This window comes from Malania oleifera, chromosome 12 (genome assembly GCF_029873635.1).
Source record: "Malania oleifera isolate guangnan ecotype guangnan chromosome 12, ASM2987363v1, whole genome shotgun sequence".
NCBI lineage: Eukaryota > Viridiplantae > Streptophyta > Magnoliopsida > Santalales > Ximeniaceae > Malania > Malania oleifera.
The window spans coordinates 73,307,323-73,379,411 of NC_080428.1; the positions used below are offsets into that span (position 1 = coordinate 73,307,323).

Genomic DNA, 72,089 nt, shown 5'->3' on the forward strand with positions numbered 1-72,089 from the left:
CCCAGTGTATGGAGTTATACGGAATATGCAGATACAGATATATATATATATATATATATATATATATATTCATAGAAAATTATACAGAGAATTGTACATGCATACCCAGCTTTTATACGAATAGTTTCATGAAACATATATATATATATATATATATATACATATATACATACATACATATACATGTATACCGTGTTATTCAAATCAGTATTTATATCATAGCTTTATACAGAACAGTGTATACAGAGTTTAGTATGCCATTTTTCCTATTACTATAACATACAGAGTATACAAACAGAGAATATAGACAGTGATACAGACAGATATATATATATATATATATAGAGGTAGCATCAAGATGCTACAGATACAGTATACAGAGTTTATAGTATTTACAGTACAGAAAGATAGCATGATGGTAATTTTGGAAACATGACAAAAACAGTAAATGAGTATATATGTATATAGTATTAGATCCCTATGGAAAGATTACAGATAGATAGATTATAGAGCACGGTACTGTTGCTATACAGATAGAGTGCAACCACATATCTCAGATAGTGTGTGGGTACCGTCTAATCGTGCTCGGAGAGGATGCAGCTCCCCAATATGATGGGTAAATGGGGCCGGTTAGATGAGGTGGCAGTCAGTCCCATGCCTAAGAGAGGATACAGTTTGGCCGGGCTAAGGTAGTATAGAGTATATTGACTTATCTGGAGAGCCGACCAGATAGAGTCCCGCCTACAGGCCGCACAACCCTGTTATGAGGGGTCAAATCATGATGTACAGAGTCCCAGGGAATAAGTACAGTTATATATATATATATATATATGTATACAGTTTTATAGTATATGATGAGTATAGTATGATATTATCAGTATGAAGAGTAGAAAATATAGACGATACAATATATTTTAAATTGAGAAAGAAAAATACGCTTTACAGATTATTTATTGCATTACAGTTTAGTTGCTATTTTTAAGTATTCTTAACTTAGCTGCCACACACTAGTAATAGCATATTTCCACTTACTGAGCGTCGACTCACCCCATTACTTTACCATTTTTCAGGTGAGCCAGCTAGGTGAGCAGATAAGGCTTGCAGATAGAAAGTGGTTAGATCACCCTAATTATAGGGCGAGTTTTTGTTAGAGTGGTATATTTTTGAGTAGATGATACTGGAGGGGTATTTTTGTATGGATATGGTCTGTATATACTAGATTTTGATATTGTATAGTAAATATGATTGGTTGTATTGTTTGTGTTTCCATTGTTTGGGTATGGACATAGATATATATATATATATATATATAAAATGGATAGAATTTGAGGTCGTCACACAAACCATGTGCTCCTTTCCTTTAATCATTAAACCTTTAGGAATATCCATATATACCTCTTAATCTAAATTCTCATTTAGAAAGACAATTTTCACATCCATTTGGTGCAACTCTAAATCAAAATGAGCCACCAAAGCCATTATGATTCTAAGAGTCCTTTTTAGACACAGAAGAAAACGTCTCTTTATAATCAACACCTTCCCTCTGAGTGAAACCCTTTGCTACAAGTCTAGTTTTATATCGTTCAATGTTGCCATTACAACCATATTTGGTCTTAAAGACCCATTTACACCCAACTGTTTTAAACCCATTACGCAAATCAACGATATCCCAAATTTTATTCTGTTCCATAGATTTCAACTCATCATTTATGGTATTAATCCACTTTTCAGAATCATCACTTTTAATGGCTTGTGAAAACGTAACCAGATCCTTACTAATTCCTAAATCATAATCAGCCTCTTGCAGATATACTAAATAATCATCAGAAATAGCTGGTTTCCTTACTCTTTGAGATCTCCTTAATGCTATTTCTTGTGATTGTTCTGCAATTGGCTCGATGGTGACATTTTCATTATGAAGTGATACATCATTAGATTGTTGTTCAGTGTTATCATGCCTTTCAACAACTAAAGGAACAACAATGTCTGTTAAAGGTCTAGATATCGGTATAGGAACCTTAATTTCTTTAATGACGACATTTCGTGATATATTAGTCCCACTGATTTCACAATTTTCAAGGAACTTTGCATTACCGGATTCAACTATTCTCATACTATGATTAGGACAGTAAAACCTATACCCTTTAGACTTTTCTGGGTATCCAATAAAATACCAACTCATAGTCCTTGAATCCATTTTCCTTTCAATTGGATTATAAACTCTAATACCTGCTGGACAACCCCAAACATGAAAGTGCCTTAAACTCGGTTTCCTTCCTGTCCACAATTCAAAAGGAGTTTTCTGAACTGCCTTACTAGGAACCCGATTTAGCACATACACTGTTGTTTTAAAGGCTTCAATCCATAATGAAATGGGTACTAAGGAATTACTCAACATACTCCTAACCATTTCTATAAGAGTACGATTCCGCCTTTCAGCCACACCATTCTGCTAAAGCGTACTAGGTATTGTGCATTGAGCACAAATACCATGCTGTTCTAGGAATTTAGAAAATGGTCCTAGACATTGTTTTATGCCATCATACCTACCATAATACTCACCACCTCTATCAGATCTAATGATTTTCACTTTCCTATCTAATTGTCGCTCCACTTCAGCAACATATGCCTTTAAAGCATCTATTGCTTAAGACTTTTCATGCAACTAATAGATATAGTCATACCGTGAAAAATCATCAATAAAGGTGATAAAATACTTTTCTCCACCTAAAGATGGTGAGTCAAAAGGCCCACATACATCAGTATGAACAATTTCCAGTAGATCCTTACTTCTTGTGACTCCTTTCTTTGTATGTTTAATTTGTTTTCCTTTAATGCAATTAATACATACATCGAAATCAGTAAAATAAAGGTTCGTGAGAACCCCATCCTGTACCAATCTCTCCATTCTTTCCTTGGATATATGACCCATTCTTTTATGCCACAAGAAAGAGGAATTCTCATTTATTCTACTACGCTTAGTTCCAATATTATGATGGAGAGTGAGGAGTGTTTTAGCAAACTTTTCATTAAGATTAAATTTGTACAACTCCTCGTACAAATACCAGAGCCAACACATAAGTCACCTTTCATAAGTCAAAAACCTTTGTGTTCAAAACCATCATTATCTAATATGGACATGGAAATTAATTTCCTAGAAATATTTGGAACATACAAAGTGTCAAACAAGTCTAAGCAATGACCCGATTCAAGATACAACCGAACAGTTCCAACACCCATAACAGGCACTTGATTTCCATTCCCCAAGACTATCATGTGTTCATTTTCCTTTACGCTCTGGATCGTAAGGTATCCCTGCATCGAATTGGAAACATGAACAGTAGAACCAGAATCAATCCACCAAGTGTTAGAAGGAACTTGTGTCATGTTTGATTCGAAATATACATAAGCTAAAAGCTTACCTTTTTTTTCGAACCATGCTTTACATTTCTGGAAACTTTTCTTTAAATACCTATAGCCATGACAAAAGTAACACTTGGGACCATAATGTTCCTTCCTACGAGTCTCACCACGATATGAAGTACTCGCCACCTTCAATGGATCTCTCTTTAAACCTTTCTTTGTTTTCTTTCCTTTACTTCCAGCTGCGTGACTCATGAAATTTACTGAATGTTATCCTTGTTGTTTGAGTCTTGCTTGAACTAACATACTTGTCAATTCATTCACATTCCATTTTTCTTTAATTGTATTATAGTGAATTTGAAAAGGCCCGTACTGAGAAGGCAAATAGTTCAAAATAAACTAAACAAGGAAGCTTTCATTAACATTCATTCTCAAAGTATTAAGTCTAGCAGCCAGATTAGTCATTTCTAGGACACGTTCATTCATTCTTTTACTGCCATCAAATTTCATTGTGGTCAGTTTAGCTATCAACCTTCCTGCAAGGGACTTATCAGCTGAACGAAATTTATCCTCCACAACCTTAATATATTCCTTTGCGTTATCTAGTTGAGGGAGTGTTGATTTAATATTATTTGCTATACACATTTGCACAAACATCATACTTAATCTGTTCGACCTTTCCCATGACTTATACAAAGCTTGCTATTTCGAACTGCTGGTTTCAGTAATAGCAGTCAGTTTATCCATTCGTAGAGTTAAGTCCAGATCTAGAACACTAAAGTGAAACTGAATATGCTCATTCCAATCAGAGAAATTTGTACCATTAAAGATTGGAACAGAAGAAACCAACGAATGCATTGAAATAGGAATAGACACTGCAATAACACAAAATGCTTACTACATTAATGCTTTGAGTTTAGAACATTTCATTAGTAAATTGCGTTCAATCTTTGGAACAACTTATGCAATATACTAATCCTTACACTTATTGGTAATTTTCATTCATCTAGGCATAATTGATAACTTTTATGAAGTTTGACTGGTCCGTCACCTTTGGGCAGGCATCCCAATCTCACTATCATTCTTTAATTATCCTGATTAAATCAATGATTATTTAAAAGTTGGCCACACCTTTGGGCCAGCCATAATATTCAAATAACCATTCTGTTATTATTCTTTGCCAGATTATATTTCAATCAACGTTTACAACTTTTCTTAGCAAGATCACTTTGGTGACAACATGCTAACCATAATAGAAACATTGATTGATTCCTTATTCAACAAACTTTTTCCATAATTTACAGCAGATAATCAATTCCCCAATATAAGAATTTTACTAACTTACTTTCATGTAATATTCTCTAACTTATGCATGCATAACATGTGAGTGTTCCATTATTAATCAAGTTATAGTAAAATTATTTGCATGCATATCATTCAACAACCTTACTTTAATATCACTATACAGGGGAAAACTGTCAACGGTCCAAATGTAAGAAAATTTTCAAACCAACAAAAACCTTATAAATCTATCAAATATCACATATATTTTCTGGAATCATTTATCATATGAATTCTTCAGTTCGATTCCAGAAAATATCATGAACACAAATTTTCACACGAACCCATAGCAAGATTGTAAAAGGTTAAAAGAAACAATCTTTATCATGAAAGGAAGATCATGATAATTTCAAACTTGATTCTGATACCACATGTAAGAAAAATTTTCAGATGCTATTATTATTTTTTTAGAATAATTTTCATAAATATACTCTAACCAAGGATCTTCAATTATCATGAACTTCACATCAATAACCTTTATGCAGGAAAATAAATAAATCATAACCTATAAACTTTACATACCGGAATCGGCCATATCAAACCTATCGAGAAGAACACCTAGAGAATCCAAAGAAATCATTTCTCCCGCTTTTCCTTTTTCTCTTTCTTTCCTTCACCAGATCTATGAGATCTCCTGATGATTAGAGAAGTAGAGGTAGAGAGAGGACAATTTCTTTCTTCCTATTTTTTCTTTGCAGTTAACATCACCATGTAGCTAACCCCTTAGAGCTTCTGAGCTTAACTTTTCATTTCTCTTCTTTAGCCCTTTTTTCCTACCCTTAGAGCTTAGCTTGATGTATAACATGCCCTTATAACTACTCCCCATAATAGTAGCTAATATATATATGTAGGAATCTCTTCAAACTTCCACCATTAATTTCTCATATTAAATAAGTTAACTCTTTAGTTAACCCATACAACCATTAATTGATATCCTTATCATATGAGACACATACCCTACATATGGGACCCATGTCATTCATGTGGGACATATCCTTTGGGATATAAATCTTATAATGAAATCCCAAATTGTTGGATGAATGATCGTTTCGTCACCTATATTTAAAAAATATTTCAATAACATTACAAGTAAATTGATTATGGAGCAATTGTGAAACATGAAAATCAGTCCACGGCAATTAAAAGGCATTACTTTTCAGATTTATGTGAATTTAAAACCATATGTAATGTAAAGTATATTGAATTTTGTTTAAATTCACATAAATTTAAATTTAAATATAAAACTCAAAACTTATATTCTCGTGAAACTTTAGTTTTATTTAATTCACAAAAATAATTTAGATTTATATAAAAATTATTAAATTTGATTGGCTAACTACATCACATTTTAGACAACTAATTAAATTCTTGAATTTTCTATGATTTTCAAATAATGACTCAATTTAACTCGAATTTTAGACAATACATAAAATTTGGCTTAAACTGATGAATATTAATTAAAAATCACTTCAACTCTAAAAGGGTAATTAGTGGTCTAAAATATGATATAACTAGAATTAGAAAAACTAACCTAATAATTTATCCATTTCCTTATTCCATAAGTGTCCTCAATTTTTTTTAAGTATAACAAATTTATCTATATACTAATTAAATCTTTTAAAGTAATATATATCTTGATTATTTTAAGAGAAAAAGATACAAACTTACTATTGACTTTCAAAAATTCATAAACCTTTTTTATGGTTAGAAGATGCAAACTTCTACTGAAATTTTAAAAATTTATCAAACATCTATTGACATTTGATTTTTAAGACATTTATATATTTTTTTTCGAGGCTTATACTTCTTGCAAGTATTGAGAGAAATTTGTGTCTTTTTATTGAATCATAAAAAAGTATTTACGAAAATTTTGAAATTGATTTGTGTTGTTTAGTCAAATTTGGAGAAATTTGTAAAAATTTTAAATCTTAGTTCAAGTCTAGTTTAATTTTTTTTTTTAAGTCAAATTTGGAGAAATTTGTAAATTTTTTTTTTCACTTTTTTAGGCATAAATTTATTTTATCAAACACTCAATTATCTTCGTTTTTTAATTATTATTTTTTTTCATAAAAGAAATAGCTTGCAAATATTTAATAGCATTAATCACCTCTTGGTCACCAGCTATGCTGCTACTCCTCGTCTTCAGTTCAACTCCTCCATTATCTGACTGGTCCTCCCGCTTCATCGCTCTCATTCGGAAGTCATCTCCTTCCTTCCTTCGTTCCCACCTCTTTCTCTCTACCCTTCTCGCTTTCTGTGAAAGTGAAACCTTAAGGTGCTTTCCTCTTTTCGCCAGCGCGAAATCTTCGGGGGACAACCCTTCTGTTTCTCTGCTTGTTGGGTTGTTTGATGTTGCTGGGGTCGAGATTTCTGATTCAGATACGGTAATGTCTCGTGGTTTATGGTCTCATTTCCTTGATTATTGAGTCTATGGTTTTGGAGATATGGCAGAAACTTCGAGGCCTCGGGTCACGATCACTTTAGGGCGAGGCGGCCAGGTATGTGATTATCATCCAATTTAGGGTTTTGTTGATCGTTTGGGTTCTGCTATTTATCTAGGGTTTTGTTCTTCATCCTTTTAACTTCGTACTTGAGTATTTGATTGAAGCGGTGGAAATATTTGAACTTTTGTGGTAGTCAGAACTGTGCCTTGAGTTCCCGTTGTAGGAGTGCATTAATTGTGCAGCCATTAATTGCAGGTGGTAGAGAAGGCTGGGTTTGTGTCAGATGGCGATGCATATGATTCTATGCCACCCGTGGGGAGAAAGCGATCCGTAAGAGACAGGCTAGGAAGTAGTGTAGATGATTCCGTGGTTCATGGAAGCCACCTCAACAACAAAAGGTGTCATTTCTTTTTGCTTTTCTTTGAATCTTTTCGTGGCCTAGTTTTAAATTTGTCAATTTTGGTCCAGTGGGGTGGATTTAAGGTTTCATGTCCTCTTGTTTGGTAATTTCAGGAGTGAGTTACCGATAGAAATATTTTGAAAGAGTTACTGTTTTATTCTCTAATATTGTCAAGGGATGTCAAGTTCTAAAAATTTTGAAATTTGTCTTCAAAACATTTACTTTTTTAACAGGCTATTGAATTGGAAACTTATTTTAATATTCTTCTGTCTTATTCAGTTGATCAATTCATATTAGCTTGGCAAAATGTTAGGATTAGTTAAATTGTATGAATTCTCTTTTATTATACTGGTTATCTTGGTCAACTTACTTATAAGATTAGGCCATTGTGTATACTACTGCAGCCGCAAACCAGGTGAATTTTTTTAATAAATTTGGGACTTAACCATTGCCTTGGGAGTGCTTTCAACTAGAGTCAGTCCATCATTTAGCAGTGAGTTCCATGGTATCCATTGGCATGACCAAAATATTTTAGATCTCTGCCCCCCAACTTCTTCTCAACTAACTCAATATACAAAAAAAAAAAAGAAAAAAAAAAGCCTGTTGCTCAAAGATCCTGCGAGTGCGGGGTCTGCAGAAGGGGCGGACCACAATGGGTTTATAGTACGCAGCCTTACCTTACATTTTTGCAAGACGCTATTTCCACGCCTAAAACTCGTGACTTCTAGGTCACACAGTGACAACCTTACCATTGCGCCTAAGCTCGATATACTATCTTATAAAATTTTTAATCTTCCAATTTCTAACGTGTGAATTTCTCTATAGCTCTAGGGGCTACTGTCTCTTCAATATTCCCTTTGATATTTAATTAAAAATAAAAAAAAATAGTTATTTTTGGTATTCCTAGCCATTAGTTCACAATTTCCTTTTTTTTTTTTTTTGATGAGTTTTGATAATTAAATATTCCTCTTAGTTTATGGGTGTTGGTGTGTTGCTTGTCCTTTAGATTATCTATTCAGTATATTCTATAATCTATAAATTAAGACCTTCAATACCCCTTATTATATTTCATATCCTAAACAATATTGCAGCAGATGGACCCTTCATTGATATTCAACATTATTAATAATAATTAGAACTCAATGTGAACTCTCTATTTGTGCATATTGTGATTGAAAATTTATTTATTTTCAAACAAGTGGTGAAATCATTGGTTGAAGATCAACATATGTGTCATTTTCATGGACGAATATTTATGGCTGTATTCTACCTCTCTTGCAGACTAAGGGGATACAATAATGGAGCTAGTGTGAACATTAATGGTGTCAATGGTAATGAGAAAAGTAAGAAAACTGATTTCTGTTTCGCAAGTGTGCAATAACATCATTTTTGTATTTCCAAAGCGATATCCCAAATACTAACCTGGATGCTCTCAAATAACTAAAGGCTTACACATTGGCAAAGATGACCTCCGATTCAAACTTATGCAAAAAACGATGTTTAAGCAGACGGAAAGCAAGGATCAGCATAATAGCATGGACCTACGTGAAAAGCTTTCAAGGACAGTTTTCCCACCCTTAACTAGTATTGACATGCAGCAGCACATACCTCAGCGAAAGGACATTAGCCTCTTGGGACGAGGCCCTCCCACAAAAATTGCAAATTATTTGCCCCAGATTGAGCCAATGAGAAATTCTTATTCTGCTTGGACATTGGAACGGATAAGACGAAGGTCTCCAGAAAGAATTTTAAGTTCTTCTCGAGGTCTCTCTCCTCAAAGGAATGCGGAAGAACTTCAGAAGAGGATAATGGTTAGTTCATTTGATGACGTCAGATCAGTTCCATATTCAACAAAATATGCTGTTGATCCTTTAAGGCCTGTGGTTGCTGCATCTTTAGTAACAAAACCTACACTACCCACTGGATCTGTGAAGCCTGCAGGTCCACTTCTGCCCCAACTTCCTTCACCAGGCAGTGTAGGGCAGAAGAGTTCATACACGGTACGTGCCATTTGTGTTTTCCTCTTTGCTTTTCTTCCTTGCTTTTAGCCTTTAGGGAGCATATTTCTTGCACGGTTATTTTGTATTGATGTCTCTTTAAATTATCTTGTTTACCAGGGTTTGCTGCTTGTTTTATTCATGAACTAAATTTCGTGTGATTTGACCTTGAAAATTTGACTTTTTTTCAGTAATATTTTTAGAAAGGTTAGGAAGCAATCTTATTCTTTGTTATATAAAAAAGTCAGAATGTGAGGTTAGAAAAAGTTGAGTTCTTGCTTTAAGAAAAAGCATGGTTCTACAATTCCACTACTTCAGCATGTACATTTAAGGGAGATTTCATTATTGATATTGAGGACCTTAATTCTGATTTTGCCTTTTTCTTTTTATTTTCCATTTTATTTAATTTTCCCTTCATTTTATTTTTTTTCCTCCTTATTTTCCTATATGAATCAATACTAGAGCTTTACTTCAATCCACCTTTTCCACATTATAAAAAAAAAAAATGATTGCTGCTACAAGGTGATCTCTTAGTTCCTGTGGGGTGGAGGCAATGGGATTGGTCCATGGATTTACCTTCATCTTGCTGCATTCTGCTCAAATGCTTGAAGGGAAATAGTGCATCAAGCCATTTGCAAGGGACAACATGAACCTCTTCCCTAGGATCCCAAATGAGGGAACCTTAGGAGAGCCGTCACCTCCAACAGCCGTCCATGTATGATCCATACTAGATTTGACCCATTGCCCATCCTACCTCTATGTTCTTGACGCACCCATCTTTATCTCAGTAGGTACAAGATACTATGATTACGACCCAGACAATTAGGCAGCCAACCTGTAATTGCAACGATTCGATTGCCAGAGTGGAGCTTACCAACTGAGCTATATCCCACCAAGCCAAGTGGAGCATTCATAGACATTTGTAAGGATTTGTCCTCTGTCCAAAATTGATTTGATATCTCATATCTGGTTGGTATGCCTGTGGATTTGCATTGATTTTAGAAATTTAGTGTTTGTGGTTTCTTTGTTCTCTGTTGAGGAAAAAAGGCACCTGTCCTTTAATTCTTCTGTTTTAATTCTTGCACATCCATTTAACAAATAAAAAAATTGTTTTGACATGTTTGGTAACTAAAGTGGTTGACAACTTTGGGTCAATGCCCTAGAGATCGAGTTGACTTTGTTAGATGTTCATGTTGACCTTGTTTCTTAGACTGGTTGGTTAACATGGAGAATTATGTTCAACTGGTATAGATTGCAGATCACTAGTCTAAGTAGGTTGCCATGTCCTAAAGTGAGCCCTTGTAGTGCAAATCTTTGAGCTTATATTGATGATGCCTATAATTTTGGCACTTGTTGTCAACCTTTTCATTGATGGGAATTCCAAACTAATGCATGATGCATCACAACGAGATAAAGATGCTGAACATGTGGGTCAAAAGCCATCTTATCAAAATAAGAGAATTTGCTCCTTGTGAACTTAAGACAAAATAAATGCATACTAGCGCCAATTTGTCACAAGACAATGGTTGAGACATGTGATTACTTCTAGAATGAGTTTTCTACTATTGAGAAATCATGCAAATAACTTTGCCCTACATTTGGACATCACTGAACTTGTTTATGCTTCCTCCCACCTTGAGCTGTTTGTCATGGATACTTATGAGGTCATTTCTCTTCCACTCCTCCCTCGCATTTGAATTTATGCCAATCGGTTCCTTATTCTCCCCATCTTCCTGCCCAAATCTAATGAAATTCTTTTGCGACTCAAGTATGGAATTAATGCATATCTACTAGATTTGCATTAGATTTGGATATTAAGAGACTTGCATCTTTCTTTGCTTGCAAGTGATGGTACAAGACCTGCTAAACCTTCAATTCCGGTTTGTGCTCTTCCATTGTCCTTGTCTCGTGTGCTGCATGGTAAGGGTGTTCTCAATATTCCAAATGACTACTTTTTGATTGGAACTTACCTTTGCTACTTATCCAGCATGGGGATTTGTTCAACGCATGCTTGGCTTGTTGACATTGTTTCCAAAATTGTTTGAGCCAATGTTACCTAGAACATTCCATGTTTTGGTTCTTGGGGGATCATGGTATGTTCTTGCTCTAAAATGTGGAATGTTAGGGAATGCTTATGCATATGTATAGGGGTGAGCATAATTCAGAGAAAACCGAATTAACCTATTTAACCGGCCGAAATTGGCCGGTTCGATTCGGGTAAAAAATGCGATTCAGTCGGTTCGGTTGGGATTTACAAAAATTCGGTTAATTGGTTTCGGTTCGGTTAAGAGCAAAAAATAATTCGGTTAACCGATTAACCGATTTATTAATTAATGAAATTTTAAGTATAAATTATGAATATAATTGTTATTTATTATGAACATATACCTTGTGGAAATTTATGTTGTCGTCAAAGGGGACAACGAAGCTGAGCTTGGTGTGGCTGTGGAGGAAAGTGATGGTGTTTTGGCAGACGGGATGGAGGATGAGGGCCATGTTGAACTTGAGAGTCTCGGCGGCGCCCTTGGCGGTGGTGATGCTATAGCCCATGACGTCGAACACCGCCCGGTGCTCGTACTAGATGAACTTCCAGGTGAAGAGGGCGGCGCAGACGGCGAGCCACAACAGGATCTCCCACATGCGCTTCCAGTTGTCCTCCACAAAGTACTGGGGGTTGTGGTAGCCTCGCTGGAGCTGGTTAGGTTCCTTGGTGGGCACCAGCTTCTGACTCAGTACTCAGCTGAAGACTGAAGTGAATTTCTATTGGGCCATTAGGCTCGTTCTTTGAGTCCAGCAATGCGCTTGGGCTGAGCGCTCTGTTTTTGGTGGGCAAGGAATTCAATGGGCCTCTATTTGGGCCAATTCAAATCAATGCTAACAGATCCTAGGAGGCCCATGCTCACCAAAATTTTGAGATTAAGTTCAGCTTAACAAAATTAAAATAAATAGAAAGCTAATTAATTATAGGGCCAGTGTTTGGATACGAACCTCAATGTATCCAAGGTTATCGGGATCCAACTCTTCCATGATAAGAGCAGCATACTCGTTCGCCCGTTCTTTAATTAAGCTGGATTTGGTTAAAAAAATTATAATTGTATTCTATTTTTAGCAATTAATCTCAAATAATTTCAGTTAAGATCGGTTAACCGAATTACCCGAATTGGTAATTCAATTAAAATCGATTAACCAAATTACCAATTCGGTTGGGTTTGGTTCGGTGTGATTCAGCAATTCGGTCGGTTCGGTTAACAACATTATTTAACCGAATTTTTCAGTTAATTTGGTTAATTACCCGAATTTGGCCGAACCGACCGTTTGCTCACCCCTACATATATATATTGGTGAAAACTTTGTTCCGTGTTTTGGATTTTTTAGTTTCTTTCTTCTGGTTTGTTCCAAAATTTTGATGGGAGATGTCTTATTCTCCTCTTTGTAAATTCTTTTCCTATTAATGAAATCTCTTTTTTTGTTATCAATATATATATATAATGGCGCTTGTATATTTTGGTGAGGATGTTGAGTTTTTTGAGAATCTAGAAGAGATTTTCTTTTGTGAAATAGATTAATAATGACTGAAAATGAAATTATAATGTATAATTATTCACTTTAGCTAATAAAAATATGTTATGTAAAATATTTTGAATTAAAATTTTGTATCGATAAGTTTTGCGTTCCACTTGGAATGTTCATACCAATACATGGTTCAGTATAAGCATTTTCTGGCAAGTGGCAACTATGGTTCATGCCTTCTTGGTTCATGCCTTCTTGTACTCTTTTAGTGGATCAACATACTTCAGCACTTCAAAACCCGAGGTTGAGTTTCCACCAACCGAGAGAGTGATAAGGGAAGAAAGAAGAAGATTTGAGATTTATTTTATTTAATTATCAATTTTATTGATTTGAAAGTTTAAGGGTTTATTTTGTAATTTTATTTCTTTTGAAGTTTGATATTATTTACTTGCTATTTGTTTCTTTATTTGGATTTAGGGTTGAAGCCCATATAAAAATTTTAGCTTGTATATTTTTTAGGAGCTTGCATTGTAGATACAAAGAATCCTGAATGAGTTTTCTCCTTTCCTTTAAAATTTCTCTTTATTTTCTGTTTAATTTTGTCTTATTTTCCCATTACTTTCCTTTTCATTTTCCTTTATTTCCGTTGCTTTCTCTCCCTACCAATCAGTCCTGCATCAACCAGCCTGTTGGAATTTAGTTTTAAGTTGGCTGACCTGAATTGTGTTCTAGACTATAGAGTGCTTCACTAGTTTTCACAGTAAATTGATTGTCTGAAATATCAATGCAAGACAGTAAATTAATTGCAGGTAATAATGAGTACTGTTGTGCTAGCATTTTCTGCTGCTTATAAGAAATAGTATGAAGGTTACTTTGAAGCTTGGTAACAGTTTGAAGTATATCCAGTGGTCTTGTATCTCTGATTGCTGAATCACATATTCTCATGTAAAATGATAAAATCTGAATTATTGTTATTGTTTTTTGGTTCATTGGTAGGCACACCTGGGTTTTTGAATATCTCAATTGTGTGATTACAGAGATTTCAGTGGGTTGGATGTGATTTGGCTCAAGTTGAGCTATATGGATCATGTTTGAAATAGTACAAAACAAGTTAGATGGCGTTCTTAAACTCCAAATAGGAAATTGTGCATGGATTTATTTTGAAATTGTTTTGAGTTAGCACTAGGAAGAAGGACATTGACAATTGCCGGGTGCCAACTGGGTTATGGAAAACAAGGCATGTGAGGCTGAGTTAATGGCTGGGTAAATCTTGCTAGCTCCATGCTATTGTGCTTGGTGGGACTCTGTTGGATGGCATTATTGTGTGAACCTTAGTCCTTTGAGGATGTTAGGAATGTGAATTGTTTTACTGTACTTGCTTCTTGAGATTGTTGTAGCAAGTTATAAAAGTTATAACTATCAACTTTGTTTTTCTTGCTTTTTTGATATTAATGGAATTTTTGTGGGGGCATAATTTGTGAACCAATTTTGTCGTTTGTTGATGAAGTAAGACGAATCTGTAGCTTTTGGAGGGGATTTTTAATTGTTTAGTGCCAAAGTATTAATTTCTTAATTTTTTTTTAAAATGTCAAAAGTAAGTTTATTAGATAAGTTAATTTCTTAAAGTTGGTTATTTGGATCTGTGTGTTGATCATCATTTTTGTTGGCTGTTATGTAGGGCAATGAGCATGCAAGTGTTGATATCTTGTTACGTTCGCTGGGTTTGGAAAAGTATGCCATTTTTTTCAAAGCTGAGGAAGTAAGTATATTGTTGGTAGCTTCTCTTATGCTCTCCTTCCCTTCTTGATAAATTGAGTGGTGCACACGTATTAAAATGAAACAGAAAAATTTACTTAGTTAATGAAATATATTAAAATACAAACAAAACACTGCAGCAAAATAAAATATGTGAATATAATAAAATACAAAACTAATTTTGTTTTTTGCTTCCGTTTCATGTAAAACTGAAACTGAAACCGTTTTTAAAAAATGGAAACTATAACAGAAAACTGGAACCTAGGAAGCCAAATTAAAAAGTAAAGAGGTTTGCTTTTAGTTTTTTGGTAGTGTTTGCACGCCATAGCTGGGTGCAATTGATGTAGTACAGAGAACAGAATTTCAGAAATCAGAGAGAGAATTGAGAGAATTATGAAAGCAGAAAGAAGAAGAGAACAAGAGGAGAAGAATAGAGGAGAGAGGCGAATGAAGGCTGCTGGGCAGCAGAGGACAGGAGAATTATAGGAGAGAATTGGAAGGAAGGGGTGAGAATGAAGAAAAAAGAGAGGAGAGTAAAGAAGATGAGAGTAGAGACTGCTGCAGGCAGATCAGTAAGTTGGTAACAGAGAAGAAATTAAGGACAGTGGAGAGTTAGAGAAGAGCAGAAATAGAGTGAAATAAGACAGAACAGAACAGAGTTTGGCCGGACGAGGGGGATGAGGAGGAGGAGGAGATGGAAAGGAAAGGGGAGTGCGCGAGTGTTACAAAATAACCCCAACTAAAATAGAAAATTACAAAATAACCTCAAAGTATTAAAAATACACAATTAGACCTGAAAACTAACTAAAATTCTAAAATATCTAAATTTACTATTTTGAAGCCAAATCCTTGATTTCCATATCTTCAAACAAAGTATGGTTGCGTCGAATAATTTGCAAGTGATCCTCCATAGATGTGTTAATATTTTAGTGTATTCTATTATTATTAAAGGTATAGTAAAGCATATGGATGAGTGGGGAGTTGTGTTAACAACAATAATAATTCTAAATCTTTTGGCGTTTGTTCATTTGTTTGGTTAGGTTATGTTTGCATAAAAAAGTATAGCGCTTGACCTAAACACTGGGTTACACACTGACACACACATGCCTGTTGGTTTCACGTACCCACACAGGACCAACTGAGTTAACTTTGCAGTGAGAAATAACAATGCTCTGCTCCCTTTTTGGCTACAACATAACCACAACTGATTTTTTTAAGTATGTTGGCCATGTGCATGCACATGCTTCTTGTGCATCATGGTGAGAAGGGTACTAACTGTGGAAAATTCTTTGCTGGCTGTGCCTATTCACACTAGCGATGCATGAACATTAAAATTTGCCCTACAGGGCACAATAGTTTAAATGAAAGACATTTTTGGAAAAATAAGAGTAGAGAGTGAAGGCTCTGATGTAAGTGGATGTATCCTCTTTTTTTTTTAATTTTTTGGGATTGGAAAGTGGGGATGTTTCGATTATTAGTAGTATGGATGTAAATCAACACATTATTAGCTAACAGATGAAATGTGCTTTTTACCAAAGAAAGCTGGCTATGTATGCACTCTGTTATTTGTAAATTGTAATTGATACAGAAAGATTCAACATTGATGTGGCAATTTGGACATTTACTAGTTCAAATGATAATGTTGTCCAAAAATATAATGGGCAGCTTATCTGATCTCATTGCCAAATGGAGACAATGAATAAGCATTATGTTTGAGTTTAGTCTGTTTTTGTCTCATTCCTAATTTATAGCCCCATTTTTACATTTTTTGTTGAGGGAGCCAATCTGAAATTAGGCAATTTTCCCAAGCATACATTAGCATGTTATTGTGTATGAGATACTTCATAGAAAGAAAACAGTAAAAGTTCCCAAGGATGATTTAAGTTCTATGTGTATAAGTATTTCATTGGGTGATGAGAACAGGAGTCCAATAACTTTTTGCAGATTTTCAATTTTTTCCTTCAATCAAATTTATGTACTAAATAAAATTGTGCAGTCAGATACTTTTTGTCAATCCTCTTAATAGCTCAGTAACGGAATTGTTGAGTTAAGGTTGACAGATGTTGTGGCATTTGATTGTGAGGAGAAATTAGTGGAGAATTGAAGGAGATTTTTGGGTGACGCAGGTTGCAGTGAGTTGAGACTAACGGAAGTGGGGGTTCCAGGGTGATATGTGGTGCTGATGCTGGAAATAGCTCAAGATGTAGATGCAAGGGTAGTTGTGAACAGTTATGGTGGTGGGAGAGTGGTTGCTGATGAGACAGTCATTATGGGTTTGGACATGTGGTTTTGAGTGCTTCTATACCTGGCCTGGTGGTCAGGGGCGATGGATTATGTGTTTGGGATGATAACCGGCATTGTTTTGCTGAAGCTACTTATCTCCACTAAGACAAGAAGCTAGGATGGCTGGAAATGGAACTCAAGCAAGCAACTGATGTGGAAGAAAGCAGAAAAGGAGAAGTAAAGCAGCGGCAGATGGAGTAGCAATGGGGTAGACTGAAGTAGTGTTGCCACTAGCTTGAGCTACCATACCTCTCTCCCTCAGACAGCTTCATTTGTTCCTCTTGTTCCTCTCTCTCTCTCTCGTAAAGGCTGGTTTTTTCTGAAATTGTAAAAACTTCTGAATAAAAATCTAGAGGAAAAAATGAGGGCGAAGGATAAGAGTCTGGCGGTGAGGAGGGAATGAGAAATAACGAACAAATAAATAAATAAATAAATGAAAAGGGAAAAAGAAAAATAATAAAGAGAAGAGAGGTGATGTGGTGCCAAAGGGTTCCACATAGGCATCAAATCATCACTTATCCGTATCTGTTAGAGGATAATTAATTGCACAATTTTAAATGGTTCATATTTCCTAGGTTTGATTTTGATTGCACCAGAAAATCATTTTTGGATGGACTTTATGGAACATTTTTAAAACTTGCATGAACAGAGAATCTCATTCTTTTGATTTCATTAGTTTTCTTTGTTTTTATAGACTTAACAATAGAATAATATATATATTTTTTGCTGCTGTGATCAAGGGAATTTATTTATGATCCATCTTATCTGACTCATTTGATTTAATTTTACAGGTGGATATGACTGCTTTAAAGCAGATGGGAGACAATGATCTTAAGGAGCTAGGAATACCTATGGTATATCCTTTTAAAGCAATATTTACTTTCTCATTTGATTTCGAATATGTTTTAACTTTTTTATTTGCTCTATTCTCTCTCTCTCTCCCCCTTTTTTTTAAAGGTTGTGATGCTTTATAAAGCTTAGAATGTTTATAATGTATTGTGAAGGCATTATTATTTATAAGACAGAAGACATGGATCTTCTTTGACGTTTTGAAAATTTCAGAGACCTTTGAGATTTGGAAAAAAGACACGAACCTCTCTTGAGGTTACCAAAATTCCATAGACCTCGTATAAAGATTTGTGAATTAGCAAAAAGACATGCACCCCTGCCCCCCGGGGGGGTTGTAGGCGTCCCAAAAGTCAAACATTAAAGAGGTCTGTAAAATATACAAAATCTTAGGTGAGATGTGTCTTTGCCAAATCTAAGAAGAGGTTTGTGGGGTTTTTGAGGTCCTAGGGGAGTTTCATCTTTTTGCCAAATCTTAAAGAATGTCGTCGTTTTTTGTCCTAATTTGTACTTTGTACCATCTTGCTTCTATGCGAATGATCAATGAATGAGAATTGTTAACAAACATCAACATGAACAATTTTATGTTCTACTAAAATTACTGCAGACCCCTCCATGCTTAGGCACTATCTTTTTTCCCCTTAATTCATCGGATTTTTTTGTGCTTTGAAATTATTGTGGAACATCTCAATTGTGAGATGGCATTCGAAATTTGCTGGAATATCTCAATTGTGAGATGGCATATGCCATGCACCTGCAAGTGAAGTTCCCAAATTATCAATTTCTTCGTTTTTGTGTTGATCATAGTGTTGTTTGTTCAGTTAATTGGTTCTGTTTACTATGAAACATCAGTCCTCTTGACACACACCCTTTCAAAAAAAAGGCTAGAAATGGTGCCCCTCCCCACTCTCTCTCTCTCTCTCTCCCCTGACATCATATTTTAGTCATTATGCTGCAAATGTATTCCTCATTTTTTTTTTGTGAATTGCAGGGGCCAAGAAAAAAAATCCTCCTTGCTCTCTTGCCTCCTTCCAAACGGCAACCATGATGAGTGTGTGTAAAATGAAGAAACTTAGCACGGAGGCATTAGTTATGTTCCGGTGTTGGGATGAATCTCGTTTAAAAGAATCTTAACGTCCAATTAATCTGTATTTATTTTCAAAACCGCGGGGCCGGGGGGGTTGCGCATGGCCAATGAATCATTTTCACTCTCTCTTGTATTCATGGATGCTGGTTACAGACCTGCCGTTCAAAAATTTTGCTATGTACGATATCTTGTTGTGTGTGTTAAAATGTAGTTCTATTGCTTTTTCCCCACATGGATTCCTTCTAGTGTAAGAGGAAACATATTCACTTGAACCATTTTACATGCTGTTGATCATTGGGATATTTGTAGGCGCAAGGTTTCATTCAGGTAAATTTTATACGCCCTTTTCAACTAATTTCACTTAATCCACCACTGTCAGAAAATTCAACCCTTCATCATTTCAAGAAAAATAGGGGTGCAAGCGACTTGAGCATGGTCATAAGCTACTTGAAGTGAGCGGATTTGGCTCCCTTCGTTGTTGGACTCGATTTTAATTGAGTCAAGTTCAAACCATTGGAATAGTTTAACAAGTCAGGTTCGAGATTGAGTTTTTGTAACTTTATTAGTTTTATATTGTGTAAGTCATACAATATGAGAGGTGTTATTTGAAAAATAGCACCAACACTTCACATTATTTAATGTATTAATTGATAATTTTATTTTTTATTTTTAAAAAACTTTTGAAATGACAAATTAAATGTAGAGTGCTAGTGATATCTTTTGAGTAATAAGAACACTTGTAATATATATTTTAAACATAAATTAAATACTATATATATGCATTATATAATATTATATTATATTTTTATTTTAATATTAATTTATAGTCAAATTAAGCTTAATTGAATTGCATTTAAGTTGAGCTTGTAGCCAAATCAAGCTCAAATCAGGTTGTGGTGTTGAAGACATATGTCTAGTCTCAAAGTTTTGATAATTACGGTTTAACTTCATCAAGTATAAAACATCTCTTCTACTTATTTAAACAAGTAGAAAATACTTTTAAAATAAGTTAATGTAAAAGATACTAACCTCCCTAATCTAAAACTTTAACAAATAGATGTTAACATTCCTGAAATCTAAAAAAGTATACAAAACTTTTCTAAGTTGAATAGAAAAACACTCCTAAAAAAAAGTATTAATGCCACAAAATTGAAATATATATATATATATATATATATATATATAAATATTATTGTCTTTTGTCAAAATATGAGAAATGACATTAATTAGGATACGCTGAACCCAAATATTTTAAATCGTTTTTTCAGAAGGCACGAAAAACACATTTCTACCTCGAAGTCGTGTTTTGCAAACCCTTCTCTCTCCGTCTCTGGCATTCCTTCGCTTCTCTCTCTCACCGACATCCCCTCCTCTCCCTCCTCCGCTGGCCGCCGCCACAGTCGCTCTCTCCGCTCCCGTCTTTCTCAATACTTCCAGCCGCTGCAACGTTTCCAGACGCCGCAATGTTTCCCTCGGCTGGTACCATCCAATGACGACCCATGCGCGATCTCGAGGTGATCATCTCCGCCGCCGTTGCGCCATTACTGCTGCAAGTTTCTGTATTCAAAGTCCTTATTAACAGGTGCCTCTCTCTTCCCTCTCTTCTCCCTCGCAGCGACTTCTTCGAGAAGGGCTTAGGCAGTCGAATAACTGGAAATCGCGTAACAAGTCTAATGCCCAAACACAGAACTTAGAGCTCTTTCGCGTCAATGTCAAAAATTGTGGAATCAAAAAGTAAAATTCAGAGAAAAAAAAAAAAAAAAACTGAAAACTTTCAATTAGTGACAAATTTAATATGTTATTCAACAAAGACTTATTTTTGTCCTTGAGTTAAATAACAATAGAAAAACGTAATTAAAATAATAAAAATACCAAAAATACAAATAAAAAATATTATCATAAAAAATTAAAACTATAGTTAATTTGCTTAGTTATTATATTCTAGAACTCATTTTTAATTGTATGTTTAAGTTTGCATGATCTTTTACTTAAATTTTATAAAAGATTAAGTTTGAAGTGAAAGACTTAATCCATTAAAGTGATTTCTGACTATAAAGTACTTAAAAATGAAAAAATATTTAGTTATTTTATTTTTGCAAAAATGGCTTAAGATCGAGAACAGGAACTGAAAACTTGCAATCTAAATAAGTAGGATGTTGCAATCTGTTACTTCTACTACTACAAAACAAAAGAAGTAACCAAAAATGATGTCGAGACGCCCTTTATATTTTCATTGTCCAACTTGTGTTTTATAAAAATACCAAATTTTGATTTTACACATTTTGAATATTTAATTTTTTTAATTTTTAGTTATATTAGAAAGAAACTTTTATTTTTTATAGCATTTAATAGAGAAAGAAAATAAGGAAAAATAAATGTCTCTTTCATTTCTTTTCCCCAAATAGAATCTTGATCCAAAACGATTTAGGAAATTGAAAGTAAAAGGAATTTTCTTTTCCCTCTCAAAATCAATCCCTCCCAAAGTAGAACTAGAAAGGAAACTGATGAAAAGAGACTAGTGGCAATAGCCGCTCAAATTGAGCGATGACGACTTCTCTTCTTTCCATTTTCTCTTCCTTCAACTAAACAAGAGGTAGGAAAGGACACTTCTTTTCCTTCCCTGTACCTTTTTCCTTCCCACCCATTGCAATTGCAACTTAATTACGCTGCTGATTACATTTAATGCATCTCCATTAAATATTATGATCCGTCTCCTTTACTTTTTCTAGCACATATCACTTGCCGTACACATCCAATGTTTCTTTACGAGTCCTTGTAATTATATTCTGCCTGTGATAGCATACATTTTCTTGTACTATTTATTTTATTTTAATTATATTGTATATTGGCCTCCTTGGCTATTAGTTTGTCAATCTCTATGTTTTTGAAGTAGTTTATTGTAGGTCTATAAATTGATTAGGCCAAGCCAGGCCAATATATGCTTTATGTTTGCTTGAAATACCTGAAGATAATGGGTTGCAATATAGCATGAAGTGATTTTTACATAGTTGTTTATTGTTTTTATTTTTTTTATACATCCTGCATCTGTGATTACTTATATGTCATGCGGTGACTTTTGTAGCATGTGCAGGAGGCTTTGGAATTCACAGCTTCACTAGATATTAGTTTTGTTGCATAAGTTGATGTTTAAAATGTCTCAAACATTTGGACAAGGAATTGTTCTCTTCCATGAATAGCTTTATTCTTTGTTACTGGTTATCTTTAGTAATTTAGCATTATTGCTGTGTTATTAAGCACGAGTTAGTAATGGTATTACGGTAAGTGTTATGTATTTGGCATATTTTATGAATAGAGTGAGAGACCTATCATTGTGATTGGGCTTCCAATTTACACAATACTTCAACATCGTATTAGAGCATGATCCAACCTAAACCCTAAGTGCCATAGCCACCGCCAAACCCTAAACGTCATAATATTGTGCAAATTATAGGAGGATCGTCTGCATCATTGTAGACCAGAAACAACTCCAGAAGTTGCCTGTGGTACTTGGAAAATTCGTGGACTTCAGTGCAATTTCAGAACCTCAAGAGTCCCCTTTATATTTTGCAGAGCCAACTAACCACCTTAAATTTTACAGCCAGAGGGCTAGCCACACACCCGCATATGCCGGCCAAAGGTGACGGCTCCAACACTACACACTGGCATGTGAGACTTCGTTAAGCACTGTTTTTGCTCTGATTTCTTGTTGAATGCCTTGAATCCCTTTATACTCCATAATCCATAACATCAAGTTGTGGGTCATGTCTCAGTGTTCAATGATCCAAACTTTTTGTTAATAGTTTGTTTGGTACCATTTGAGTATGTATATCAATTTTCTTGGGGCAGTGGCAGTGTTATGCTAGTGTGTTTGTGATTCGTTCGTGGTTGTTTCAGTTGTTCACCTTGTTTGTAGGAGTTTCAGTTGTTCAATTTATTAGCTGTTGTTTTGGTCTTTGACCTTATTTCTTGTTTGTCTTATTTGTGACTGTTGGGATGGAGTCCATGAATCTGAGAAGTATGTCCCGTTCATCACCACTGCAGATAACAGCCAAGAAGTTGAGTGCAAAGAATTATGTGCAATGGTCTAAGGCTCTCAAAGATCTATTTGAAAAGCTTAGGCAAATTTTGAGAACTTGTTTCAATCTGGACCTAGTGATAACAAAAGGACGGATCTATGGATTCGGGAAGATGTGTCAATTGTCTTCGTGTTATGGAACCATGTATTGCATGAATGTGCATGCATTTGGATGTGTACGAGGATATTTGGGGTTATTTCAAGATCTTTTATTCTACTAATATTACATGTATTAGTACTTTTAGGGAGACATGAATGTCATATAGTTCTTTGTGAAGATGAAGTACATCCATGAATATCTGCAACTCATAATTGTCGATGTCCATGAGATGCAAAAGTAATGGGAGCAGATGAAGGTCCTTCAGGTGTTTGAACCTGAATTCGAGGCTGTCAGGTCCTAAATCCTTGGTAGTGCAAAGTTCGCTGATGTTTATTCTCGCATCCTTCATCGTTTCTCCCGCACACATTCCTCATCCCCTTGGTCGTGGAGTTTCAACCTTTAGCTTTGAGGTTGAAACAAGGTGATTTTGGTACTCCACCAAGTAGTCACAGAATTTTAGGGGTGGTTCAAGTGGTCGTGGTTGAAGGGACGGGTATGGTAGAGGCTTTCCTTGCAAGTGCACTCATTGCAGATGAAGAGGTGTGGGGATCTTCATAGTAAATCGCCAGGCATTGATAATACAGCCCCCCATACAGTCCAATCTTTCGTGTGTAACAAATGGGGAGCAGCATACTGTATGTCTGTATCAATGTCTGAATGTTAGAGTATTTAAAGTTCTAGCACTATCAAGCATCTCACCAAGCTTCTTTTCCCATTGCATCAGTAACCTTACAGCTTGCCTGTCATCAAGTATTTTTCCCACTAGTACTTGAGTTATAGATTCAACTGTGACTAACTATGACAGGTATGGCCAATATCTTTTCTGCTGTAGGATTTTCAAAATCATACTTCGTGTCACCCTTGTTGATGGGCCAACTACAAAGGGAATAAGCCAATAGGGAGAGTAAATCCCATTTCTTCTATCCTCTTTCTTTTGTTTTTATATTCCTGAGTTTCCCTTTAATCTTATGTTAGCAAGATTAAAAATTCATTAATTGTTCAATAAAATTATTTCCTCATTTTATTGTCATTGAGGATTTGAAGACAAGGAAGATGATTAGCAAAGGATGTGAGGCTAGTGTACTACTTTGAGTCTCTATATCCTTTTATTTTCAGCATTGATGCTGCTACTACACCACCCCAAACCCCTTGCCGACATGGATTGAACTTGTCATCTTTGATTAGACAAGTTAAAAGAACTAGTTTGTAATTGAGTTCTATGTCTAGTCTTGATTGTGAGACTTGTTAGTTAGGAAAGCATCATCGTGTTCATTTGCTTCTTGAGTCAATAAATGGGCATTAATCTCGTTTATGTTAGTCCATTCTAATGTTTGGGGTCCTACTGTCCTAGTTTGGTTGTGTCTAAGTTGGGTTTTTGATATTTTGTAACTTTTGTTGATGACTTTTAATGGATGACTTGACTTTATTTAAAGAAGGATCATTTTGAGAATTTGAGGTATTTCATATTTTTTGTGCCTTTTGTTTTGAAATAAATGCTCAGTTTGATTTTCCTGTTCAAATATTGTAAAGATAATGCAAAGGATTACTTTAGTACCCAATTTACTATCTATATCATTAAGTCTTGTATGATTCATAAGTCATCTTGTGCCCACACCACAATAAAATGGAGTTGCTGAGAGGAAAAATAAACATATCCTTGAAGTCACTTGTACCTTACTAAATCAGATAAATATCCCTAATATGTTTTGGAGTGATGTCATGTTGATTGCATGCTTTTTTATCAACACAATGCAATCCTGTGCTCTTGGTGGTAAAATTCTCTACTCCCTTCTCTTCCTAAATGCCCCTTTATTCACTTTACCTCATATATATAGGTGTGTGTCCTTTGTTGATCAATTAGGAGTGGATAAATTGGATCTTCATGCTATAAAATGTTTTTTTTTTTTTGGATACTTGTTAACTGAAAAAGATTATAGTCCTACTTTGCATAATTTATTTGTTTCTATGTTACATTCTTTATGTGTACACCCTACTATTCTAATTCCTTGAGCCCTTCTGACCTTAATGAGTCCCTTCCCCTACCTGGCCTTCCACATACTGGCTTTTTGACTTTGCCTAATTTTCCACTTCATCTTTGTCTTGCTTGAGTATATCTCATCACCCCAATCATCCTAATTTGTAGGTGTATGCGTGACAACAACTAAGGGGGAGAGAGCCTCCTTCAACTTCTACTACTACATCTTTGGTTTCCTCCTTTGGTGATCCCATTTCCCAAGATGAAGATGTTAATTTGGAAAGGTAAATGCACCTATACTCAGCATCTAATCTCCAATTTCATTTGTTATGATTTCTTGTCATGCTCATATTACAAAAAGTACTCCATCTTCTATTGCTCTTTCTAAATTTGTTTCTGAAGCCGTATCCCATTTTGGGTGGATTGGTCGAGGAATGCAATTGTTGAAGAGATGCATGAATTATACAATAATGATACTTGGGAAGTGGTTCCTTTTCTTCCTGACAAGTCTTTGGTTGGTTGTTGTTGGGTGTATATCATGAAAATCAATCCATATGGTTATGTGGCTCATTGGAAGGCATGACTTGTTGCTAAAGGATATACCCGTTTATAGTTTGGATTACTCTTACACATTTTCTCCCATCGCCAAACTTGCCTTAATTTAAGTCACTAGCTCATTCTTCAATAGGCACACGATCAAAGCCATGGGCTCCTCCCACGGCATGGGAGCTTACGATTTCATGTTCTATTTTGATCATCTTCTTAGCCACCACCTATCATTGGCCTTTGCATCAATCAAATGTGAAGAGTAGCTCCTTATATGGTGATCCTTAGGAGGTCTATATGGAATGATCACATGTGTTTGTTGCTCGGGGAGTCAAAATTAGTGTGTTGACTCAAGAAATCCTTGTATGGCTTAAAGCAGTCTCTCAAAGTATGGTTTGTCGATATGCCTTAGTACTTGTGTTTGGAGTTCAACAATGTGCTGTAGATCACTTTGTATTTCTAATAGGATTATGCTCACCATGTATGTGGATGATATTGTGATTATTGGCGATGATGATCAAGGTATCCAACGCTAAAGAATTTTCTACATTCTGAAATTCAAACCAAAGATTTAGGGGCATTGGAACACTTCTTGGGCATAGAAGTATCTAGATTCGTACTGGACTATTTAGCTACAAAGGACATATATTTTAGACCTTTTAGATGAGACCAAGCATGGGACTAAAACTTGTTGATACACCACAGATCCTAACAGCAAGTTAGTGCATGTGGATAATTTGTTGGTTGACCCTAGATAGTATTGGAGACTTTGTTGAAAAGTTGAACTATGTCAGTCACTTGACCAAATATCTTTCCCAACAAGTGTTCTGAGCTAGTTTCTTGATTCTCGTAGATCCAGTCAATGGTATGCAATCATTCGTATCTTGAGATACATGTGCACCTAGGAGAGGTCTTTTATATTCAGGGTCACACTTCTGTTTGGCTATATAAAAGCGTAGATTGCAATAGGTCACCTTTTGCAAGAAGATAGAACTTTGTATTCTAGAAAAGCAAGAAACAAACTCTGGTGGCCCAATTGAGTGTTGAGTCAGAGTATCGGGCCATGGCCCACCCTAGATGTGGGTTTGGCTAAAGAACATGTTGGGAACTTGGTTTTCCACCTCGTCGTTGAAGAATCTTCGAGCCTTGAGGAGTCCTCAGCTGTCTTAGAATCTTCCTCCTCATGGTCGCCTCCATCTCCTCCCTTCTCATCAAATTTTTTACCATAACCTGTCGAGTAAACACCTTGACATCCTATTTGAGAAATTTTTTTCAGTGCCTGAGCTGCGTACTCTGGGAGAGCAGCCTTGTAAGTCCTGAAGGTGTAGTTGACCAAGGCTTCAAGGACTGTATGGAGGCCTTGGAAGCTTCCCCAAAAGTTTGGCTAACTTCCTCTTGCCTTTTTGGACTGCCTCCTTCTCCCTCTGAGCTGCCTCCAGCCCATTTGCAATGAGCTGTCCTGAATCCTGATGGCTCTGCTCCATTTTTGGAGTTTCTAGGCACTTGTTCTTGTGATCTTGTCCTTTTCACCAACGAGCTACCTCTAGATCATATCTGATTTACCTGGTTTCCAATGGCAACCTTCAGAGCGGGGAATTGATCTTTTCATCCAGGACAATTTTCATCATGGTCATCTAAAATAAACGAGGGATTACACATCTGTTGACGAGCATATCAGCTCTGTTCAAGTAAAGAATTTACCTTTATATGCAATGTGCGATGCAGGGCTGCTCGAGGCTTTTGGGAGCATCTCATGTAGCTCCAATTTGTCTTGGGAGGGAGGAAACTCTTCTCAATTTTGTAAGAATGGTCATGCAGTGTCCTACAGGGATGGGGCACATCAGCTGACAGAGCTACCCCTGAGTCACTTGTTCTCACTGGTAGGTGAGTGGAATAGTGGATTTATCGTATTTTCCTAGAGAACTTTGTAGATTGCAGCTCAGCTAGAGCCAGTAGGTCAGTAAGATCCCAGCCATAAGCCAGATGATCCCACCCACATTAAGCTGAACCACTTGCTGCAGGACGATTGAAGCCTTGAAGCAACCTATGTTCTTCGTTGCCTTTGATTAACACCATTCCTTAGTTTGTGAGGTACTGGTGCCATTCATCCACGCTGCAACTGCCAAATCTGGATCAAAGGTCCTTGCATTTTGTCACAACTCCTTGGTCTCCATTGTCTGCCAGTGATGATCTTGATCTTGATCTTGACCCACTCACCATTGCCAGCCGTCACTCTGTCGTCGTAGTTGACCTGGATGCATTGAAGCGGCAGTGCCTGTGTTGCTGCCACCAGAGCAGAGACACAGCTACAGCCCTTTCTCAATTGACCACTGAAGAAGCCAACCTTAATTTCAGTCAGATGAGTATAAGTATCCAACTGGTTCATCCAGAATGGGTCCAACCAGTCAGAATCGAACCGGTTCAGCCAGATCAGGCCAGACCAGACCAGACCAGACCAGACCAAATTGAACCAGCATAAAAAATTGCAGTTACTTTTACCTCCACATTGGACAAGATTGATGCTAGGATGCACAAGATTGATTCTATGCTTCGCGCCCTTATCTCATTTTTTGATCCTAATCATTGTGAACTGAAGATATGACTTCCTTTCAGCCCATTCAGAAGGAGGTAGTCCAAAAAGAAGAGGTAGTTGAGGATGCTCCTATTGAGATTGAAGAACCACTGCAGGAAATATGGATGTCTCAAAATTGAAGCCTGATCCCAAACAGTTGATCTAATCATCCCACATAAATTTGTTAGTTATACCTCCATGGGCTGTTCACTCAAGCAATCTTAAATCTTATTTCATTTTGAAGCCAGCATATTAAAATTGCCTCCCTCAAGCATGGTCACAATCTGGGTTCTTCGTCCTTCAAAAATTTGGAATTTGAGGTTGATTCTTTCTAATTGGAGGAGAATGATGTAACATGCAAGCAAGATCTATTGCACTTTCCTAATTTTAATTGTATTTTCATTTGTTTTGTATAGGTCATTTTATTATGTCACATCTTCAAGGGTTCTAGGATATTATTATTATTTAGAAAGCAAGATTCTACAGTATTATTTTAGGAACTAGTATTTTAGAGGCTATTTGATATCATTGTCAAAAATTATAGAAACGAAAACAAAAAATAGACACACTAAAAATCAAAAATTTGCAACCTGTTTAGTTAACATTTATAAAACTAATATAAATTAAAAACTTAATTAAAAAATGCTCATTTTTATCTTTAAATCAAATAATATTATAAAAATATATTAAAATAATAAAATTACAAAAAATTTACATTAAAGAAAAGACTATAATAAAAATAAAAATTATTATAATTATTTTGCTTCATTATTATACTTTCATAATTTACTTTATAATAAATATTTTATTGGACATGACAATTAAAAAATAGTAAAAATATTTTTTGATTAACTATATTATTACTTTTTGAAATTTATGTAGGCTTTTATTTTAATTATATTTAAATTCACATTTTCAAAATTTATGTTTATTGTTGTTGTTGTTGTTGCATGATCATTTTATTTTAATTTGAATTTAAAAATGTATAAAATGAATGATTTAATCTAAAAAAACTATTTCTGAATATTAAAATTTTTGGCAAAAACCATAAAATCTAATTTCCAGTTTTTTACAAAACAATTGAAAATCAGCATTAGAAATAGACTAAAAACATTAACAAACGCCTTTTTATGATCCGTGTCTTCAATAGAAAACAACGACGACACCAAATAGACCCTTAGTTTATTTAGGTTTCTTAAATTGAGTTTTTTATTCTTCAAGCATTCTCAGCCTATATATAGTAGGTCTATAGAGTGCTTTTGATTCCGTAGCTATGCTAGGCTAGGCTAGGTGAGGTTAACCCCTTAGCATATGTTTGGTGTAACATAACATTAGGATAGGATTGACCAAGAAGGAGGCACTCAGTTCATCATTTATATGGGATAGGGTTGGCTCGTCTGCCACCACCAGCCAGCCTCAACTAAAACAATCTGGACGAGGATCCCCCCATCATCCTCCATGTACATGCCCCAGTACCCCACCCCTTCATCCTCTCCAGCACACCCCCAACTATGCGCTTGTCTTCTCTGTCCCCCTATTATCTGAGATAGAGAAGTTCTGATCCTTTGATCCTCCAGCAGAGAAGTTCTGATCCTTTGATCCTCCAGCTCTCCTCTGGAATTAAACACTTGTATGAGATTCAAAGCCCAAAATATTGTTCAAATTCCTCAAATATGAGATCCACCCCATCCATGTGCTTATAGCTATATATCGCTGCTCTTCCCTCCACCCCACCGCCTGATTTCCTGCCACCCTTGTGGTCTTTGGTGGTCCCATTGGTGACCTGCAGTATGGGCTTCCTCGTATCCACCACCTCTATCTCTAGCAGCAGTGATGCCTTGTGGTGTCTGTAATACTTTACCGCCACATCATCATCATCATTGCGGAATTTGGGGATGGAAGTGGTTGTTCTTGGTGATTTTAAGCAATGAGTTCGTGCTCTGTTTCTTGCTTTGCAGAGCAGTTGTAGAGATTTTGTGATTGACTAGGTAATCATAGTTTGTGTAAGATATTTGCACTCTTATTAATCAATGCGAGTTATAAAAATGACGGTCCATGCAACTGGAGATTTGAGCCATTAAATGGTATTCTGGTCATCGGGATCCTATCCATTTGGTGTCCTAATCTTGACATGGGACAGGATAAAAGACATACCCAGTTTAGTTTAGCCCAGTCTCCAATTCCAGGGAAAAAAAAAAATCAGAAAATTTAAAACCATACCCTTTCTTTTTCCATTCTAACCCTTTGGGATCTCCACAACATACACCACCACTACCACTGGCATTAGAGACTGCCAATTGACCTCTCACCAGAATTTCATCACCATCTTATGACCCAAGCTGTCTTGTGTTGACTGAAGCTCCAACACCGCTGCTCCGCTTGGTTGCTCATCCTGGCAGGGAATTTTCTGGACACATCACCAGCACCATTGGGCTCCCCATCCTTTTATTTGTCATCTCATCAGCTAGAATTTACAGGAAAATGCCACGCACTCCTTACACCCTGGTACATTGTCATGATCATTGAAAATACAGCTAGGTTCTCCGTCTTTCTCTTTCGTCTCCACTATCTTCTTCTTTCACAAAAACTGCCCAGCCCTTCATTATTTTATACTCTTTTTTTATTTTTTTCCCAATTGAATGAGCCTAAAAAAAATGCAACTCAGCCCCCCATTTGTCCTTCTACATATTCAAATCTAGCCCATAAACAAAATTGGCCCAATTCATTATATTTCATTCGGCCCAGTCTTTTTTTTTTTTAAATCCACCCTTATCCATCCATAGCCACTTAGCCAAAGCCCATTCCTTAAACACTCAACTTCTTTTTCCCTCCCTCTTATAAAAAATAACAAATAAGAAATAAAAGATTAACAAAGTGGCGACTAATGTTGAGCTGATTGCAAAAGTGAGCTGTTGATTGGTAGGATAATGCTAAAGCTTGATATACATTGTTAGCCTACAACCTAACAACTTAAGCTTTTAGGTAAAATAGGAATTTAACATGGTATCAAAGCCTTGGTTGCCTGGAGGACCTAGGTTCTAGTGTTGTTGTCTGCATTTATTTGTTTGTTTGTTAGAAATGTAGAAATCCCGAAGATTATTAGAAATTCTGAGAATTAAGGGTCAATAATACGAGAGATTGTATAGGGACTTATTGGGCAGATTTTATGCATTTATTTTAGGCAATTCTTTCCTTGTTAATATGCGGTTGTATTATATATAGAGAGTTGTGGTTGTACAAAAATTATTCAAGAAATATAGAAATTATTCATTCTTATTTCATGGTATTAGAGCTAGAAGATTAAACCTAGCTATCAATGGCGGAAACCTCCGGCCAAAGCAGAGGTTTGATGACATCTGAATCTCACGAGGGGGAGAACAAAGCCATCTCCACCATGGGCTCAACAGGACTCAACAACTTGTCTTTCCAGCTCACGGTGGAGAAGATGAATGGAAAAAACTACCGAGAATGGACAAAATAAATCAAACTTGTGATCGATGGCAAGGGAAAGTTGGGATTTCTTACCAGGGAGACACGGAGAATTGGAGGACTCCATGGTCACGACGTGGCTGGTAAACTCCATGAAGTCGTTGATCGGGAGGACCTATCTCTTCTTGCCATTGGCAAAGGAAGTTTGGGATGCTGTCTATGAGACCTACTCCGACGCTGAGAACTCGTCCCAAATCTTCGAGCTTAAGACGAGACTGTGGCAGATGAAACAGGGAGAAAGGGATGTTACGGATTATTATATGGAGATGACTGTTCTTTGGCAGGAACTCGATTTGAGTTTCAAAGAAGAGTGGGAATGCTCAAGAGATAGTGTTAGATATAAAAAAACGCCTCGAAAATGAATAGGTGTTTGAGTTTTTCGTTGGTTTAAATTGGGCCCTTGATGATGTTCGTGGAAGAATTCTGGGTCGTCATCCTTTACCATCAGCACGCGAAGTTTTCTCAGAAGTGAGATGAGAAGAAAGTAGGCGTAAGGTGATGCTAAAGGAGACAGTCTTTACTAACCATACTCGACTAGAAATGTCTGCCTTGGTATCTCAAGGGACTCTTCTAGGGTCTAGTTCAAGACAACAGAAGGGACGCCCCTGGTGTGAACACTGTTAAAAAATTGCCCACACTAAGGAGATGTGTTGGGAGATACACCGGAAACCAGCTAACTGGAAGCCACGACAAGGCAACAAAAATCGTGGCTACCAAGCCACGGTTGACAATCAAGCTGAAAGACCTCAAGGGGAGAAAAGCAGTAATAATTCCAATTCAAGTGGTGCATTTAACTTTGAGAAGTTGGAACAACTCTACAAAATGTTCTCTACCTTTCAGACTTTGGGTCAGTCTTCCACAAATAGTTCTTCAGGTTCTTTAGCCCAAAGAGGTAATTTTCTACAAGACTTGAGTATAAATTCTAGATTCAAAACTCCTTGGATTATTGATTCTGGTGCCTCTGACCACATGACCGATGCCTATCATATTTTCTCATCATATTCACCCAGTGCTGGAAATTTGAAAGTTAAAATTGCAGATGGATCACTCTCGTCTGTCGCAGGCAAAGGGAATATCCGACTCTCTAACTCCATCACACTAGAGTCCGTTCTTCATGTTCCTAATTTATCCTGCAACTTACTATCCATTAGCCAGTTAACTAAAAATTTCAATTGTTCTGCTAAATTTCAATCCTCTCATTGTGTTTTTCAAGACCTATCATTGGGGAAGACGATTGGCAGTGCTAAGGAGTATGAGGGACTCTACTACTTTGAGGAAGCTATTGTGAGTGAACAATGTCAAATTGCTAGCTGTGATTCTACATCTATTCCTAAGGATAGTAATATTTTGTTATGACATTTTAGAATGGGTCATCCCAATTTCCAGTATTTGAGACAGTTATTTCCTTCCATTTGTTGGAATAAAACATCATTTGATTTTCAATGTGAGATTTGTGAAATTGCAAAACACCACCGTACTTCTTTCCCAAAGTCCAAATACAAACCAACCTCACCGTTTACTATGATTCACAGTGCTGTATGGGGCCCATCTAACACTCTCAATTGTACCCACACAAAATGGTTTGTTACTTTCATTGATGATCACACTCGTATTTGTTGGCTATATTTGTCGAAAGACAAAACTGAAGTGCGGTATGTATTTATCAATTTTCATTCCATGATTCAAACACAATTTCACACAAAAATTCAAATTATGTGTACAGATAATGGCACTGAATATTTTAATCGTATTCTAGAATTATTTACAAGAACATGGAATAATACATCAAAGTTCCTGTGTCGACACACCCCGACAAAATGGTGTTGCCGAACAAAAAAACAAACATATCCTTGAAGTAGCTCGTGCATTGCTGTTTACTACCAATATGCCAAAAATGTTTTGGAGGGATGCAATTCTCACAGCTACATATCTCATTAATAGAATGCCTAGTCGGGTTCTCTCTTTTGCTTCACCTCTTCAAAAATTCTAGGCATTTTTTCCAAACTCCCATCTCAGCTCAAATCTCTCTCTTAAAGTGTTTGGTTGTACTGCTTTTGTCCATATACATCATCGACATAAATTGGATCCACGTGCCCTCAAGTGTGTCTTTCTTGGCTATTCTCCTACCCAAAAAGGGTAAAAATGTTATGATCCCGCAACAAAAAGGGTATTCGTTAGTCTCGATGTTACTTTCTTTGAAACTACTCCTTACTTCCAAAATCCCTTGCTTTAGGGGGAGACTTTGGGTAGTAAAGAAGCTCAAGTTTTGGATTTCAATACCTTTATTACTGCAACTAAACTTGTCCCAAACACTGAGCCTGTCTTGAAAAATGCTTCTAACCTGCCAAATACTGAAGAAAACTTGAATTCAGGGGGAGATGTATGAAAACAATATAACAAGGAGATACTTGTCTACTCAAGAAAGCCAAAATTAAAGGACACGGAATTTCATACTTAAGGCACCAAAAGAGTCGGAACCGGTGATGGATCCAAGCAACCATGAGTCTTCATCCACTCCTGATCAGGTAATGTCTTCAAGTAATCTTGAGTCCTCCTTTGATAAACCTGCACAGGATGATCTCAATTTACCCATTGCTCTTAGAAAACAAACTCGGTCATGTACTCTCCATTCCATTTCCAAATTCATGTCTTACAATACTTTGTCTACAAGGTATCGTGTTTTTACCTCTAATTTTGATAATTTACAAATTCCAAAGAATATTCTGGAAGCCCTTGAGATCCCTAAATGGAGAGAGGCAGTTATGGAGGAAATGCGGGCCTTGGAAAAAAATAGAACGTGGGATGTGATGAATCTACCGAGAGGAAAGAAACTAGTGGGTTGCAAATGGGTGTATTGTGAAATACAAAGCTGATGGGACAGTGTAACGGTACAAAGCCCGCCTTGTTGCAAAAGGGTTTACTCAAACCTATGACATTGACTACACAGAGACTTTTGCACCCCGTGGCAAAACTAAATACCGTCCAAGTTCTCCTAGCCTTGGCAGCCAACCTGGATTGGCCACTCTAGCAACTTGACATCAAGAATGTTTTTTTGAATGACAAATTAGAGGAAGTCTTCATGACGATACCACCAGGATTTTGTAAAAGGGGTGAAGAAAACAGAGTATGAAAACTCAAAAAGTCCCTATATGGACTCAAACAGTCTCCAAGAGCCTGGTTCGATAGATTTGCAAAGGTGATTAGGGTCCAAAGATATCGACAAGGACAATTTGACCATACTATGTTCTTCCAACAGTCTGAAGATGGGAAGAATACAATTCTTATTGTATATGTCGATGACATCATCATAACTGGAGATAACATAGCAGAGATGGACAAGTTGAAGAAAGTCTTCATCATAACTAGAGATAACATAGCAGAGATTGACAAGTTGAAGAAAGTCTTGGCCACTGAGTTTGAGGAAAAAGATTTGGGACAAATGCGGTATTTTTTGGGGATGGAAGTTGTTAGATTAAAGAAGGGAATCAGTGTTTCTCAAAGGAAGTATGTCCTAGACCTCCTAACTGAAACCGGCATGCTTGGGTGCAAACCACGCGATACCCCCATTGAAGCAGGAAAAAGAAGGGAAGACATTGGAAAACTTGTTGAACGAGGAAGGTATCAGAGATTAGTTGGCAAACTAATTTACTTATCACACGCTAGACCTGACATCGCATTTGCAGTGAGTGTGGTGAGTCAACACATGCATTCGCCGAGGGAAAGTCATCTAGAAGCAGTGTATAGGATTCTTAGATATCTCAAGGGATCTCCGGGCAAAGGACTATTCTTCAAAAAATGTGAAAGCAAAGAAATAGAAGTCTTTACAGATGCCGATTGGGCAGGATCAGCAGAAGATAGAAGATCCACTACCAGGTACTGCACTATTGTATAAGGAAACTTGGTGATTTGGAGAAGCAAAAAACAGAACGTTGTGGTCAGAGGTAGTGTTGAAGCAGAGTTTAGAGCAGTGGTGCAAGGGATATGTGAAGGATTGTAGTTACGGAAACTCTTGGAGGAGTTACATGTCGCGGTAACGTTCCCTATCAAACTCTACTGTGATAACAAAGCAGCCATTAACATCTCTCTCAATCTAGTCTAGCATGACAGAACCAAACGTGTAGAAGTGGACAGACACTTTATTAAGGAAAAGGTTGAAGAAGGAATTATTTGTATGACTTATATTCCTACCAAAGAACAAACCGTTGACATTTTCACCAAAGGACTACCTCGACAAAGTTTTGATGATTTCATATACAAGTTGGATATGATCAACATTTATGATCCAACTATAGGGGGAGTGTAGAAATCCCGAAGATTATTAGAAATTCCGGGAATAAAGGGTCAATAATACGAGAGATTTTATAGGGATTTATTGGGCATATTTTATGCATTTATTTTAGGTAACACTTTCCTTGTTAATATGCGGTTGTATTATATATAAGGAGTTGTGGTTGTACAAAAATTATTCAAGAAATACTGAAATTATTCATTCTGATTTCAAGAAATTATCTTATTCCATGTAATGACTGTTATCTCTCCACGTGCAATTGGGCTGCACATGCAGGGGAGTGTTAAAACTTGATATATATTGTTGGCCCATAACCTAACACAAGGACAGCATATGGAAAATGCTATGGAGACTATTACTAAATCTTTAAATGGGTTGACAATTAAATTTGCTGCATTGGGAAAGAGGACAATACATTTTCCTACCTATCATGGAAGTAGTTGACCGCATGACTTCTATTGGTCCCTAAACTTTTGAATTGGATGATGTAAATGTGCGTTCTTGGATTTGGATGGGAGGTAGTGTTGCATAAAGTAATGGGATGAAATAGAGGTTGCCAAGAAAGGAGAACTAGGCTATGTGTTGACCTTATAGGTCACGCCCGGTTTTGATAATGACAAATACCTGTTGTATTTGATGGGTGTTTGAGGTTATGTGCAGGTATAATGATTGGCAGATTAATATGATGGCATAAGGAATTGAAGTTGAAGACCCCATTTATACTGTATTTAATTTCATTATTCTTCAAGAGTCTGTAATACTAAAATAGGGCTTTGATTGTAATAACCATATGCATCACCTGCACGATTTGATAAGTAAGTTCAAACTAAAAAGGACCTAGAAATGACCCTAGGACACTCACTTATGCATATATATGTATGGTCATTTGAATAGGGTGATTGCATGCTTAAACAGGACCAAAATGCACTAAATAGGCACATTTGGTCGATCGTACTCTCTAGTACAATTCCTCTCGGTCGACTGAACCGGGACCGGATTAACACTTTGACCATAGCCTGGTCGGCCGAACTTGCTCAGTTCATTTTCACCCGATTGGCCGAACTACCTAGGAGTCAACAAATTAACCATCTGGTCAACCGAGCCCAAAATGCATAACAACGCCCTGGTCGACCGAGTTCCCACGTGTGAGAACTCAACGATTTGGTCGATCAAACTTGTTAGTTCAAAAGGTCCCTGGTTGACCGAACCGTGCTAAATAGAAAAATCGCCCTGGAACCTTCATGTCCGGTTGACCGAACTTATAGTTCAAATGATGCCCAGTCAACCGAACTGTGCACAACTTGGTCAACCGAACTTCCTTCGGTCGACCTGTGCTCTCGGGTTGCCCCAAATATTTTACCGCGGTTAATATTTTTAAACGGGGTTAATTTGCTTAAAATATATTAAAACTTTTATAATAATTCCTTATGTGTCTTGGACGGTTATAATCAAGGGAAAGTCTATATATATCCCTTCATTTGGAATGTTTGGCAAACTCAAATAGTGATTTTTCTCTGAATTTCAAAATCATTCACTCTTACTTCAAAACATCCTACACTCATACTTACCTTGCCATATTGCCAAAAATCCATTTGTAAGTTCGAATTGAGTGTTGTTGTTCTATAGGTTTGCTCTTTCAAGTTTGTGCTTCTTTGATACTATTTTATTTGAGAGCAAAACCTCAAGTGTTCTTAGGGGACTTTATTAATAAGTCTTTCCTAAGAAGACTTCACTTGAGTTTCTGAGTATTGCATTGTTATTGCAATATCTTGAGAAGTTCTTATTTGATTTTGGTTGCAAAAATCTTTTCGAATCATTTTCAAATATCTAGTGTGTTTCATCTTGAGAAATCTTTGAAGAGATATTTGTTTATGTGGTGAAGATCTTTGTTGCAATATTCCTTGAGTAATATTATTTGTTGAACACAAAGATTAAACCTTTTTTGCCAGCCAAATCTATATATCTCTTGAGCTTTATATGTTGAGAAAATCTACTCGTTGAGATATTTGAAGTGTTGCTAATATCTTAGTCTATGCATTGTGATTGAATATATTTTGTGATACAAAGATCATATTGTTTGCACTCTCACGCACTGATTACATCGCTCATATAACTATTTGAGAGTAGACATCTAAGACCACATTGAGTATGTGATTGCTTAGATTGGGTACACATCTGCTTTATATGAAAGCATAGTCACTGTACCAATTTCATTATTGTGAACATACTGAGTGTTTCCAGGCGTGGCCTGAGGGGGTGGTAATCCAGTCCGATAAGGATTGGTTGTAAAGGTTGAGGTCAATCCTGTGCTAATTGATCTAGTTTGTTTAGGTGCTGCTCCACCCGTTTAAGTGAGCAATTATAGTGATAATCCTTGTGCTTGTTAGTCAAGGCGGGGACGTAGGCAATTGGCCAAACCTCAATAACATTTCTGCGTGTCACTTTCCTTTACTACTTTCTGGCGCATGCGTAGTTAGTTAAAATGCATTATTTAATTTCTGGTACAGATTATAATTGATTTACTTTACTTGCACTAGATTGATCATAGGGTTGTGAATATACTGCTGTTAGGATACTCATATAGGGCATAAATTTTAAAAGTACCAATTCACCCCCCTCTCTTGGGATCACGGTAAAGCTAACACTATGCTTAGGCGCTCAAGTGTCCAGTGGCATGATGATTCTGTAGGGATGATACAATGGATTTAGATAGAGAAGCTCTAGGTTAGAGAAAGCATTTGGTGAGAAATGAGGGCTAAAAGATCTCCCTAAATGGGGTGAGAAGGTTGGTATTTATGGTGCTAATTAGGATTGGAGCTATTATCCATTGAGAGAGGATCAAGGTTATATGTAAGGTTTCAACCAATTGGAGAAAGGTAGTTGGAGTCATTCGATGATTAAATACACGTAGTTAGTAAGAAAACAATAAGGAGTGCCACGTGTTGTGGGTGACACTTGAGCTATCATTGGAAGGGCTAAGAGGATTAGACCGCCCCAGCTTGAGCCCACCAATCCAAAGCTCTTTGCAACGTCCTAGAACTCGGAATTGATCAAGAGATCCTTCACATGTCTCGTGATCAATCCCGAGCATGTGTTAAGGGTCTGGGCCCTGCAAAAATCATGAAATTTAAGTTTAGTAAAATAAGCAATTAATATTTGTTTGCAGACAGTAATAAATGTTTTAATTCTTGATTAGACAGGTGAAAGAAAGGACCTACTCATGAAAAACAAAATGATCATTTGCATAGTGGAATTAAATTGGAACGATTTTAATGATGATGGTTCACCTAATGAATTTGATGATTGGGATGAGATGAAGTGAGCTGCACATGAACAATTTGTATATCCCAACTACCAGCAGCATGTTCTTTTGTACAACTTTTTGATCTGAAAAAGGAAGACAAGATAGTGGCCAATTGCATAGTAGAAAGTGGAAGGAGGATATTATGGTTGCTTTATACGGGAAAAGGTTGAACCCAGCTATTGCTTCAAGGATTGCTGCTTGTCATCTTGTACAGGTAGAGGTGCAGTTTGTCACTTAGAGAAGGAATAGTGTAATCCTCTTTGGGTTACATCAACCCATTGGTTTGAGAAGACTAGTGGTGGAATTGGGCAAGAGAAGTTAGTTGTGTGGTTATGTAAAGGAAATCAGAATCTTTTGGATGACTTCAGCAATCTGAAAGAACTTCTAACTTCTTAGGACCTGCCAACAATCAACTGTTTTATGTGTCAGGGATTTGGGCGTTGTTAGATTACCACTATACCTAAAATCTTAAACTTTTAGGTTGTGGGCCAACAATGTGTATCAAGCTTTAACACTCCCTTGCACGTGTATCCTGACAACACGTGGAGGGATAAGCACATGGTAGATAAACACCCATTACAAGGAATACAATAATTTTTTTAAAACCACACAATAGACACGGGCAACAAGACTTGAACCCAAAACCTCTTGGTACCAGCTCTAATACCATGTTAGATTATCACTTTACTTAAAAGCTTAAGCTTTTAAGTTTTGGGCCAACATATATCAAGCATTAACAGGCATCTAGCTGCACAATGTCCTAACAAAATCATGATAAGTACAAAAAAGAAGATGATTATGATGTCATCTAAAAAATTGAACCTACGATACAAGTCCTAGGTGACATAGATGAAGATGGCGATTTGGGTTATTGTCCAGTATTTCCACCTATTCCCTCTTCCAAGTGGAAGGAAGTGAAGATTAGGTCATCATTTTTCAAACTTGGGTTATTTGTCACAAGCAACTTTGTATTTTGGTTATTGGTCTTGGTAGTTGTACAAGTGTAGTTTCTAAAGAAACTATGAGGAAGTTGACTTTGAGCTTTGAAGGTTGAACCTCATTCTAGTCTATACAAGATTGCTTGGATGTAAAATATTTACTTGATGGTCCATGTTCTTTGCTTGCTTACCTTCATAATAGGTTTGAGTATGGAGAATATAGTCGGTGATATTTTTCCTCTCAAAATTTGCCACATTCTTTGGGGATGTCTATTGTTTTAGATAGGAAGATTAAGCATGATGCTTATGAAATTCATATATCTCCTTTATGAACAAGAAGGGGTATAAGCCGATGCCATTTTAAGCTCTTCCACCTACCAAATTCTATTTTGTTCCTTATGAAACTAATGACTCCTTTATGGTTATGGTCGCCTTGGTGCTTTCACCAACTTCTTTTCATCGGGTGGGAGTGAAGATGAGTCCATGGTTTTAAAACCTGGACCATATTGGCTGGTCCAACCAGGTTCAACTAGGATTGACCACCTCTCCGATCCAATTGAATGATGGAAATCAAAAATGAAGTGACCTGGCACAAAACTGGCCAACCTGGCAAGAACTGGGATGAACTGGCCCAAATCGAGGTTTGACCTAGGTCAAATAGACCTAATTTTTTTTAAAGAAAAAAAAAACAAAAAACAAGTACATAAAATTTTAAAAAAAAATTAAAAAAAAAAAAAACCGAAGGGAACTTAGATTTTTATTTCATGATTTCACAATCTCTTGGAGTTTGCTCTCTCCTTCTCCCTCCCATGGTAGATGCTTAATAAGGTTGTGTCATTCACAATGCACCGCCTACTCCCATGGCCAAAAGTGCAGGTCTACTTCTCATCCCATGGCAACAGAGAGTGGTGTGTTGTAGGCTTTTGTTGAAGTCTAAACCCTCATCCTTAACTCTTATATTTATAAATTATCTTGATTTAATTTTTTTTATTACTTTTCAATTTACAAGCATGAGATTTTCCGCCTAACGTTTCTTTATGTTTCCATAGTCTTGTAGATTAGCACATATGTCCATGATTTGAGACATGTGAAAACGTGCGGAGTGGCTTAGCCTGGGGACTTTGGGAAAATTCTGGCACATGGGCATGGATTATTGTACAAACCAATACATATTCTCATGAATCTAGGATTTTTGGAATTGTTGAGTAATTAGGTAATAATAATGCTAAAAGACTAAATAGCCATTAACACTCCCCCTTAAGCTGGAGCATATATATCATATGCTCCCAGCGTGTTACAAATGAATTTCACACAAGCACCTCCCAAGGCTTTATTGAACAAATCAACAAATGGAAACTCAGACTTCACATGAGTTGTCGTAATGAGCTTCTATACAAGTTTCTCTCGAATAAAGTGGCAATTAGCTTCAATGTGTTTTGTCCGCTCATGGAAGATAGGGTTAGAGGCAATATGAATAGTAGCTCGATTATCACTTTTCAACTCCATAGACTAAGAATGTGGAAAACCCAGTTCTTTCAACATGCTTTTCAGCCAAACAAGTTCACATGTAGCGTGCGCCATAGCCCTATACTCCGACTCAACACTCAACTTGGCAACCACAGTTTGTACACTCAACCTAGCAACCACAGTTTGTTTCTTACTTTTCTAAGACACCAAATTACCACCAACAAAGATACAATACTCTGTTGTAGATCTTTGATCAAAAGGTGATCCGGCCCAACTACATCTGTATATCCCCGAGTATAAGTGTGACCTCGATCCTGATATTAGAGACCTCTCCCTGGTGGCTTTAAGATATCTCAAAATGCGAATTACTGCATCCTAGTGACTTGTTCTCAGGGAATCGAGAAATTGACTCCCAGCATTTGTTGCAAAGGATATATCTGGTCAAGTGATTGTGAGATAATTCAACTTTCCAACAAGTCTCTGGTACCGATCTGGGTTAGGCAACAAACCACCCATATCTAGCATTAACTTACTATTGGGATCCATGGGTGTATCAAGGTTTGGATCCCAATAGCCCTATCTCATCTAAAAGATAAAGAACATACTTTCTCTGTGACAAGACAGTTCCCATACAAGATCTCGATACTTCTATACCCACGAAGTACTTCAATGGTCCCAAGTCTTTGGTCTGAAACTTACTTTGTAGAAAAAGCTTTAGGTACTAGATGCCACGATCATCATCACTAGTGATCACAATGTCATCCACATATACAATAAGCAAAATACTGTCCAATGGAGTATGACGATAAAATACAGAGTGATCTACTACGCACCGATGAAGGCCAAACTCAAGTACTATAGCACTACAATGGCCAAACCATGCTCTTGGAGATTGTTTAAATCCTTACAATGACTTATTGAGCCGATATACGAAGCCTGACTCCCTTTGAGCAACAAACCCAAGGGGTTGTTGCATATATTCCTCCTCATGAAGATCACCATGTAGGAAAGCATTCTTCACATCTAATTGATGTAGAGGCCAATCAGCCAATGACAAGTAGTGGCTAAAGAAATGAACAAACGTATTGAGGCAAGTTTAGCAATCGGGGAGAATGTGTCTAAGTAATCCAAACCATACACCCGAGTATACCTCTTAGCAATAAGGCGGGCCTTCAGACGAGCCACAAAACCATCAAGATTGACTTTCACATTGTACACCTAGCGGAAGCCAACCATAGACTTATCGGGAGGAAGAGGCACCAAAATTCCAAGTACCATTATAATGTGGTGCACGCATCTCTTCAACCACTGTCATCCTCCACCCAAAATGGGATGAGGCTTCAGAAATAGACCTTGGAAGAGCAACAGAAGACAGAGTACTAACAAAACAATAATAAGAAGGTGACAAGAAATCATAACAAGCAAAATTAGAGATCGGATGTTGGGTATAAGTGCATTTACCTTTTTGAAGAGCTATTGGAGGATCAATATCATGAGAAATAAGAGCATCCAACGAGGGAACTAAAGGCACAGTAGAAGCCGGAGGAAGCACTTCCCCCTTGAGTCGCCATGTGTATACCTGCAAATTGGGATGATTCAAGCGATGAGAAGGACTCAAACTAGATGAAGATATAGGAGGATTGGGCACAAATACTAGGTTTGGATTTGGAAGGCAAGGCGGAGGAAGGGACTCATCAAGGTCAACACAACTCAAGGAATTAGAGTAGTATGGTGTAGACTCAAAAAAGATGACATCAGCAGAGACATCAATGTAAAGTAGGACTATAACATCTATACTCCTTTTGAGTATAGGAATAGCCCAGAAAAATACATTTGATAGCATGAGGATCCAACTTATCCATTCCTAGGGATGGACAAAGGACACACAACCAAATATGTGAGGAGAAATGGAGAACAAAGGAGCCTTAGGAAAGATGTCTGAATATGGGATTTTACCACTAAGGACAGAGGATGATATTTTATTGATGAGGAAGCAAGCTTTGAGCACAACATCACTCCAAAAGACTTTGGGAACATTCTTTTGATGCAATAAGATGCGAGTGAGTTTAAGAATATGTCTATTTTTCCGTTCTGCAACTCCATTTTGGTGTGGAGTGTGGGCACAACAGGACTGATGGATCACACTAGAGTTAGTCATATAAGTACTAAATTGGGTACTGAAGTACTCCTTAGCATTATCACTACAAAGTATCTTGACTAGCATATTTAATTGAGCCTTTATTTGGGGACAGAAAGCACAAAAGATATCAAACAACTCAGAAGGATCTTTATTTAAATATAGCCAAGTCATCCTAGAGTAGTCATCAACAAATGTAACAAATTACCAAAACCCCAACTATGATGTCACACAACTAGGACCCCAAATATTAGAATGGACAAGTATGAAAGGACTAACCACCCATTCGTCAACCCGGGGAGCAAAGGGAACACAATGATGCTTGCCTAATTGAGAGGACTCACACTTAAGATTAAACACAGAAATCAATGTAGGAACTAGCTATTTCAACTTGTCCAAGAATAGATGACCAAGGCGACAATTGATTTGAAGTGGTGTAGTTGCAATTGTGCAGGCAATGGGTGGAGAAGGCGACTCAAAGTAGTATAGTCCACGAGCCTCACGTCCTGTGCCAATTGTCTTTCCCGTCTTCAAATCCTAAATAACCACAGAATCAAGAAGGAATGTGACAGAACAATTTAGTGACTTTGTAAGCTTACTAACTAACATAAGATTGAAAGGAGATTTAGGAATGTATAAAGCAGAAGAAAGAGAGATAGAAGGAGTAGGATTTACTGTTCCTATCCCCTTAATGGCACTAGTGGACCCATTAGCAAGGGCAACTTGAGGGAGATGGTTGCACCTGTTGTATGGTTAGTGGCAGAAGAATTGATAATCCAAGGACTAGTAGGAAGGAATCTAGATGACATGCAGATTGTAGGACTACCTTTATGGGCAAAAGAAGCAATGTGATAAGTTTCTTGTTGAGACAATTGATATTGTAGAAACCTTGAATACTCCTCCTTTGATATAGTCACAATATGCAGTTCACTCAAGCAAGTGACTAATGAAGGAATCATACTTTTGGGATTTGCAAATGCCATCCCAACATTCACCAATTCAGACAAATGATCATAAGAAACTCACACGCAGTCCCAAGAAGCAACATTCAGCACTGGAACAATTTGAGAGGTGAACCACCAAAACTACCATGAACAAATCACCAACAACCTCAGATGCAGCCCCAAGAAAGTAACGCTGCCACAGCCTCACACACACACACAAAACAGCTTATGAGCACTGCCACTGCCCCAAGAAGGTCACCAATGACCGTTACTAACACAGAAAAACAACTAACGAATTACCATGAGTGCATTGTCACAACAAAGATTGGATCTTGGTGCAAAAACATACCCAACAGCTTGATATTTTGGTATATGGAAGGAATTAGAATAGTGAATCAAAAAACACAGCAAATCCCACTGTTTCAGACCCAATAAACTCAATAACAATTGATAAACAGCCTCATGAAGCATCAAACAACCATTCTTTGGGTGCCGCACTGCCACAGATGAGGTGAACAACTCACTGACGGAGATAGCACTGCCACAGCCTGACAACTGAACATATGAACGCTGCCACAGCTACGAAAAAAAACTCACAAAGAAGCCTTCACAAGCCTTGAATAGACATTAACGGAATGCTGCGAATGCATAGTGGGAAAAGGTTGAATTTTTTAGCAAAAAATGACCTAACAACTTGATAATATAGTCTAGAGAAGGAATCAAAGCATGGCATAGGAAAAAGAAAAAAAAAAATGTGGCTGGAAATTCACTTACGCGCCAGAGCATGGGGTCGGCCTTGCCAGCATTTGGCCGGCGGGTGGGGGCGCATGGGAGGCCCCCTAGCGATGGGGTTTTGTGGGGTGAGTTGTCCAAAAAAAAGGGGGGGGGGGGGGTCTGTTTATGGGTCTATGGTTGGTTTTGTGAAATAATATGGGATGGAGGTGAATCTTGGAAGGACAGCTGCGGGAATGGCGTTTTTAAGCGATGGTTGAGGAGAGCAGGGTGTAGTTTGGATCACGCTCTGATACCATGTTGAGTAATTGGGTAAAATGGAAGGCCTGAACTCAATGATAGGTCTCTCCCTCTATTTATAATATATGTTTGGAATGACCATAATACCCTTACTAACTCGCACTTATTACTAAAAAAACTCGAACGCATAACAGTAATAATGCTAAAAGTCTAAATAACCATTAGCAGGAACTTATGTAATTGTGCATTATTTAATTTAATTGCATCTTAACTAAATTCTTTTATGTGAACAGTGTAATAAGATTCTAAATTTTCATAGTTGATAATTAAAATTTTTTATTTGACATTTAATACAAATTTTATATTTCTTTATGAAATCAAAATGAATAATTTTTGTATTTCTTGAATTAATTCTGTACAATCACAACTCTCTATAAATAATACAAACTGTATATCAACAAGGAAAGAATTGCCTAAAATAGGAGCATGAAATCTGCCCCAAGTATTAGGCTAGAAATCCCTATACAATATCTAGTATCATTGACCCATTATTCTCGAGATTTCTACACTCCCTCTCAAGTTGGATCATAAATGTTGACCATATCCAACTTGTATGTGAAATCATCAAAACTTTGTCAAGGTAGTCCTTTGGTGAAGATGTCAGTTGTTTATTCTTTGGTAGGAACATAAGTCATGCAAATGGTTCCTTCTTCAACCTTTTCCTTGATAAAGTGTCTATCCACTTCTACATGTTTGATCCTGTTGTGCTGGACTGGATTGAGAGAGATGTTAATTGCTGCTTTTTTATCACAGTAGAGTTTGATAGGGAACTTTATCATGACATGCAACTCCTCCAAGAGTTTCCGTAACCATATTCCTTCACATATTCCTTGCGCCACTACTCTAAACTCTGCTTTAGCAGTACTTCTGGCGACAACGTTATGTTTTTTGTTTCTCCAAGTCACCAAGTTTCCTTATACAAAGGTGCAGTACCCGGAAGTGGACCTTCTATCTTCCGCTGATCCTGCCCTATCAGCATCTGTGAAGACTTCTATTTCTTTGCTTTCACATTTTTTGAAGAATAGTCCTTTGCCCGGAGATCCTTTGAGATATCTAAGAATCATGTACACTGCTTCTAGGTGACTTTCCCTTGGTGAATGCATGTGTTGACTCACCACACTTACTGCAAATGCGATGTCGGGTCTAGTGTGTGATAAGTAAATTAATTTGCCAACTAATTTGTGATACCTTTCTCGTTCAACAAGTTTTCCGATGTCTTCTCTTTTTTTTCCTGCTTCAATGGGGGTATTGCTTCGTTTGCACCCAAGCATGCCGATTTTAGTTAGGAGGTCTAGGACATACTTCCTCTGAGAAACATTGATTCCCTTCTTTGATCTAACAACTTCCATCCCAAAAAAATACTGCATTTGTCCCAAATCTTTTAACTCAAACTTAGTGGCCAAGACTTTCTTCAACCTGTCCATCTTTGCTATGTTGTCTCCAGTTAGGATGATGCCATCGACATATACAATCAAAATTGTATTCTTCCCATCTTTAAACTGCCGAAAGAGCATAGTATGGTCTAATTGTCCTTACCGATATCCTTGGCTCCTAATCACCTTTGTAAATCTATCGAACCAGGCTCTTGGAGATTGTTTGAGTCCATATAGGGACCTTTTGAGTTTGCATACTCTGTTATTTTTTTTCACCCCTTTTACAAAAGCCTGATCATAACATCATGAAGACTTCTTCTTCTAGTTTGCCATTCAGAAAAGCATTCTTGATGTCAAGTTGCTAAAGTGGCCAATCCAAGTTGGCTGCCAAGGCTAGGAGAACTTGGACTTTATTCAGTTTTTCCACGGGTGCAAAAGTTTCTGTGTAGTCAATGCCATAGGTTTGAGTAAACCCTTTTGCAACAAGGCAAGCTTTGTATTGTTAAATTGTCCCATCAGCTTTGTATTTTACAGTAAACACCCATTTGCAGCTCACTGGTTTCTTTCCTCTCGGTAGATTCATCACATCCCACGTTCCATTTTTTTCCAAGGCCCGCATTTCCTCCATAACTGCCTCTCTCCATTCAGGGATCTCAAGGGATTCCTGAATATTCTTTGGAATTTGTAAACTGTCAAGATTAGAGGTAAAAACACGACACCTTGTAGACAAAGTATTGTAAGACATGAATTTGGAAATGGGATTAAGAGTACATAACCGAGTTTGTTTTCTGAGAGCAATGGGTAAATTGAGATCAGCCTGTGCAAGTTTATCAAAGGAGGACTCAAGATTACTTGAAGACATTACCTGATCAGGAGTGGATGAAGACTCATGGTTGCTTGGATCTATCACGGGTTCCGACTCTTTTGGTGCCTCAAGTATGAGATTCTCTGTTTCCTTTAATTTTGGCTTTCTTGAGTAGACAAGTATCTCCTTGTTATATTGTTTTCTTGCATCTCCCCCTGAATTCAAGTTTTCTAATGTATTTGGCAAATTAGAAGCACTTTTCAAGACAGGCTCAGTGTTTAGGACATGCTCAGGTTCACTAATAAAGGTATTGAAGTCCAAAACTTGAGCTTCTTTACTACTCAAAGTCTCCCCCTGAAGCGAGGGCTTTTGGAATGAAGGAGTAGTTTCAAAGAAAGTAACATCAAGACTAACAAATATTCTTATTGTTGCAGGATCATAACATTTTTACCCTTTTTGGTAGGAGAATAGCCAAGAAAGACACACTTGAGGGCGCGTGGATCCATTTATGTTGATGATGTATATGGGCAAAAGCAGTACAACCAAACACTTTGAGAGAGAGTTTTGAGTTGAGACTAGAGTTTGGAAAAAATGCCTAGAATTTTATAATAGGTGAGGCAAAAGAGAGAACTCGACTAGGCATTCTATTAATGGGATATGTAGCTATGAGAATGACATCACCTCAAATTATTTTTGACATATTGGTAGTAAACAGTAATGCACGAGCTACTTCAAGGATATGTCTGTTTTTTCGTTCGGCAAGCCCATTTTGTTGAGGGGTGTCGACACAGGAACTTTGATGAATTATTCCATGTTCTTGGAGATAATTTCCCAAAATATGATTAAAATATTTTGTGCCATTATCTGTACGCATAATTTGAATTTTCGTGTGAAATTGTGTTTGAATCATGGAATGAAAATTGATAAACACAGAACGCACTTCAACTTTGTCTTTCAACAAGTATACCCAACAAATATGAGTGTGGTCATTAATAAAAGTAACAAACCATTTTGTGTGGGTACGATTGAGAGTGCTAAATGGGCCCCATACATCACTGTGAATCATAGTAAATGGTGAGGCTCATTTGTATTTGGACTTTGGGAAAGAAGTACGTATGTGTTTTGCAATTTCACAAATCTCACATTGAAGATCAAATGATGTTTTATTCGGACAAATGGAAGGAAATAACTGACTCCAATACTGGAAATTGGAATGACCCATTCTAAAATGCCATAACAAAATATCACACTATCCTTAGGAACAGATCCAGAATCACAGATAGCAATTTGACGCTGTTCACTCACATTAGCCTCGTCAAAGTATTAGAGTCCCTCGCACTCCTTAGCACTGCCAATCGTCTTCCCCGATGATAGGTCTTGAAAAACACAATGAGAGGGAAGAAATTTAGTAGAACAATTGGAATTCTTAGTTAACTGGCTAATGGATAGTAAGTTGCAGGATAAATTAGGAACATGAAGAACGGACTCCAGTGTGATGGAGTCAGAGAGTCAGATATTCCCTTTGCCTACCACATATGAGAGTGATCCATCTGCAATTTTAACTTTCAAATTTCCAGCACAGGGTGAATATGATGAGAAAAGATGATAGGCATTGGTCATGTGGTCAGAGACACCAGAATCAATAATCCAAGGAGTTTTGGATCTAGAGGTCATACTCAAGGTTTGCAAAAAAATTACCTCTTTGGGCTAAAGAACCCGAAGAAATATTTGTGGAAGACTGACCCAAAGTTTGAAAGGTAGAGAACATCTTGTAGAGTTGTTCCAACTGCTCAGAGTTAAATGCACCGCTCGAATTGGAAGTTTGGAACTATTACTATTTTTCTTCCCTCGAGGTCCCTCGGCTTGATTATCAACTGTGGCTTGGTAGCCCCGATTTTTGTTGCCTTGCCATGGCTTCTAGTCAGCTGGTTTCCCGTGTATCTCCCAACACGTCTCCTTAGTGTGGCCAGTTTTTCAATAGTGTTCACACCAAGGGCGTCCCTTCTGTTGTCTTGAACTAGATCCTGGAAGAGTCCCTCGAGAAACTAAGGCAGACATTTCTAGTCCAGTATGGTCAGTAAGGACTGTCTCCTTCAGCATCACCTTACGCCTACTTTCTTCTCGTCTCACTTATGAGAAAACTTCGCGTGTTGATGGTAAAGGATGACGACCCAAAATTCTTCCACAGACATCATCAAGGGCTCGATTTAAACCAGCAAGAAACTCAAACACCCATTCATTTTCAAGGCATTTTTTATATCAGACACTATCTCCCATGTATTCCTACTCGTCTTCGAAACTTAGATCGAGTTCCTGCCAAAGAGCAATCATCTCCATATAGTAATCTGTAACATCCCTTTCTCCTTGCTTCATCTGCCATAGTTGCGTCTTAAGCTTGAAGATTTGGGAGGAGTTCTCGGTGTCGGAGTAGGTCTCACAAACGACATCCCAGACTTCCCTCGTCGACGGGAAAAGATTAGTCCTCCCGATCGACAGCTTCATGGAGTTCACCAGCCACACCATGACCAGGGAGTTCTCTGATTTCCATTTCTGAAGGGCGGCAGCTTTTGTTGGGGCAAGTTTCTGTGTCTCGCCGGTAAGAAATCCCAAATTTCCCTTGCCATCAATCACAAGTTTGATCGATTGTGCCCATTCTCGGAAATTCTTGCCATTCATCTTCTCCACCGTGAGCTGGAAGGACAAGTTGTCGAGTCCTGTTGAGCCCATGGTGGAGATAGCTTCGTTCTCACCCTCGTGAGATTCAGAGGTCATCGAACCTCTGCTTTGGCCAGCAGTTTCTGCCATTGATAACTAGGTTTAATCTCTTAGCTCTGATCCCATGAAATCAGAATGAATAATTTCTATATTTCTTGAATTAATTTTGTTCAATCACAACTCTCTATAAATAATACAAACCGTATATCAACAAGGAAAGAATTGCCTAAAAGTGGAGCATGAAATCTGCCCAAGTATTAGGCTAGAAATCCCTATATAATCTCTAGTATCATTGACCCATTATTCTCAGGATTTCTAATAATCCTCGGGATTTCTACACTTTATTACACAAAATTACATACTCTTGGTATAATTAGTTTTTATATTTTATTTTCCTTAAATTGTTTGTTGTGTGTCTTATACAGTCATGGGCTAATTATAAACATTTTACTTCATGAAACTCTAAATTATTTTTACATATTTATGTTTTAATAATTAATATAAATTATATATAAAATATTTATAATTATTTTTACTTACTACATAGGCATATGTTTGACATTATGCTGATGACACCGGTTTGATTACTAGGTTGACCCACCAGTCCGACTGGTCAAACCGACCAATTGGTTTCACTGTTTCAGTTGCTGGTCTGGTTTTTAGAACCATGAATGTGTCTTAAGGGACTTACTTGTAATCTCTTATTTTTTAATCTTTCCTATACAGTTGTATGTGAACATCATGTAAAAAACGGTGGATTTGAATATGAGAAGCTTGAATTCCCCTCCCCCCCCCCCCTATTGTACTTTCTTTCTCTTATCTTCTCTTCCTTCTTCTTCTTTTTCTTCTTCTTCTTCCCTATTTGTCTCCCTCCAGTAAATCCCCACTGTTCTTCTGCATCACACTGCCTCAGCAGGAGAATTAGAGAGCATCTTGGCAGCATGACATCTCAGTGCCCAAGGAATTTTAAAAGGAAGGCTGAATAAAATAACCTTAGATAAAGTTATACTCCAAAAGTTAGCCTGAAAATGAACAGACCCTCTATGACCTTAAATATCAAGGAAGAAGAGAATGATGAACAACCATGAGAAACCCTTAATCATAAGTGAAATTGCATGGCAAATAAAAAGAGAATAGGTTGGGAGCAAGGAACCCCCAACAAGCAAAACCTAAGAAATCAGGATTGCAATGTTCATGAAAGAGAGGTGATAGGCAAGACAAAGAAGGAAGGAAAAGATTAAGGGAAAAAAGAGGGAAGAAAAATCATATCTAAAATGGCTACGAATGGATAAACATTTGGTTATTGTGATGTTGTGAGATCAAACAAGCTGCATGGGAGCACTCAAGGTGAATGCACTACATGCTGAGAAGAAATGAAATGAATGAAGGTAGGAGGTTCGAACATAAATGGAGTCACCCAATAACTCAGATCTACCCAAAATCATTGATGTAGATGAACCTGTGTAGAACCACCATCACATAAGGATGTATTCCCCCTTGATGGGATTTTAATGAATTATGTTGAGATGCAAAAGGCTGTCATGTAAAGGGACAAAGCATGTGTCACTTTTCCTAAAATGAGGTGCCAGTGGCTCCAACACAAAAATACCTGGTATCTCAACCAAACTAACCTGGTTGAAGATAACCTCTGAGCTGAGTGGCTGATCTGGGCAAATGTTGAAGAGATTTTGGATAAACCATCCTAGCTATGTGCCCCAAGCTACCTTCCTGGGATGGATCCATAAAAGCCAAGAACCAAAGAAAATTTTCCAGGCTGACCTGGCCCGGAGTATTGAGCTAATGATTGAGGTAGTGGGAAGCTCAGCCACTGGCCAGACGTGCTGCTCACTCTAGACCAGACCTGTACCTTCACTGAAGACTCGACTTTCCATGGGCACAATAGACTTGACCTGCTGAAGAAGCCAGATCGTGTATGCCAGACTAATGTGGTTTTGGCTCAAATGAAGGTGAGCGGCTATGAATTAAAGCCAAGTCCCCTGGGCTAATTCTGGGATGAGGAAGATGTTGTGATTCGTCCAACCTGCTTGATCCACAGACTACTACCTTCACCAGAGATGTTTCCACCTGAGGTTTTGGGAGTGTTCTGGGTGACAGTCACTTTAGCAGCTTATTTATTATTCAAGACATCTGCTGCCCAAGCTCACCCTCTGCTGCTCAACCCGCCAATCTAGGGTCAAGCCCTACTCCAGCAACCTGGGTCAGAAGGTTTTGGAATGCTAGAAAGCCCTGGATATCTTCATGACATCACCACACTTCTTCCATGCACTTGCATCCCTATCACTAACTTGAGTGTCAGAGTTGCCCCATAGGAAATCGGGGCCTCCAAAGACTGTTTTATTCTTGGTGTTGTGCAAGGATTACTTGTTGGCACTGTGGTCAGATGTATATGTAACATAAGTATTAAAGAAAAAAACTTTGAGGACCTTGAGGCCAAAATACCGAAAGTATTGAAGACGACACCAAATGCAGTATTGCCCTAGAACACAAGAAAAATCCCAGAAGGCGAAGCTGTCCCTAGAAACGCCAATGGAATGCAGAAAAGGAAGTTCAGGTGCAGGTGGTGCCATAGACAACTTTGGATCCCTTCAATTATCACCTTGTGTAGCACTCTTCTCATGGTCAAATGGCGATTCATGCAATTTTTTTATTCCCTCCCCTTTCATCCTCATTTTTGCCCATCCCCTAGAATTTACAATCCTATTCTCCTTTTTATTTGCTATAAAATCTTTTTCCTAAAGGCTTATGTATAGCTTTTGCTTTCAAAGACAAACTCCCTGCCCTATACATTGCCCGCGCAAACACACACACACACATAGAGAGAGAGAGAGAGAAGGTGGGGCGGAAGAAACTAATAGAACCCAAAGGACCTGTTTGGTTAAGGTGTCAGATACAGTTTTTTTTGTATCTGGAAACGCAAGAATGCACAAAATTCCCTTTTGGTTAGGTTTTTTCAAAGAACCGTTTTCAGAAACATATTCAAAAACACCGCTAAAAATAATGTTTTCTGGGAAACAGTTTGAAGGAGTTTTCCATGTTTTCTGATACAATTTTCTGAATGCAATGAAGACATGGGTATGGGGTATAACACATTTTTCAATAATAATAGTAACAATAATAATAATATTAATAATAATAATAATTACTCTTACTATTTTATTAAGTTATTGACAAATTGCCACTTGGATTATCCTTAACCTAATGAAATTACATTGTTTTCATTTCCTGGAACAATTTCGAAACAGTTAACCAAATGCATTTTTTGAGTATGAAAAGTGTATTATACAATTTCTTGTTTTCATTTTCAAAAACAACAATACACAAACTCGATTTTGGATCCTTAACTCTCTTTTAGATCATCAAATATCTTTCTACACTCATATGATAATTTTTTTTCCCAAGATAGAGTTCAAAATGTTTCTTAGAAATGACAAAAAATATGTTATGGTGCTATACATGCGTGTAGCTTCTCTATCATGTGCACTGTAATGTTTTGCGAGGTACAACACAATATGATCCATTTTGATGGCAAATAGTTTTCCAAATGCAAAATGGAGTAACTGTCCATAAATTATTTATCCCCATAATTTGGGGCTGTTTAGCTTTCTATCTTGAATATACAGATGATCCTGTTTCAAAAATGGGCTGTGATTATGGTTTGCAGAGATTGATAAGTGTAATTATGAGCATAATTACTTGGGGGATGAGTCCTTTCCCACTTCAGCTCTCCTTTCTGCCAAAAATAATGGGATTGCCTCCATCTGGATGTGTCAAACTTTTATCACTCATTTTGTGCCACATTGGATTGGAGCTCAACCACTGAATTTAATATTCTAATAAGCATTATGACTTTCAAAGCATATTTCTATGGTTATTTCCTCTATTTTCCTGATAACCAAGGCTTCAGTCTTCTGATATTTTTAGCATCATAATCATCATAATGTTCATATTACTGGTTTTTTGACTTTCAGTAGCTGTAAAATGGTTGATAGGTGGCACCTGTTCTTGTGTTCAACCAAGGAGCGAATTTCCCAAGTTCCTCGCCTTCTGTCACCCTTCTTTCAATGCTTTAATGTGATTGGGCATCATTTGGAGGGTATTATGCTGCTCTATTTTCTCTTCTTCTTGCCATAAGAGTGACTGATAAATCGATGCAACATCAGCATCTAAAAAGAAGGTGTAATAAGCTTAATGTCCAGAAGCATTCTCATTTATACGGTGCACTATGGAATAAATGAATTTCCTTTGAGCTATTTGCACTAATGGTTTATAATGTAATAGTCTTCTGTATGCTTATGCTATATTTTTTCATATTACAAGGCCATGGGTTGACTAAAACAGTTGGAGCCCACAGTTACAAGGCTTAAAAGTTAACATCTCAGCAACAAATACAGAAGAACACTTAAATGCATCTGACCACAATCCCATTATCCACAACAGGCTCTATGCAGGTGCGCCACAATGTGGTAGTAGCTAACATAGGAAAAACTCTCCAAAAAGCACGTGTCTTTCGATTATTATTGCAGCGCTGATCTTAATAATCAAATGAATTATTCTTTTATATATCTTGCAGCCACAGTCAATTTTGGCATTCTTTGTGTATAATATTGTTGCATACTTCATCATTCGTTTTGATAATTATTTTAGGGATTTGTCCAGACGAGAGGCAAAATAGAGTGGATGGGAATAAGGATTTTGGGGTGGCTGATGGTAGGGTCCACCATATGATTCTCTTTCTACCCAGAGACAAATGAAATGAAATGAGATGAAATCAATCAATCAACCAACCCACCCACCCAATCACCATTAATCCAATCCCGCTCGGGCTCATTTTATTCCACAGTTAGGATAGAGAAATGCTTGATGACAGCATACCTACTTGGAATTCTTCTCCTAAAGCAGGAAAGCAATTTGAATAGACTGGAAATGGAAGAAAAAGGAGTGGGAATTGATAGGAATGAGAAATCTATTGGTGGAGAAAGTCCATCAGTGGAAGATCTAGTTAGAGACACTGGAATAACAACACAATCTAATAGTTTCTAACATGTCCCCAAAGCTACAGAAGGTGGGGTCCAACTAGAACAACTGTCCAAGACAAATGCTTTGCTTATTTATATGTTATACCAATATATTAGGTAATGACTTGGTTCACCTGTAAACATGTTTTTTGGCCTTAAAATATGGTGTTTGTCTGCTCTAAGAAGATTTACCCAGATCTTATTGAAGACCCCTATTCGTATATATGCTTACATCATTACCCACTTCTCATATTCCTTTGTTTAGCAACTACCTTCACTTTCCATCTCAGTTCTCAAGATCATTCCAAAAACATGGTCAAGATAAACATATTTAAGGTTTTATTAATTATTAAATGTGTGGGTGGTGGGATAGTTACAATGAAGCTTCATTAAGTGCTGAATTGTCACAGTTTTACAGAACCAAATATTATTTAATTAAAATTTTATTTGTAGCTCTGTAGCTGATGGGACTGGGCACCCACAGTTATGATATTCATACAAACAATCAATTGTATATTATATAGTAAAACTTTAACACATGAATCTTCTGGCCCATTACCTGGTCAAGGCAAATAATCTTAAATATGCATTTCAGTGCAGTGGGAGATTTGTTGCAAGTTAGATCCTCCTCTTTCCAGGAGATTACATCCCCGTTCTTTTTTGACTTTTGATATTAAACATTTCTTCCCCTCTTTAAGCATGGAATATGAGTTTTTAATGCCCAAGTGGTACCATAATTGCTGGTTTATATTATCTTAAAGTGCTCATAGGCCCTGTAGCTTTTCTTTACTCAAACATACTGAAATTTCTGTGATGGAGAAGTTTTGAGGTGTCTACTATAATATGGAAAAGCTTAAACCAATATTGCATGAGGAGACGGCTTCCTCAATCTGACTTTCTTTTTTTTACCTTTTCTTTAATTGACCCATGTGTACGTTTATGCTTTTCATGATTATAAAACTATGCTTGTTTGAAATACAATGCATCATGGAAACCCAATTGAGCCTACTATAAAAGGAAGAGAGACATCGAACAAACTACCGGTGCATCAGTACCACAAAATATCCTTGTTTAGAGAAATGGAAAAGGATGTTGGCGATCACCTTTCTCCCAGATGGGATGGAGAACATGGGCATTCTTCTGCATCCTGTGTTGACAAGAAGCTCAGATTATTTGGGTTTGAGCTGCTTCCATTTAAGAATGATGAGAGCTGCAGCAAAGGGTCTGCAGAAGGAGATGAAAGTGTGAATTCATCATCAAACACGGGTTCGTCTGATGGGGAGAAACAATTTCTGCAGAAAGGCTCAAGGGGCGAGCCAGAGGACAGGAGATTTGAGTGCCAATACTGTTCCAAGGAATTCGCAAACTCGCAGGCTTTGGGTGGTCATCAGAATGCCCACAAGAAGGAGAGGCTGAAGAAGAAAAGGTTGCAGCTTCAAGCAAGGAAGGCCAGCATCAACTATTACCTTCAACCTTTTCAAAATCAGCATAGCTCCATTTACCATGGCTCCAATCCATGGTTTTATGATCCCTCCTGCTATGCTTCTGACCACACTCTCAATGAAGAATCTCAGATTAGTTTCAGCCCGTTTGATCAAGACGCCCATCTCAACGGATCCCAAGTATCAAAGTGGTATCCTCTGCCTGCTCATGTAGCATTCCAGCAGGAGACGAGTATGTTCTCTCTGACGCAGTCGGATAGATCGGGAGCAAACGTACCGATCATCAGCAAGCCTTCCCCCTTGCCTGTTTCAAAGCAGAGCTGTAAATCTTTGGATCTTCAGCTGGGGCTAAGCTTGGATTCAGACATCCGAAACAACTCCAGAACTGGGATGTAATATCTCAATATTGGTGTATGGTGCTGCTGTACCTCCAGTGATTTATATTCTTTGAGCTTTCAAAAAATTAAAAAGAAAAATATAGAAGAATTCATGATGATTAACCAATATCATCGACGGAAGTTCAGTGATTACAGAAGCATACGACTTTATCCATGCTTGTGGTTCAGTATTATCATACAAAGATCTTACAGAGGCTGTCTATACCAGCTGCAAAAAAATGAAGCCGTGCTTCCTGGCCGCATATTAGCTAGAGTCCTGGGCTGCCGTAAATGGGTGAAGCTGAAAGCCTGCTAAATTTTGAGCAGTTAGGATTTGTGAAGAGCCAAAGATTTACATGTATTTTTACTATTTTAACTGAATTTTTCTATATCATTTTCCCCCCAGGGTGGGAAAATGAGGTTATGTAATTGGTGCAAAGCATAATACAACTTTTTTTCTCTTCAGCCCAAAGCCGTTTCTTTCTTTCTTCCTTCCTTTAGTTAAACTTTAGCCCAATACTCTTACCAAGCGAATAGATCAGTAATAAAGGAGTTGCAAAGTGGCAAGTAACACTGCGCCAAGTTCCCATTCTCATTTGCCTTTTTCAATTGCAAACTAGGGTTACTGTACACTCTGCTTTGTCTCTGACCTTTTAAACAAGTAGAATACGTGAGAAGATTTTAAGATGACTTTAAAAGGAATTATTTATATGATTTTTGACTCAAATAAATTAATTTTTAAGGACTTGTTAATATATATATATATATAGTATACAAGCCACAAGTCATATAATATCAAGTTATTTTAAATATCTTTTAGTAGCGTTGACGACGAGTTATTTTTTAAATGGTATTTTTATTTCGCCTACAGGCATATATGTTCTCGCCTATATTTTTGAAATCATAGCTTAATAGTATTTGAAAAAATGGCTGATATCCAAATCTAAAGTTTATAAGATCATAATTTCTTATTATTAAAATCTTACATTTGTGTATTAAACTATGTTTATAAAAAAATTAATGCTTGGCCCCTCCACCGCACAAAGAAATAAAATACGCTGTACCCACATGCATCAATGCATGATTCCTACATCCGTACCTAATCAGCATAACAAAACAAAGAGTCAACAATAAATCTTCTTGGTCATGTCAAAATGATTTTGTGATTTAAAATTAGATAAATGTTAATAGAATTAAGAATTTAAAATTACATGAAGAAAATGCACGCAACCTCCTTCGTTAATTATTCTAAAGTGGTCGAGTGAATCTTTTGCTTTTTATTTTTCTTTCTTTAAAAAACTTGCACCTGTTCTTTCATTTTTCGAGTCATCTTATCTTGTCTTTTCCAATTGTATATAAATAATTTTTTTATTATATTTTATTAAATTCAAAATTTGAGTTTAAAACGAGTGATTTTTTCTTTTTTTAATCTTAAATTACTTTTATGTTACTTTTTTTAGTGCTTTGTTTCTATCCACATTTGTTTTACAAGCTATCTATTTCAAATTGGGGTTGTGGGTAATCAAATGGGCTAGGTCAGGATAAATGCTCTGCCCAACCCAAATAATAGACAGCCTGGGCTGCCCCCCAATTCTTTTCTCAAATATAATAATTGCTTATACCAATTATCAAGAACTATATCAAAAGATTGGCAAGCTTTTAGTTCACACTTGCATGTAGTGTTGTTGCATTATTGGCAGCAATTAATATGCTCAAATTAATTTGGCATTCAAACTTTGATGAAATTGTTCATTGGATTTAGACAAATTTTTTTTTTTTTTAATCTCTTCTAGGATGTTCGATTCTTACAATCCTACAATATAAAAATCATAACATAATCTTGCTCGTACTAAAAATATTTAGTGGTAAGATCTACCTAGGATTACAATCTAAAATATTAGACTCTTAGATCTTTGCAACTTTTTAGTTTTAGACGCGTTATAGATTTTTGGGTCTAATTTAAATTAATTTTTTACGTTTCGATTTAGCTTATGTTGAAAATTTTCCTTGTAAATATTGTCAACATTGAAAAATTAAGTGGCGGATGGGTGCCTTATATGTATGGGTGGGTTTAAGATTTACGACTCGTTTGGTTCGACAGAATAGTTATTCTTTGAAACTAAATGTAATATAATTAAAATTTTAAAAATTAAGAAAAAAGTTATTCCTTATATATTTTTAATTATTTCATTCAATATATAATAAGAAAGGAATAGGCATTCCCATGATGAAATTTTGGAATAATTATTTCTTCTCTATTTCTTATTATAGACTTATAAAAAGTTTCACATTATTATTTACTTTATAATAACAACATAATTTATTGTATAACTAATTATAACTAATTTATTAAAACTAATCCATTCCTAATAAAAGACATTTCGCAAACCAAACATAACCTTAATAATTTCATCTCTTCTCAACTCCAAAAACTAACTCATGGGATAAGATTTTCTTTCACACTTAATAACTGACCACTAGCTCCTTCCATAACCAATGTGGGATAATCCCAACATGTTTAGATTGATTTCAGTTATTTTCATGTGATTAAATAAATAAAAAAACGTTTAACACATCCCCAAGAAAGAAAAATCATTTGGATCAAATCTTGAGCTTTAACTATACAATTTTTTTAAAAAAGTTTTTATAACCTCACCCCAATTGAAACCCATAAATTTGACCATTCTCTTTATTAACTTGGTATCTAATTTACTATCATACCTTATTTTTCTAGCTCCTTAAGAGAAAAGATATATTAGAGCATGATGTAGATCCCTCTTCTCTAAATGACACATCCCACCTTGTCTTATTTTTTTTCATCAAGTCAATTTTATCAAATGAGATCTTTTTTTTTTTTTTTTTCTCTTTTCTCGAGGGGTCAAAAGTTAAAAGTTAATTTTATGAGTGTTAAATAGTCATGACTTGTACCAATAGTCTCAACATGGATTGTTGAGTGGCTTTACATTTGACTTGGGCTAAGGTCAATATCCTAATTACTTAAATATCTCTCGATGACTAAATTCTTTGCTTTATAATTTTTTTCATATGGATGATCAAAATTGACTTTATTATTGTGCATTGAAGCTCTACTAACTTAAATTTATGCAATTTGACTTTTAGTTATGTAGTGGTCAAACAATATGTATGCAATCAATTAAAAGAAACTGTAATTGTCAACCCTTGATCTTCTAAAATTTTATGGTGATACATCTTAATGCTGAAGAAATAATAATGACAATGACACACCTTCTACTCCATTCATGTGGAAATGCAGTTGTAAAGTATACGAAATGTTCATCTAGCTTCAAATTTACATATGCCCACAAGTTTTTACTTTTTAGTAGTCAAGTAATTAATAAATGTATGAGGTTTGGACTTTATTTCCAATTTCACTATATATATTTATAACGTGTGAATAAGATTGACAAGAAAAATCAAATCTCAACATTTGATATCCGAATCTTCTTAGCCGTAAATAGAGAATGATAAGAATGAGATCATTTTTCTAGAACATTGCATGCTTCTCGGGTGTGTTTTTCTTGTCATTCAAAAGTAAAAGAAAAATATAAGGCTCCGTTTGCAACTTGAAAAATATTAGAAAAAGAAAAAATATATATATATTAAAGATTTCACATTTTCATGTTTGGTTATCAAGAAAAGTAAGAGAAAAAATAATATATATATATATATATATATATATATATATATCAAATTTATGAACAAAATTTTAATTATGCACATCGTTAGTATTCAATTTTTCTTAATATTTGACCATATTAAAATTATTTTTTTATTTTTAATAGCATTTAGTTGAGAAGGAAAATACGAAGAAAAATAAAAAAAATATTTTCTCTTTATTTTTCTTTCTTTTTTTTGTTCTTCCAAATAAAATTCTTCATCCTAAGAGTCCCTAAAAAAGATTTAATTTTCCTCTAAGCCTAGTCAACCCATAATGTGAATCCAATCCACCCACCCTCCCTCTCTCTCTCTCTCTCTCTCTCTCTCTCTCTCCAAAAAAAAAATTACTTTATATGTTATATACAACAGCTATCAAAAGCTCTATGCCTACTAATTAAAATATTATTTGCATTGTCTAAATCTCACTACTTGGCATATTTAAATACCAAAATCACATCATGCTATGGGCCTGTCGCGTCAGCGCATTTTATTTGAACTCCTGCATTTAAAATCAAATGAATGAGTAATTATCTGTTGGCTTCTTCTTCAAACAAGTATTTTTACAGTGTATGGAAGTAAATTTTCTGTCATTTTCCCGGGAAAAGAGTATCCGAGGAGATGAGCAGGGCAGATCCACGAGGTGTTCCATCTTTGTCTCTTTGTTGTGGAAAGAAGTAACAGAAGTACTGAGTGGTTGATTAGGTGAGGGGTCATCCTTTCAAGCCAAAGCCTCGTACGTGACTCTTAAGACAAAAGATAATCAATCATCAACGTGGGCTAAGCAAACATTAAAATATACAAATTAAATTATTAGAATTTTAAGAGCCATCAAATGAATATCAATTTTTTATTTTTTAAGAATGAATGACCGAATGAATGAGTGAATGATCTCAATTTGGTTTACAATTGATTGAGCAAATCTCAAACGCTAACTCTTTCTTAAGGGTGATTGTGAATAATGAATTAAATTTGAATTTGATCAATTGTCTACACACAAGCTACAAATTGTTCGTTGATTTTTACCTACTAAAAAGATTACGTAACTTCTTTTTTTTAAAAAAAATAAAAAATGCTTTATAAAGTGGGAGGCGGACCACCGCCCTGATATGAGAATTAAGTATAAATTACGATCCTTTCTAAAATATACAATAAGCAAAGATGAAGATAAAATGGGTTTTGATGGTGACCTCTTCTCATTAGTGTATTTAGGAGCCAACAGGTAAAAAAATGAAAAGTTAATACGTTGTGCTTAGTTTATTTAAAATATTTCTTTTATTTTTATTTAATTATTTTATTTTCAATAGTATAATTGGCTTGTTTATTTTTATTTTTTGTTTGTAAAGAACAAATTTAGCATGCAATAACAAATATTTTAAACATTTTTATTCATTTATCTTTCTATTATGTATTTTATTTTAACCCTTCTTACTATGAATTTTGACTTGGCCCTCGCAGTATGACATATCTTCTAAACTCCTTTCTATCATTTCATAAAATTTGAACGTAGAACCTTAAAAATGAAGGCTCGTGTATAAATTATTTAAATATTTCAATATTTCTTAGGATTACTTTGTTAGAAAATTTTAATTTTCTATTGTGGGCTCACATATTTAATAAAAATTATTTTACTGAACTATTTTAACATCTATTGGATATGGACTTTGCAATCTGTAGAAGCTCAATACTAAGTTTATTAGGAGTAATGGGCTTCTAAACTTAACCTACTATATAAAAAAAGAATAATAGGGTTATGATCCTCGAGTCAAATCAGAAACAGTTTTCACTTTCTTTCTTTCCCCATTTAAAAAGAATAACACAAGTGATGCAATTAGGGATTTGACTGTGAAAAATCAAAACTCTCTCTTAAAGGTTGTTAGACAATCAAATCAGACATATTTATGGATTCACGTATTTATTCCGCGTTTAGTTTTCTTAATTAAATAACATGATGATCTTAGATTATTAGATTTTATGGATTAAAGATATTCCCAACAAGTGGTATCAAAATCTAGATTTGAGATTTTATAGATCAACATATTTTAGGGTTGAAGGAATTTTATTCGCTATGTTTGAAAATCATGTTTTTTTTTCAGCCCTAATTTGAGATTTTTTAAGGTTTAATTGTGAGTTTCTGCAAAATTTTGTTTTTTTGATAAGCAAAAAAAAAAAATTTATTTGCGGATTGAAGAAACTTTTATTTCTTGTTTGGAGTAAAGAATTTTGTTTTATTGTTGCATCAAGAAACTCAAATCATTATCTTTTATGCAATTAAAGGTGAAACTTGAAGACTAGTTGAAACCACAAGATTTCGGATGAATTTATAATTCCTAGAAAACTGGAGAGACGGCTTTAAATCTTGGCAAGGAGTGTTTCAGTGCCTGGAAAGAGAAAAAAAGAACAAGAAAAAGGGCATAGGGTGAAAAGGCGTGCAGCCTTCTTTTTTTTTTTATTACGCACCGGGTATTCATGCGTCCGTTTTACACGTGCAGCCTTCTTGTGCAGAATGCTAACTTTTTTTCTTGGAATTTAAAATTCAAGTGACGTCATGAATGAGACATTTGAAATTTTATGGAATCTGCTTGCCCTCCCTTCACAAAATTTATAGAACACATCACGTGAGCTATGGGCACTTTCTTAAAACGTAAATTTAAGGTAATTTATATATGCCTGCTGTTTCAATATAAGTATGTTGAAGTAATAAGTTGTAAAAGTAATCTTAATTATATAAATGCATTTATATTGAAACATTAGGAATGTGTGTGTGTTATTTGTGCGAGTAATGATCGACTCAAAGGAAGGTCATTGTTAGGCCAAATAACTTGCATACTGCCAAATAACTTGCATACTTGCGGTGATAAATACATTACAATTGTTAGGTTATTCATGTGAACAATAAATCGGTCCGAATAAAGGTTTGTTGTCTGACAGGACTTATTGTAAGTATTTGATCACTGGATGAAAGATACCACTACAAGTTAATATTTTCGTCCAAACATAGAATATTAATGTTGTACTATGTATCCTCAGATGGGACCCACTTTTGTTTGTTATAATATACTTGTCATATATAAATATAACTAATTTAGGAATTTAATATGACTTGTATATTATGACTAAGCATGTTGTTTGGTATTTTGTGCTGCATTCAGTTACTGCATCTGTTACTATGATTTCTACCAACATAAATTCCATTCCGGTGCTTAACGGCTCCAACTTTAAGAACTAAAAGGACAACGTTATGATTGTTCTAGACTGTATGGATCTGGATCTTGCGCTACAAACGAAACGACCTCCTACCCTTATGAATACAAGTATCTCTGATATGAAAAGGGACTTGGAGACATGGGAGTGTTCTAATCGCATAAGCCTAATGATCATGAAACACTTTGTTCCATAAGCATTTAGGGGCGCAATGCCTTATGAGAATAATGCTAAGGTATTCCTTGAGGAACTATAAAAACATTTTGCAAAAAACGACAAGGTTTAAACGAGCAACCTTTTGGCTAGTCTTGTTTCAATGAGGTATAAAGGAAAAGGTCATATGAGGGATTATACTATGGAAATATCTAATATCGCTTCAAAGCTAAAGGCACTAAAGTTAGACTTGTCTGATAACTTGCTCGTGAACTTAGCTTTGATTTCCCTTCCTGTACAATACAGTCAATTCATTGTGAGTTATAACACTTAGAAGGATAAGTGGATTTTGAATGAGCTCATTGCTCATTAAGTGCAAGAAGAGGAAAGGATTAAGTAAGAGAAGATAGAAAGTGCTCACTTAGCAACTTCTTTTAAGGATAACAAAAGGGAGAAGGATAAAGATGCTGCAGTTGGGACATCCCAAGGAAAACTGCAGAAGAAATCAGACCAAGAATTTGTCTACTACTTTTGCAGGAAGGGAGGACACCTCAAGAGGGCCCAATTACACCACTTGGCGGGAAAAGAAAGGTACACTTCTAACTTTGGTTTATTTTGAAGTTAATTTGGTTATAGTACCTTTACATACTTGGTAGGTAGATTCGGGTGCTACTACTCACATAAGTATGTCAATGCAGGGTTGCCTAAGAAGCCGAAAGGCGATTGATGCTTAAAGATTCATCTACGTAGGCAACTGCAATAAAGTTGAGGTTGAGGCAATTGAGATATTTAGATTGTTATTTAAATATGGTTGTATTTTGGATTTGGATGAGACATATGTGGTACTGTCTTTTAGACGGAATTTGGTTTCAATTTTGGTATTGAATAAATTTGGTTATTCTTGTTCTTTTGGAAATAATAAATTTTTTCTTTTTCAATATTCAAATATGGTTGCAACAAGATCTTTGGTTGACAATTTATATATGTTGGATACTACTACCTCTAATAATGAGTCATTGCATGTTAGTTCACGAGGTACTAAATGCAAATTAATTGAGGAGGATCCTGCCACCTTATGGCACAAGTAGTTAGGACATATCCTTAAACAAAGAATGGAAAGGTTTGTGTCAGATGGAATCTTGAGACCCCTTTAACTTAACGGAATTTAAAGTTTACATGGAATGTATTAAGGGGAAATTGACAAACAAAAGAAATTTAGGTGCGAATAGAGCCTTAAGTGTCTTAGAATTGATACATACTGATATATGTGGTCCATTCCCTGCAACTTCTTGGAATGGACAACAATATTTTATCACATTCATAGACGATTACTTGCGCTATGGGTACCTTTATTTGATACATGAGAAGTCACAATCTCTGTACGTGTTCAAGGCTTTCAAAGCTGAAGTTGAGAACCAACTGGGTAAGAAAATTAAGGCCGTCAAATCTGGCCGTGGTGGTGAATACTATGGTAGATATGACAGATTAGGAGAACAACATCCAAGACCCTTTGCTAAATTCATAGAGGAATGCGGTATCATCCCATAGTACACCCTAAAAAAAAACCTAGCATGACTGGTGTTGCTAAAAGACAAAACAGGACGCTTAAGGACATGGTAAAAAATATGATTAGTCATTCTTATTTACTAGAATCTCTCTAGGGAGAAGCACTAAAGACTGTAGCATATATATTGAATAGGGTGCCAAGTAAGGCAATAGCTAAAACTCCTTATGAACTTTGGACTGGCAAAAGGCCAAGTATCAGGCATTTACACATTTGGGGTTGTTCGGCTAAGGTTAGGCCTTATAGGCCTAATAAAAAGAGACTAGACCTAAGGACAATTAGCTACTACTTTGTTGGGTACGCTGAAAGGTCAAGGGGTTATAAATTTTTTGATTCCTCGACAAGGACCTTCTTTGAGACAGGAAACACCAGGTTTCTTGAGGAAGTTGAGTTTGTGAGGGGAGATAAGGTTAGAGATATTGTATTTGAGGAGGAATTTATTTCTCTTCCTAGTATTGCTATTGAACCTATTCAAGAAACAATACAAGACAATATCATTATACTCCCTACACAAAATGAGGATATTGCTCTAGAAAAGCAAACTCAACAACCTCAACAAAGTGATGCCATTAAGGAGATCCACTGGAGAAAGGAGAAGTGCCATTTTGGATTATTATATTGTCTTTATCCAAGAACATGAGTTTGACATAGGTGTGGTGGAAGATGATCCAATCAATTTCCATCAAGTCAAACAAAGTTCCAATTCTCAGAAGTGGATTGATGTCATGAATGATGAGATGAATTCCATGAAAGCAAATGATGTTTGGGATCTCGTCAAATTACCTAAAGGTGTGAAGCCCATTGGTTGCAAATGGATATTTAAGACCAAGAGAGATTCAAGGGGTAATATTGAGAGATATAAGGTACGTCTAGTTGCTAAGGGATTCACTCAGAAGGAAGGCATTAATTATAAAGAGACTTTCTCTCCGGTTTCATCGAAAGACTCTTTCAGGATTATAATGACATTGGTGGCTCATTTGGACTTAGAGCTTCATCAGATGGATGTAAAGACAATGTTTGTCAATGGTGACATTAATGAAATGATTTATATGGTGTAGCCTAAAAATTTTATTTTTAGAAATCCAGAAAATATAGTCTGCAAATTAAAGAAATCCATCTATGAGCTCAAGCAGGCTTCCCATCAATGGTATCACAAGTTTCATCAAGTAATCATCTCGTATGATTTTAAGGTAAATTCTGTTGATGATTATGTATACCATAAGATCAGTGGGAGTAAGGTTATATTCCTGGTTTTGTATGTCGATGACATATTGCTGGCGAGTAGTGATATATACTTATTGCACGAAACCAAGAGATTTCTAACTAAAAATTTTGAGATGAAAGATCTTGGGGATGCCTCTTTTGTATTATGAATTCAAATACTCAAGATCGCTCCTGAGGTATACTTGGGTTATCACAAAAGAGTTATATTGAAAGGGTACTTTCTAGATTTGGCATGAAAGATTATCACCCAGGAGATACACCCACGGCTAATGGAAAAAAGTTCAATCTCAGTCAATGCCTCAAGACTGAGGTTGAAAAGAAGAAAATGCAGAAGATTCCTTATGTGTCAACTGTAGGGAGTCTTATGTATGCTCATGTATGTACGCATCCGGATTTGGCGTACATAGTTGGAATTTTAGGCAAATATTTGAGTAACCCAAGATTGGATCATTGGAAGGCAGCCAAGAGGGTTATGAGTTATCTTCAAAGAACAAAAGACTACATGCTCACCTACAAGAAGTCAAATCAACTTGAGATTTCTGATTTTACTAGATGGCAAGACAGCAAGAGATCCACTTCGGGCTATATCTATCTGTTGGTTGGAGGTGTAATTTCCTGAAAGAGTGTTAAGCAGACTCTCATAGCTCCTTCGATCATGGCAGCAGAATTTATAGCATGTTACAAGGTATCTAATCAAGGTATCTCATACCATACTCCGAAGAGCCTAATGCCTCCCTTTGCAATCATCGGGATCAGAAAATTGAGAAAATAGATTTTTTTACAAAAATAACTCACAAGTCTTTTGAAATTTATAGAATTTTTCTAGGTAAGGAAAAAAATAATATTTGGAAGCTTGGGAGGTTTTGGGCTCATTCAAGATGAAAATGAATTTTTAGACCTTAAAACATTTTTTTGTGATTTTTTTTTTATATTTTTCTCGAACTTCAAAATAGTACAAATAAAATTAAGACAAAAACCATGGAAGTCAAAGTTTGAAAATATTTTTTGAATTTTCTAAAATTTTTGTGATTTTTCTGACATTTTTGTGGACTTTTGTGAACTTTTTAAACATTGAAATGATACAATGAAGAAGATCAACGCCAACCGGTTCGGGGGGTGAATCGGTCAAACATTGACCGGTTCGAGAGAAAATCAGTTTAAGGTCTTGGTTGAGACCTAAGGGTTTTAAGTATGGGTGTGAACATACATGAATGTGTACGTGTGTGAGTGTATGTGCATGTGCATGGGTGTTGATTGCATGGGTGTGTACATGCATGAATGTGTACATGTGTGAGTGTATGTGCATGTGCATGGGTGTGTACGTGCATGAATGTGTATGTGTGGGAGTGTGCATACATGCATGCATATAGGAAATGCATGAATATTTTTATACGTGGACAAGGGTAAAATGTATGCATGGTTGGGTGGGCATGCATGAACATGCATGCATGAATAATTAAGTGCGGGAATGCAAGCATGCATGCATGAATGCATGAATAAGGATGGACACATATGGTGTGGGATTTTACCATGAGAATTAACAAAATTAACTCTAACATTTTTCAAAAATTTTCTCTCATTTTTCTAGATTTTTAGAAGTTTTCTCTGATTTTGGTGATTTTTATCAATTTTTAAATGATTTATTTAAAAATTAAAACAAATAAACTAATTAAAGTGAAGAGAACATGGTGATATCGGTTCAGGAGGGAAGTTTGAACCGGTCAAACCTCGACCGATTTTAGGAAGGAAACCATTTTAAGGTCTTGGTCGAGACCGGAGGTGTCATGTGGCAGGCTATGAGAGGCTGGTGCCCGTAGGTGAGGATGGAGGGCGCAAAATGATCCAGAGCATTTATTGAGGGGGATATATGACGGCTGAGAGATGATCCATGAGAGGGCCAAGAGGCATTAAAGGCGAGGGGACAAAGCGGACACGTGTCTCTCGACTAGTGGAGAATACAGGCGTGTGTGTCCAAAAGGAGTTGGCGGCATGTAAGAACCCGACCCGTGAGATATGGAATAAATAAATAAGAAAAAAATAAAACAGTAATTTGAGCAGGCTTCGTCGACCCTTCGTCGAGAAAGCCAGAGTTTCGTCGACGAAGGCCCTTCTATTGTTTGGCGACAAAATGCAGAGGTTCATCGACGAGGAGAAGCCGAGAGATTTTAGGAAATCTGGAAATATCAGGCTTGTCAATGAGGCCACTGCTACGTCGACGAATTTCCTTCGCCGGCTCGTCGACGAAGACATCATCTCATCGATGAGGTTGGCCAGGTCAAAAGCTCTATAAATATATTTTTCTTTGCTTCTTGGCTAAGATATTTAAATTTCTCTCTCCCTCTCTCTAGAACTCAAAGCTCCACTCTCTCTCTCTAGATTTCTTCGCCGTTCGTTGTTAGAATCGAAGATCCGAAGTTACTGTGAGGATTAGGGAAGGAATCTTTGCGTGTTCTGTGGAATGGATCTTCGTTTTGAGGTCTTTAGGTTTGGACCCAAAAATCGAGGTAAGACTCGGTTTTCAATTCCATTTTGGTAGATCTGTAGAGAGTAAGATTGTAAGTGATTTTTGTACTATGATTTATAGGTTTTGGGAACTCGGTTCGTTGTTTAGGACCCGTAGAGTTTGGGTTTGGATTTTTGGGGAAAGGGAAGGGGATTCTATTTATATCGGTTATTTTTTAAATCGGATTCAGTAGAACTGTGATCCACGATCCTGTGTATGTTTTGGCTACTTATTTGGGAAATCTAACAGGTAAAAATTATGGGATTTTCACATTATAATTTTGGGAAAAAAGGGGCGTCGGGTTGCATCTCTGGTTTTGTTGGAAAATCATGGATATATTATTAAATATATTGTGTTATGGAGATGGTCATGCCTTGAATTGTTTTAAACTGTATTTTGAAAATCATGATTTTCCAACTACAAAATGAGTGTGGAATGAATTGTCATATGAACATGCATTGAGTTGTGATTTGCTGAAATGAGATATAGGAACGTAAGTTCCGAATTGTTCCAGGTTGTGAAAGAGTTTCTGGCTCTATATCTGAGGGTGTGAAATACCACTTGCCAGTGGTAAGAGTGTCTGGATCTATATCCGAGGGCTTGAAATATCGCCTCTTATCGGCTGATCACCGAAGGGTGTGGATCCACCAAATGTACCGGTATGATGCCATGTGAGCCTAGGGCTATGTCATGTGCCATGGATGTCGTGTAATGCGGTTCGGCTTCATGCCAAAGGGTGTGACGACACCGGATTGATTGATCATGTGTGTGTTGAGAACTATACTGGAACTGTTTTGTGAAAATATTGGAACTGAACTGTGTATGTTTTATGTCATGATAATACTCATATGTCACACACCGACATAACCTGGATCTGCCTTACTGAGATGTGTCTTACCCCTATCGTATATACATGTTTTCAGGTCCTTCGAGTAACCGGAACTAGTGTCCTAGTGTGGGGAGCGTGGTGGTCGGTTTACTGCGTAGAGTACTTGTGTAAGTACTTGGACGGTAATAGGGTTGTCGTTTGGGTATTGCTGACACCCTGGGTTATGTTTTGTATTATATGGGTTAAACTCTATTTGTATAGACTCTAGTATGGTACTATGTATATATGGAATGAACTTTTCCGTTGCGTATATGTCATGTATGTGAATGTGTATAGGGTGTACGAGAACCCCACGAGGTTGAACCCTCACTCATTATGTGTCAGATATGCGTCACTATAGATCACAAAACCGCCATCCCCAAAAGGAATGGTCAAAACCTATAAGAACCCGAACCGTGTGAGGTGGGTTTATATGTAAAAGAGGGATGGAAATGGAATTCTGCAGACTTCATCGACGAGGCCATAATTCATCGATGAAGGTAGAAGACTTCTCGTCAACGAAATTCAGACGTTCGTCGACGAGAAAAAGCCGAGAGGTTCAGGAAAATTTAAATATCAAAGTTCGTTGACGAAATCTCTGCCTCGTCGATGAAATCTCTAAAGACTTCATCGACGAGGACACCAATTTGTCGACGAAATCCTCTGGGTCAAAGGATTCTCTAATCCAAAGTTACTGCGAGGATCAGCGAAGGATTCTCTACATTTCTAGCGAATCGGAATCTCGATTCGAACGTTTTCGAGTTTCGGGCCAAAATCAAGGTAAGGCTCGGTTTTCATTTTTGATTTAATATATGTATAGTAGTACGAATTTTAAGCATGTACTGTACTGTGGTTTGTAGGTTTCAGAGTCTCGGTTCGAAGTTTTGAGGACCGTAGAGTTCGTAGTTGGATTTCGGGTTAAGGTAAGGGGATTCTGTTTATATTAGTCCATTTTTGAAATCAGGATCGGTAAGCCTGTAGGCTACGATCATATATATGTTTTGGTTACTTATTTGGGAAAATCTATCAGGTAAAAATGCGGGAATTTCAGGTTACAGTTTTTTGGGAAAATTGGAGATTTCGGGTATCATCTCTATTTTGTTTGGAAATCTGTTGGTTGTGTTAAAACTGTATTATTGAGGTGACCATAATCCATATTTGCATAAACTGTATACTTGAAATTGTAAATGATATGATTTGTCGTAAACCAAATAAGTGTGGTATGTATGGATGTATATGTTTGTTCCAGGTATTTGT

At 36.5% G+C, this 72,089-nt stretch overlaps 2 protein-coding genes across 8 annotated transcripts; both read left to right on the forward strand.

Annotated features, from left to right (window-relative positions):
• Positions 1-6,802: 6,802 nt before the first annotated feature.
• On the forward strand, positions 6,803-19,301 carry LOC131144144 (uncharacterized). Of its 4 annotated transcripts, none has more exons than XM_058092567.1 (7): positions 6,803-7,202; positions 7,404-7,546; positions 8,830-8,891; positions 8,995-9,548; positions 14,734-14,814; positions 17,885-17,947; positions 18,931-19,301. In XM_058092567.1, the coding sequence occupies exons 1-7, from the start codon at positions 7,149-7,151 to the stop codon at positions 18,985-18,987; spliced, it is 1,014 nt and encodes a 337-aa protein (XP_057948550.1). In that variant the 5' UTR covers positions 6,803-7,148; the 3' UTR covers positions 18,988-19,301. The 4 variants fall into 4 exon arrangements, with proteins under 4 accessions (XP_057948550.1, XP_057948551.1, XP_057948548.1 ...); XM_058092568.1 differs by having other exon boundaries at positions 6,822-7,202; positions 8,830-8,879; XM_058092565.1 differs by having other exon boundaries at positions 6,822-7,202; positions 17,885-19,301.
• Positions 19,302-20,145: 844 nt separating this feature from the next.
• On the forward strand, positions 20,146-58,113 carry LOC131144145 (zinc finger protein 5). Of its 4 annotated transcripts, none has more exons than XM_058092570.1 (3): positions 20,152-20,608; positions 25,345-25,460; positions 54,797-58,113. In XM_058092570.1, the coding sequence occupies exon 3, from the start codon at positions 56,803-56,805 to the stop codon at positions 57,658-57,660; it is 858 nt and encodes a 285-aa protein (XP_057948553.1). In that variant the 5' UTR covers positions 20,152-20,608; positions 25,345-25,460; positions 54,797-56,802; the 3' UTR covers positions 57,661-58,113. The 4 variants fall into 4 exon arrangements, with proteins under 4 accessions (XP_057948554.1, XP_057948553.1, XP_057948556.1 ...); XM_058092572.1 differs by lacking the exon at positions 20,152-20,608 and adding an exon at positions 21,371-21,619; XM_058092571.1 differs by lacking the exon at positions 25,345-25,460 and having other exon boundaries at positions 20,146-20,608.
• Positions 58,114-72,089: the final 13,976 nt, after the last annotated feature.

What these genes read in the sequence shown, in the direction of transcription:
- LOC131144145 (XM_058092571.1), top strand. Translation starts at nt 56,803, where the DNA reads ATGCATCATGGAAACCCAATTGAGCCTACTATAAAAGGAAGAGAGACA.
- LOC131144144 (XM_058092565.1), top strand. Translation starts at nt 7,149, where the DNA reads ATGGCAGAAACTTCGAGGCCTCGGGTCACGATCACTTTAGGGCGAGGC. An exon ending in AGCCACCTCAACAACAAAAG is followed by an intron (nt 7,547 to 8,829) that starts GTGTCATTTCTT and finishes CCTCTCTTGCAG; the next exon opens with ACTAAGGGGATACAATAATG. An exon ending in GGCAGAAGAGTTCATACACG is followed by an intron (nt 9,549 to 14,733) that starts GTACGTGCCATT and finishes GCTGTTATGTAG; the next exon opens with GGCAATGAGCATGCAAGTGT.